This window comes from Microtus pennsylvanicus, chromosome 3, assembly GCF_037038515.1.
Source record: "Microtus pennsylvanicus isolate mMicPen1 chromosome 3, mMicPen1.hap1, whole genome shotgun sequence".
NCBI classification, from domain to species: Eukaryota; Metazoa; Chordata; class Mammalia; order Rodentia; family Cricetidae; genus Microtus; species Microtus pennsylvanicus.
Window position 1 is genome coordinate 9786966 of NC_134581.1, and position 72089 is coordinate 9859054.

The 72089-nt window shown below is 43.5% G+C and overlaps 1 protein-coding gene across 1 annotated transcript; it reads right to left on the reverse strand.

The window, feature by feature from the left end:
* Positions 1-5279: 5279 nt before the first annotated feature.
* Positions 5280-45958, reverse strand: Dync1li1 (dynein cytoplasmic 1 light intermediate chain 1). The gene is made up of 13 exons (XM_075964260.1): positions 45708-45958; positions 45457-45530; positions 27967-28083; positions 26770-27000; positions 24323-24492; positions 20538-20631; positions 12464-12599; positions 11867-11978; positions 10802-10861; positions 9592-9636; positions 8856-8976; positions 7473-7625; positions 5280-6144 (listed from the first exon to the last, which is right to left on the reverse strand). Exons 1-13 carry the CDS (start codon positions 45851-45853, stop codon positions 6032-6034), a joined length of 1572 nt encoding a protein of 523 aa, XP_075820375.1. The 5' UTR covers positions 45854-45958; the 3' UTR covers positions 5280-6031.
* Positions 45959-72089: the final 26131 nt, after the last annotated feature.

The following is a 72089-nucleotide window of genomic DNA, read 5'->3' on the forward strand; positions in this document are numbered from 1 at the left end:
CAAGAACAATGAAACACATATGAAATGCCACAGTGAAAACCACACTTCCTATGCTGACCTAAAATATGAAGATCGGGCTGGAGGTGCAGGTCAGTTGGTGGAGGGCTTGCCTAGAACGCATGAAGTCCTGGGTTGCATCCCCAGCGACACATAAAACCTAGTTGATGGTACACACACACACGAATCCCAACACCTGAACGTGGACCAGAAGTTCAAGGTTACCTTGGGCTACACAGCAACTGAGTTTGAGGACAGTCTGGTCTACATCAGACTTTGTGTCAAAACAAAAATTAATTTAGTCCAGCAAGATGGCTCAGGCAGTAAAGGTGTGTACCTCACAAGTGGAAGGAGAGAGCAGACTCCTGAAAGTTGTCCTCCGTCCTTCGTCGCGAAATAAGCTTTTTGTACACTGTGAAGACGTGTCACTCTGATTGGTGGAACAAAAATCTGAAAGGCCAATAGCTAGGGCAGGATTTCTGGGCAGAGGGGATGCTGGAAAGAAGGATGAGGAGACACGGAGCAAGCAGGATGGGTACTACGGAGATAAGGTAATAAAGTCATGGGCAGAAAGGAAATTAATAGACAGGTGAAGCTATAAGAACTAGTTAGAAACAAGGCAAAGCTATTGGCCAAACTTTCATATTTATAATAAGCCCATGTGATATTTAGGGAGCCAACAGTCCCGCTGAAAAAGTCCCACCACAGCTGGGCGGTGGTGGTGCACGCCTTTAATCCCAGCACTCGGGAGACAGAGGCAGGCGGATCTCTGTGAGTTCGAGACCAGCCTGGTCTACAGAGCTAGTTCTAGGACAGACTCCAAAGCCACAGAGAAACCCTGTCTCGAAAAACCAAAAGAAAAAAAAAGGTCCCACAACAATCCTCCATATGCACAGTGTGTAATGTATACACCCATACCCATGCACACCCTCATAAGAATAAATTTCCATTTAAAAGTTTGATATTTCAGACATGGAAAGACAATTATCACATGTACTCACTCATAAGTGGTTTTTAAACATAAAGCAAAGAAAACCAGCCTACAAATCACAATGCCAGAGAACTTAGACAACAATGAGGACACTAAGAGAGACTTGCATAGATCTAATCTACATGGGAAGTAGAAAAAGACAAGATCTCCTTAGTAAATTGGGAGCATAGGGACCTTGGGGGAGGGTTGAAGGGAAGGGAAGAGGTAAGGAAGGGAGCAGAGAAAAATGTAGAGCTCAATAAAAATCAATTAAAAAAAGAAAAAAAAGTTCGGTATTTCAAATTTATGGTGGGTTCACAGGGACCCTGTACTGGTGATGCAGTGAAAACACACACCTGCAGATGGAAGGGTCCCTTCATAAATGGGTGGTGGGGGAAAGGTGTCTCTGAACACCGCGGTGTTAGTGTTGAACGAGACCCCATGTGTGGGGAGGCAGGTTTACACTTCAGAGTGGGAGATAACCAAAGAACAGACAGGCAAATGCACAGACCAATGAATACATAAATGCTTAAAGGAGTTGGGAAAGAACACAAGAAACAATGTTAGAAAAGGCAAACGAAGTCCCTAGAAACGGATTTAGGAGTTGTTTAAACTGATCAGACAGACTTTGGCGGTTAGGGAAGCTCGAGCTACATTCCCAATCTGCATGTTCCATTTCCACCAGCAGAGGGCGACAAAACAAAAGCATGCTAAGGAGGCCTGCTGGCTGGTGTGTTCATCACTAAACACGGTGAAGATCAGAGTGCTCTTAGGGAAAAAAGGTTGAGGGGTCAGCTCCTTCTGTGAGCACTTTAGTAAAAAACACTTTGATCACCTAGGAGGGCAGAGGGTAGTAAACGTGTAATTACCTGGGGATAGAAGAGGGTGGAATCCAGTCTGGAGTTTGGATTAGAGGGAGCTTGGGCACTATTTTCTTTTTTCAAAGTATTTATCTTTACTATTTATTACATATATAGTGTTCTGCCTGCATGTATCCCTACACACCAGAAGAGAGCACCCAGATCTCATAACTGCTGAGCCATCACTTCTTAGATAGCTTTCTTGTGTTTCTCTAATAGAAAGAGATACAGAAACGTGTGTTCATTGGTGTGAGCACACACATGTGGGCTGAGAAGTGCATTAGAAGCTTCTGTGCTGGGCACATGTGGTCACTTTGTGATATTTCAAATTGTAATTGTAATATGCACTTTTCTGTGTTTGTACACTTCACCAATCTGCTGAGAGAAACAGGAATAAAATTAGCTGAGTGTGGTGGCACATGTGTGTCGACCCGGCCCTTGGAAGCAGAGGCAGGAGGATCAGGAGTTCATTCTTGGCTCTCAGCAGGCTGCAGAGAGCGCCTGGGCTACATGAAAACTTGTCTCAACAGCAAAACACCAAACCAGAAACAACTCAGTTTTAAAGCAAACTTCTAGGGCCAGTGGGATGACTCTGTGGATAAAAACGTTTGCCAGGACAACCTGTCCACCTGAGTTTGAGCCCCAGATACCCCAGTAGAGAACCAAACCCTGAATGCTGTCCTCTGGCCTCCATACATGCTGTGCCACTCAGATATCTGCCCTCACAATGAGAACTATAATAAGAATTTTAAACCCCTCTATTGCTAAAATTGCTCTAGATTTTATCAATGACTCCCATCTCAACGCAATACTGAGCATTTAATCCGTATGCCACATGTTCTCCCTGAGCTGAATATCCCCAGCCCATTTACTTTAAGGTGAGTCTCACTAAACTGCCCAGACAGGCCTTAAGCACTCCATCTTCTGCCTGAGTCTCCCCAGCAGCTGGGATGACAGAAGTGCACCACACCCAGCTTCAACAGCTTTTCTCTTTTAGAGCAAATAAGAAAGTTTTCCCCACATAGAAACAAATTATTCTCTTGTGCATTTATGTATCTTTAGCAGTTAAATCAAATTACAGGGTGTTAAATAGCACTGTAAGACGACATTTTAGTTTAAAACTACAAGAGTTTAAAGAAGTTTTTTGTTTGGTTTTGCTGGAGACAAAATATTATTACATAGTCTTGGCTAGCCTGGAACTTGCTATGTAGATCAGACTGGCCTCAGATATCTGCTTGCCTCAACCTTCCAAGTGAAAGGATTACAGCTGTGAACCCACCACATACATATACAGATGTGAACCCACCACATACAGTCTAGATTTTAATGTTTTAGTGAAAAGATGTTACATCGTAGACGTTTAGTTTTTGTTTGCTGTTTTTGGGTTTTGTTTGTTTGGTTTTTCAAGACAGGGTTTCCTTGTGTAATAGCCCTGGCTGTCCTGGAACTCACTCTGTAGATCAGGCTGGTCTCGAACTCAGAGATCCAGCTGCCTCTGCCTCCCGTGTGCTGGGATTAAAGGTGTGTATCACCACCACCAATTATTTATTTGGAAAATGTCTTTGGAATATAAAAGCCAGATATGGTGGCTCATGCCAGCTATCCTAGCACCGGAGAGGCAAAGGCAGAAGAAACACTGAGAGTTTAAGGCTAGCCTGTGCCACATAGTTTTAGGACAGCAACTTGAGTTAGAGACACTGTTTCAAACAAATCTTTGAGTATATAAAGCAGAAAAAAAGACCAATGTCATGTTCTATCACTAAGACAAAATGCCTTCGAAAAGAGGATAAGCGTTTATCATTTTACTAAATTTTAAAAATTCTATATACTAGGGGCTGGAGAGATGGCTCAGAGGTTAAGAGCATTGCCTGCTCTTCCAAAGGTCCTGAGTTCAATTCCCAGCAACCACATGGTGGCTCACAACCATCTGTAATGGGGTCTGGTGCCCTCTTCTGGCCTGCAGGCATACACACAGACAGAGTATTGTATACATAATAAATAAATAAATAAATAAAGTTTTAAAAAAATTCTATATACTAGAGGAGTACACATACTATATCAGTGTGGAGATCAGAGGACAACTAGTGAATGTCTGTTTTCTCCCTCTACTCTGGTCCTCAGGCTTTACCTGCTGAGCCATCGCACTGGCACCATAGTGTGAGGATTTTAGTTCCTGGTCACTTGGCCTTGGCCTTCATTGCTGCTGGACTTATGCACAGTGAGGCAAAACATTGTGGCAGGCAATGCATGGGAGGGTAAAAAAGGTTCAACCCATGGTAGACAAAGAGGCCAGAGAAAGGAGTCTGGGGACAAGGTGACCTCTCAAAGGTACATTTCCAATGACCTACTTCCTCCAAACAGAAATCACCTTCTAAGGAATCAATAGCACCCCCGCCCCAATTATACTACCAGGGAGACCAAGTATTTAAATAATGAGCCTATGGGGATATTTCATATTTAAATCATAATAACAAAGATAACAAGTCCATCTGAAATGACTAATGAGTCAAAAGTGGATGTCTTAGCTGAATTTCAGTAAAAACACCACCTTATTAAAGGCATTCTAAAACAGGCACTGAAAAGCGAGCTCATTAAAAAGGCAGAACTGGTCACACTTGTCTTCTACCTATTCGCTGCTCTGGTGCAATTGCCAAGTTTTAAAAATAGCTTCTAACTTGGGGCGGTGCATGCCTGAAATCTCAGCATTTGGAAGGCATAGGCAGAACATCCCAAATTCTAGGTCAGGGTGAGCTACATAGTAGGATATGGTTCCAACCACGGCAACAGTGGCATGGCTGTTATGGGAGTAACCAACCACTTTCTGCCTGAATCTGAGGCCCCACTCCACAAGAGGATATCCAAGCCTGGTTCTGTAAAGCTGGCCAAAAGCCCTTGGAAGTCATGCTGTAGTGGGAATCCACTATTCTCTGCAAAACTATTGTCCAACTGCCATTGAAGTACTTATATTTATGTCTGTAGATTTGTGCTGCCAGGCCCTACATTCAATTTTTAGTGCCACATAAAAAAAGGCACAATGGCACAAATCCATAATCCCAATGCGAGGGAAGCAGAGGCAGAAGGACCAGGAGTTCAAGGCCAGCCGTGGCTACATGAGACTCTACCTCAAAAAAAAAAAAAAAAAACCACACCAAAGGGGGTAGGGAAAAATTAAACTACATAGTGAGTTAAAGTTAGCATGAGATATATGGCTCCCTGTTTCAAAAACAAACAACCTGTAATTCCACACCTGTCGGAGAAGGTACTGACCAAGAACTTCTAAATTAAGAAAACTTAGGAGTGAATTTCACTTGTTCATTTGCCTCTGAGAAAGATCAGAATGCTTAATAATCCTATTAAGTCAAACATTTCAAATTACTAACAAATTTCATTCCTCAGCTGACAAATCAAACTGGAAGAATATAAGAAAAGGCAACACATTATTTGACCCTGAATGCAGAGAATAAATACTTTATTAACTGATTACAGTTGAAAGTCACGAACAAAAAAGGAGTATATTAAGGCAGAGCCATATATATATACATATACATATATATATGTATGTATAGACAACTGCAAAGCCGGTTCTCTTTACATGTTCATAACTTCGACATCTCTCACACTCAAGTGTGCTTGCTTTCTTGATCAGAGGAGCATCCTGGCCAATGGTTCTAGTCCTTCTGGTGGTAATGTACAGCATCACGGAGTGAGACGACTGTGCCTCAGGTGTGACTACACTCTGGTTGGTGCGAAATCAGACGACTCATCAGTGTTCTTCAGAAAAACATGGGATTTTAAAAAGGATTTCAATAGTCTTACCTAACACAAGTTTAGACTTCTGAGTTAATCAACTGCCCTTCCCTAAATGCTCCTGTACAGAGCATTATTTTCTAGGCTTATATAGCCTAGAACACAGGATCACCTGGTTCTATTGCAGTCTTATACAGTTTGACAGTTTTTTCAAAATCCAAAATTACTTCCTTATGCAGAATGGCAATGCAAACAGTTATTCTACATAATGTAAAATTGTCTGTCTTCTGTGTAGCTCCTCTTTTAAAAATGGGCAGCCACAGGAAAAAAAAAAGGGACATAAACTTTGTCTGTCTGTATAAGCTCCCAGCCCCCTAATTCCAACTTGGAAGGAAAAGGCAGACAGAGGCGAGCTGCTTTCCCCAGAAGAATGAACAAATGGCTTTGTCTGGTGTCTTCAGGAGGCTTCTCCTTCCGTAGGAGATGTAGGTGTTGTAGGAGAAACGGAAGCAGGTTTCCGTGTGATTCTGTCTAGCTCTGCATGAACGTCTGAGAGCACAGGCTTCTGGCCTACAGAAAGAACAAGTGTTAGTTAGACATAGTCTTCTACTTAAAACTGGCCAATGCTTTCACTGACTTTACACTCTTCCTAAGGCTGCCTGCGGTGGCTAAGGGAGGTGACTGCTGAGTTCAAGGCTACACACCACGCCCTGGCTTGGGGGTGGGGGTGGCAGGTGACCACTCCTGCAGTCCCAGCACTGGGGGAAGCTGAGAAAGGTCGACTGGCATAACATCATGGCTAACCTGGGCTAAGATAGGACCTGAGTTTGAGGCCCTATCTTAAAAAACAACCACAACAATAACAACAAAAAACGTTATGTACCCTTATATTATATAAACATCCTTAAAAATACAGGTCTTCATTTTAAACTGAGGGGCAGTGCACCAGTACCTATCAATTAACCTTATATGTGAGTTTTGTTGTTTCTATTTTTAGGGCACAGGGCAGTGAACAATCCAGCAAACAGCAGAGCTGGATCTGGAGAGATGAGCAAGAACTGTCTCAAAATGAGCAGAGTATAAAGGTCAGGGGCCAGAGCCCTCCTAACCAGCCGAGGGGTGACATGTCTAACTCTCTGAAACGCCAGCCATTCTCCAATCTTTAAATGTAGGGGTTGATGTGACGGCTCAGCAGGTCTTTACCAAGACCTTTACTTGCCACCAAGCCTGATGACCTGAGTTTGATCTCTGGGGCCCACATGGCAGAAGAAAACTGAAAACAGAAAGTTGTCTTCTGACCTCCCCACACAAATTTAACATAGAGTCATGACATGACCCAGGAACTCCAATCTCAAATATTGTCCCAAATAATTAAAAATGTAAGATCGCATAAAAATTAACACTCCTAGCAGCATTATTCAAAGTGGCCAAGATGAAAGAGAGAGAGAAAAAAAGAATAGGAAGAAGAGAGAAAGAAGAAAGAAAGAAAGAAAGAAAGAAAGGAAGGAAGGAAGGAAGGAAGGAAGGAAGGAAGGAAGGAAGGAAGGAAGGAAGGAAGGGGAAGGAGGGAGAGAGAAAGAAAGAGTAGCCAAATGAAATGTAACTTTTCCACACAAGGAAGCTCTAACACAGGTTACTATAGGAAGGAGCCTGAGAACACAGAAAACAAGACACACTGCTACGATTGCAGTTGCGTGAAGGCCAGCCAGGCAGCCCAGACAAGACCAGCACCAGCGGCCCAGACACTGACAGGCATGGAAAGTTTGACTTTTCTTTGAGAGATGAAGATGATCTGAAATTAGACTGTGACCGTTCCTAAAGCCACATGCGACTTCATCTGTGTCACACCCAGTGAGGCTGCACCCCAACAACAACGCCCCCTGCTCAGAAGGCTCTACCTGACTTTTTGGCGGAGGGTGGCAAGCCGGGGCTTCCGCCTGTAGCACCTCCTCCAGGACTGCCTCCGACCCCGGGGCCTCCAGGGGAGCCTGTCTTCTTACTCAACAAACTGTTGAAGAAGTTTGCCAGGACTCCTTCGCTCGTCGCTCCAGCTTTAAAACAAACAAACAAACAAACAAACAAATAACGTTTTAGAACAGATTCCATTTTCCCATATTATTACAAACTACTTATACTTTCATCTGCTCACACTCAAAGTAATAGCAAGGATAAGTTTTTAGTCTTAATTTTATTCATTATTGTCTTCATGTCCGATCTGTGTGTGAGTGTGTGGGTGGTAGAGGATGTGGCTCCATACTGTATGTGTGGAGGCAGAGACAACCTGAGGAGCCGGTTTCTCTCCCTCACATTCACATGTGTTGGGGCCTGTACTCAGGTGATTGGGCTTGGACAGCAGTATTAGACTTGCTAAGCCATCTTGCCAGTCCAAAAGTAGTATTTTAAAGGGCCAAGAATATTTTTTATTTTATTTATATTATTGTATTGTGTGCATATGTGTGTGCATATGGACCACAGGTGTGTAGGGGTCCACAGAGGTTAGAAGAGGCATCAGATCCCCTGGACTTGCAGTTACATACGGCTGAGCAGTCATGTGGGTGCTGGGAACAGCACCTAGATCCTCTGCAAAAGCAGCCAGTACCCTTAACCACTGAAGTATCTGGGCAGTCCTGGGCCAAAAGTATTTTAAGCATTCATATTAGATGCTAATATACCTTCCCTCCTTTTTAAATTTTATTTTTCAAAACAGGGTTTCTTTGTGTAGTCCTGGCTGTCCTGGAACTTGCTCTATAGACTAGGCTGGCCTCAAACTCAGAGATCCACCTGCCTCTGCATCCAGAATGCTGGGATTAAAGGCATGTGTCATCACCACCCAGCTACCTGTCCCTTTTAAAAGAGCTTCATAATCTTTTTTTTACATTTATTCTGTGTGTGTGTGTGTTTGTGTGTGTGTGTGTAAGTTACAGGACAACCTGCAGGAGTGGTTCTCGCCTTCCACTATGTGGGTAGTTCTAGGGATTGAACTCAGGTTGTCAGGCTTGGTAGCAAGTGACTTTGCCACTAACCATTTCGCCAACCCTAGATTACCTATTAACTATCAAAGTTAATTTCTCCAACGGTCTCCCAGAGGAGAATAACTGAAGCTTTTGCCACAAGCACAGTGAGAAGACACTGTGGTGTTTACAGCCTGATTATGAGCCTCTAGCTACAAAACAAAGCTTAGAGAGTATGGAGAAGCAAAGGAAAACATTTCAGTAGATTCCAGACATGCATGCTCATTATAAAACGTACTGCACTGCTTCCTCCAAGAGACGGAGCTATACCTTTCATGTTTGGATCAATTTTTTTTGATCCAGCAGGGATGGGGGACACACTGGCAACATTGGATGACACAGATCTGTTTGGGGTTCGAGGGGAGCCTCCAGGAACTCTTGGTGATGCATCCTAGGAAAAAATGGAAAAAGCACAAATATTAAAAATTAAAGTCTCTGCAATATTCAAAAACATTCTGCTACTGTCCCCACCTATTCTACTAGCTATTACACTACAACTTACTGGTAAAAACGCTAACGATCCCGCCCTCATTACTAGGGAGCACCACAGGCCCACATTTCAGGACAGCTATCACTGCACTGGTAGAAAGGGAGTAATGTACTGGATAGTGAAGTGTAGCTCTAAGCACAAGCTTGGGAGACAGAGCTGGTTTCCCAGCTGCATGATCAGACAGGTCATGGTGTCCTCCCTAGTCTCCACTCCCATCTACAATGTGGAACTATTATGTAACAGGACTCCTCCGTAAGGATGTATTGAGGGTTTGTAAAAGTACACGCACAGCTTGTGTAGTGACGTACAGGTATAAAATAAACACCAAAGAGATATTTACATTTCAATGTACTAAAAAGTATAGATTCTTTAAAAACATCTCACAATTGCAGAAGAATTACCAAGTGAGGTTTATACTGAAGCATACTGCACTGTGTGTGTGTGCATGTGTATTTAAGAGAACCACAACAGCATGAGCTGAACATTAACAGTTTTGGCAAGGTTAATAATACTGACCACAGGCCTTCCAGCTGCAGTTGGTGGTTGCTTTGCTAAAAGGGACTGGGGGGAAAAAAGAATTCTAGTTTAGACATTCATAGCTTACATTACTGTCTTTTTAATATATATATAATACACACACACACACAGGTTTGTTTTTTTTTTTTTTAAAGACAAGGTTTCTCTGTGTAGCCCTAGCTATCCTGGAACTCACTCTGTAGACAAGGCTGGCCTCAAAGATCTGCTTGCCTCTGATTCCCAAGTGCTGGAATTAAAGGCATGCACCACCAGCACCTGGTGTATACATCTGTATGCACATTAACCTTAAAAATAACCATGGGCCAGGCATAGTAATGTATACCTTTAATTTCAGCACTCAGAGGGAGACTCGGATGGATCCTTGTGATTTCCAGGCCAGCCTGGTCTACAAAGGGAGTGCTAGGACAGCTAGGGCTGTTACACAGGGAAACCCCGTCTCAAAAAGTCAATAAACAAATAAATAAGGGGCTGGAAAGATGGTTCAGCTGTTAGGAATACTGGTCACTCTTCCAGAGCATCCAGGTTCAATTCCCAGCACCCATATGGTAGCTCACAACCATCCAAACTCCAGTTCTACGAGATCCTACAGCTCTATTCTAATTTCTTCGGGTGCTAAGCATGCACATGGCACACATACATACACCCAAACAAAACATTCATAGATAGAAAATTTGCTTTAATTAAAATACTTTACTTTTTAAAAAAATAAAAGCAGCTAGTGGTGGTACATGCTTTTAATCCCAGCACTTGGGAGGAAGAGGCAGGCAGATCTTTGTGAGTTCAAGGCTAGCCTGGTCTTACAGAGTGTGTTCCAGGATAGCCAGGGCTACACAGAGAAACCCTGTCTCACAAAACTAAAATTAATTAATTAAATAAAAAATAAAAAAATTAAAAGCAATCTCTGGCATGGTGCATGATGGTTAAAAGGGTAAAGTGAAGACATTTGCCTCATGACCTAGATGATGACCAATACCCAGGAGGACCAAACCCCAAAAGTTGTCCTCTCACAACACAGAAGTGACAGCATGCATGCACACCTCACCCTCACTCATACACATTAAATAAATAAATAATGTAATACAAATTTAAGTACGCTATAGTTATACAGATATGCATAGGGCTTGAAGGCAAATGAAATCATCTTTGCATAATTAATTCTACAAAGACCACCTTGAACGTGACTTCATACCTGTAACTTCATAAGAAACACTTGATCATCTTCTGCCATGATCTCCTTCTCATGCACAAACTGAAAGGAGTAAGTTGAAAGAAATGAGTAAGTTGAATAAGTTTGCTAACACCACTAATAACTGTGTGAATTAGACTGAAAGACGGTTCAAGAACTGGAACTTTGCCTCTGCTTACATAAGTGATGCCCAAGTATGGCTGTGTAATTTTGTTAGGTTTATAATGAAAAACTACACATGGTTGGATAGTGGCAATCCCAGCACACAGGAGGCAGAGGCAGGCGGATCTCTGGGAGTTCGAGGCCAGCCTGGTGTACAGAGCAAGTTCTAGGACAGGCTCCAAAGCTACACAGAGAAAAAAACAAAGAGAGAGGGAGAGAGGGAGAGAGGGAGGGAGGGAGCTTGCTCTTGTCACTACTTAACAACCCCCACACAGAAGACAGATGCCTAAACTGTGAACACTGCAGTTCAATAAGGTTCATGACATGTATCTCACCAGTATTATTTTTTCCTAAAATACTGCATTAGATTTTTGAGGAGGATTACATACACGAAAATATTCATTTTATGTCATTTCTAGGAACATCTTAATACAAGATGTACACATAAGAAAAGTACCTTCTGGAACCTGATTTAACAATCCTAAAGTAAAACCTTACCCAAGACTAAAACAAAGTGGCAAGTTTTAGCTAGCTATGAGCCAATACAGGCAATCAGTGACTAAGGTCAAGACCCAAGATCCTCAATGGGTAGAGTGGAGGAAACCCCTGCAGTGTTGACCTGGTAGCCTCCGAAGTCCACAGTCTCCATGTGCTCTAAAGTGCTCAAGATCCACATGTCCACTCACGTGGCTTCCACAGTATGTTAGAAACAGACTCAGTGCTAGTGCCTGCAATCTAAAGATGGAAAGACTCCTGTCCGGAACCGAGTAGTCAGCTGACATTTGCTGGAACAGGTGCACAGGTAGAGAACAGTCAGTCCCATGACTGCTGAGGAGACCTTCTTCTTCTGTACCCTTACCACAACAGGCCAGAGATAGCGCTCAGCTTACCATTTCTATAACTTACCTTTCGGACAGGAGGTTTGGTTATGATGTCTTCAAAATTATCTTCTATTTTCAAGGTTTGAAAATTTTCATGTAATATTCCTATTTTCTTATCGTTATCCCATCCGGCTGGACTGGGGAGAAATGCACACAAAACATAACATCATCACTTTTTTCACTTAACCCATGGAACCCTTTGGGGAGCTGAGGGAGCACGGTACTAAGGACTGAACATGTGGCTCCGTGCATGCAGTGTCATTCTCTCCCATTGAGCTACAGCCCCAGGGACCAACTGCAGGACTTCATGCATGCTAGGGAAGCATTCTACCAGCCCCTCCCCTAAAATATGTAAAACCAAATCCACACTAAATTTTGGGCATCATATACCATAACAGCTGAATAAGCAGATATACCATTAAGGTGCCTGACAGACAAGTTAGCTAAAACAGCAGAGAACTTGTGAGATGGAGTAAAACTGAAGGGCAGTGAGATACAGGTCCGAGCAGGTTATAAACAAACTATCCCACCCATTTGTCACACAGGCCTCAAGCCCCATCTCCAAACAGAGCACAGAGACTGAGCGACAGCACAGGAGAAACTGCACTTTGTGCACACTTACATAAACACCGCGTCCTTTTCCACCACCACCGCAGGGATCTTGTAGGGGAACCCGTAGAGCTTCTGGACGATGTATTTATAAACTAGGTCTATGTTCTTGTTCTCCTTTACTGAGGTGTAAATAAGCGCTGCACCATCTAGTCATCTCATTAAGGAAGAAAGTGAGATTCACGGAGGTGCCACAAACCATGTTTTCAGCTTAACATGCACATGTATGCACAGTGCCAAGGAGAAAGCAGCCATGGTAGCTAATATGATGATACAATAAGCAAGAAGTTCTGAATTATGCAGCACTCAGGAAGGAGAAGCAGGAGGATCAGAAGCTCACAGTCATCTTCAGTTATACAGAGAGTTTAAGGCCAGTCAGTCATTAAACATTGCCTCAAAAAAAAAAAATTCCAAAGTAAAAAATATTTATGTGCTATAAGGAAAATAAAATAATTTTATATAATTTAGGTTAGAAGCTGGGCGGTGGTGGCACATACCTTTAAACCCAGCACTCAGGAGGCAGAGGCAGGTAGATCTCTGTGAGTTCAAGGCCAGCCTAAACTCTACAAGAGCTAGTTCCAGGACAGCCAGGGCTACACAGAGAAACCTTGTCTTGAAAAACTAAAGAAAAAATAAACAAACAAAAAAAATTTAGTTTAGGAGGGTAGATGCTTCAGAAGCCTAAGAAGTATAAGCAAATTTAACAATACTGATACCGCTATCATGTTTAAAGCACATGAAATATTGGGCATGGCAGCACACACCTGGAATCACAGCACCAAGGAGGCTGAGGCAGAAGAATCATCAGTTTGAAGCCAGCCTGGACCACACAGTGATGCCTTGTCTTACAGGGGAATGGGATAGCAGTAGGGGGCTGAAGAGATAGCATCATGGGTAAGAGTGCTTCCTGGGAAAGCAAGAGGACCCAGATTCAAATCCAGCACCTATCTGGATTTAAAAGCTGGATATGTAGTCCCAGCAGTGGGGAACAGAGCCAGGTGGACCCCAGGAGCCTACTGGCTGGTCAGCCTAACTGGACCGGTAATCTTCAGATTCAGTAAGAAACCCTGTCTCAAAAGATAAGGTGGACAGCAATAAAGAAAGACACCCAGCGTTCTCCATCTGTCACACATACATGGCATGGGCAAATACATATACCTCCCAACACACACACAAGCCAAAGAAACCATAAACAACAATAAATAAAGATGTTTGGGAACTTAAAGAGAAGGCTCAGTGGGTAAAAGCTCTTGCTACCAAGCCTGAAGACCCGAGTTCAAATCCTGGGACCCATATGGTGGAAGGAAAGAACCAACTCTTATAAATTGTCTCCCTACCTTTTATCTAGAAGCCATGGTGGATTAAAGGTCTAAGGAAAAGAGCATGTGACCAATGATAGGCGATCTACTCAGAGTGGCTATTCCAACTTCTACAACCACCTAGAAGGATCACAGTCTAGCACAGGCCATTGTGTTCCTGAAAAAGGAGAGTAGCTAAGTCTAACATGGTATGATGAGAATATTCCCAACTAGGATATTCCTATTGTCTTAGGACATGACTTCAGCCTTACAAACTTCAAATACTGTCAAACATAACTTGGCATAAACAGAATATTAATCTTAAGCAAAAACTTACTGGTATGAATTCTGAATATTTTTGTTCATAATATGAACCGATTTTTAATAATTTAGAAGATTTCTATAAATGAAAAACCTGAGTTGCAATTAAAAGCTTTAAAACAGTCAGTGACTTCAGACTGTTATTGTTAATGAATACACACTCCACCATCTTCACCTCTCAGAGGCAGTACTCTCTGGGAACCAACTGGCTATAATCTCTTCGGTAGTGGACAGCATCTTCCCTGGTTACATTAAATGTACACTGTTGTCTTTTCCCCCTAAGCGTACAGCACCCAGTATCCACCCATGTGTTAACCAGGCCGGCTCTGCCTAGCTTCTGAGAGTAACAAGATCAGACACAGTCAGGGTGGGATGGCTGTAGAAAACATTTACATTTTCAATCATAACTTTTTTTTAAGGTGCATTGGTGTTTTGCCTGTATGTCTGTCTATGCGTGTCGAATATTGGAATTACAGACAGTTGTGAGCTGCCACATGGGTGCTAAGAATCAAACATGCGGGCTGGAGAGATGGCTCAGTGGTTGGGAGCACTGGTTGTTCTTCCAGAGGACCCGAGTTCAATTCCCAGCACACAACCATATGTAACTCCAGCTCCAAGGGATCTGATACCTTCACAGCAACACGTAGTTAAATAAATTAAAAAAAAAAAAAAAGAATCAAGCCGGGCGATGGTGGCGCACGCCTTTAATCCCAGCACTCGGGAGGCAGAGGTAGGCGGATCTCTGTGAGTTCGAGACCAGCCTGGTCTACAGAGCTAGTTCCAGGACAGGCTCCAAAGCCACAGAGAAACCCTATCTCGAAAAACCAAAAAAAAAAAAAAATCAAACATGGGTCCTCTAGAAGAAAAGTCAGTGCTCTTAGCCACTGAGTCATCTCTCCGGTCCATACCTTTTTTTTTCTTTTGAGACAGTCTCACTATGCTGCCGACCAGGCTGGCCTGGAACTCACTAGAATCTGCTGAGATTAAAGGTATGTGTGTATACCTAGTTTTTTTTTTATGTTCACTAGTGTTTTGCCTGCATGTGTGAGAGCTTATTTTCTTTCTTTTTTTTTTTTAAAAAAAGGTACTTTATTATCATGTATGTGCCTGTGCAGACATGTCTGTGTGCATGAATGCAGTGGTCTATGGAGTCCGGCAGGGGGCGCTGCAGGTGCACCATCAGATACAGGTTCTGGGAAACAACTCTGCATAGCAACAAGTGCTTGCAGCCACCCTTCCATCCTTTTTGTTTCCCGTTGAAGATGCACTATCCAGAAGTGCCCTTCACCTCAGCACAATTCAACAACTAGGTGACATGGGGACAGACAGGCCATGAACAAAAGAGTACATAGAGGGGCACCAGGGAAGAAAATGCCCATGCCCAAAGATTTCGCTCAACTAGGCTCTCCTACGTGACCTTTAAATTAAATGTTCATCCTCAGCATGATGTCTATATAAGACCCGTGCAGGACTCAGTTGTTACCTGTAAGTTCTCTTAAAATCTCACTTAAAAGCCTCATTTTCTCTTTAGTTAGTAAAGGTCACTCAGACTCACCTAATCTTTGCAACTTAAATTAGAAAGACTCTATATGACATGTTTCCCAATGTGTGATCATAAAAATAATCCACAACATTTTTTTAAGATTTATTTTATTTATTTGGGGGTGTTTGTTTTTCTATGTAGCCCTGGCTGTCCTTGAACTCACTATGCAGACCAGACTGACCTCAAACTCACAGAGATCCACCTGCCCCAGTCTCCTGCGTAGTGGGATTAGTCATCTGCCACAACACCTGGTCCCAACAAGTTTTTTATTGTTGTCTATTTGTTTTTCAATGATTTATCTATTTTATGTATATGAATGCTATATATGCATGTACGACTTTATGCCAGAAGAGGACATCAGACCCCACTATAGATGGTTGTGAGCCACCAAGCAGTTGCTGGGAATCTGAAAAAGCAGCAGGTGAGTGCTCTCCACCTCTCCAGTCCCCTACCCATTACCTCACCCCTGAAGTTTTAAAAATAGATTTTTCCATCCTTGACTTGGAATGTTTCAAACTAAGAGGTCTTAGAATCTAAGAGTTAGGTAAACATAGCCTGATTCTGAAAGTATTAAGTAAGGCTCTGTGTAACATACAGAACAAGTTAAAAATGAAAACAAACTGACAGGCTGATCTTGTCCTACCACCCATTAATAAATGGACACAGCTGAGTGTGATCTCTGTGAGTTCAAGGCCAGCCTAGTCCACAAGAGCTAGTTTCAGGACAGGCTCCAAAGCTACAGAGTAACCTTGTCTCAAAAATACCACCCCCCCAAAAAAGATAGACAGACAGACAGAAAGAAAGCAAGAAAGAAATAATAAATGGATAGTTTTTTTGGGTTTTGCTGCAGGGTTTCAGGATGTGGCCCAGATAGGCCATGAACTCATTATATAGCCCAGGCTAGCCTCAACCTCCATTCTATTGTCTCAGTCTCCTAGGTGTTGGGATTACAGGCATGCTCCACTATGCTGGTCACAGATTTTAATCATGTAGATTGACAAGACTGTCACATTCGAATTTTCCACATACACATGTGTATTAGTTGCTTTTCTGCTGCTGTGTGGTAAAACACCAAAAGCAAGACAACTTATAGACGGAGGAGTTTATTCAGCTTACAGTTCCAGAGGGATAACTGCCTGTCATGGCAGGGAGGCATGGCAGCAAGCACGGAGCAGAATGCCAGGAGCTCACATCCTTTACCACAATCACAAAGTAGAGAGAAAGGCTGTGAGTCTTTTAATGCTAAAATCAATCTATTTATGGCACATACTTATAGGTATCATACATCATTTTAGGTAAACATAAAATACTATGGTTCCCTTCTATATATGTGTTGCTTTTATTGGTTAATGAATAAAGCTACTTTAGCCAATGGCTTAGAAGAGTAAAGCCAGGCAGGATTTCTAAACAGATATATAGAGAGAGTAGGCGAAGTCAGAGAGATGCTATAGCTGCTGAAGGAGACACATGCCAGAACTTTACCTGATAAGCCACAGCCTCGTGGCGATACATAAAATAGAAATGGGTTAATTCAATATATAAGAACTAGCTAGAAATACTCCTAAGTCATTGGCCAATCAGTATTGTAATTAATATAGTTTCCATGTGATTTTTTGGATCTGGGCTTCCAGGAACCAAAAGCGCAGTCTCTGGTTACAAAATGGTGCCCATCGACTGGGGCATGGATCCACATAAGACCTAAAAAAAGCTTAAGAAAGAAAGAAAGAGAGAGAGAGAGAGAGCTTCTAGACCCACAAAAATGGGAATCAAGCACAACTTCCTGGTTGCCACATTTTTTTCCCCTCATTTAGGCTCTGTTTGCTGGCTGCAAGCAGAGGCACAGCTTCTTTAAGAGATGGCTTCCTGGTTCATACTGGCATGAATGGCTCTGGCTATTTGGGAGTTCCGGCTACAGAGCACTTAAATGGGGTTTTGTGAGCAGAGTGTTACAAGTTGCTTAATGGCAACATAGACCCACTGCATCCCTGGAGTTGGGGCAGTGAGCATGGCTCACAGAGGCAGTGAACAAACCTCTGCCATGTTGGAGTGGGAAGAGTAATAGGCAGGGCCCTAGAGTTGGTCCTAACCACAACCACTTCACACTTAAAAAGAAAAAAAAAGGCTCTCCTGGTCAGAAAATGATTACAGCTAGGCAATAAAGACAGATTCAAACAAAAAGAAACCTCTGAATGGGTCACAATGTGTTTTAAAAATGTAGATAGGCTTGGTAAAGAAAGGACAAAGAGTATAGACAGAAGTACAGAGAGTCATAGATTAAAGGAGGAAAGATAATAAAATATTAAAAAGTAATAGAGTAAAAAAATAAGCCACGTAAAGATGGAAAAATATACATAGAATTTGTATTATATATATTATTGTGTTTTCTTTGAATTTTTTGACTGAAAATGAGCTAAGTACAAAGAAACATTTTACTATACTGACTACAAAGCTAAACCAACATTATACATATACACACACACACACACATTCTGCTTTTGTTTCCACAGAAGATGAGGACCTGTGGATTCCTTCCAGGATAATATGGTTTGATGGAACAAGACTCCCTCAAAAGGTCTCCATGAACCCTAAAAATACTTTACTCAACAAACAGCAGGAAGCAGTTTGGAGAAAACAACACCCAAAATCCCAAAATGATTGTTTATAAATGTTTATATTCATTTAAAGGGGGTATATGATATATAGAAATGAATTCTTTACATTGGTATGGACTTTGGTTTATTGATATTAATTTAAGGTCAATTTTGTTATATGTATATTTCTCCTCTGGTTTAAGGTATTATATGTTCATGTAGCTAATCTAAAAATGTAATATATAATTAAAAATTACAGATTAATAGTCACTTATAATAGTCAAACTTGTAGTCATGTTAGTTAAGTTTTCTAGATGTACAGAGATATATTTCAAATGGGTAAGTATTCTTCAAAACAAATACCTACAGAATATGGCATTTAAAATATTTTAGGAATTTAGACTTTTTTCAATAGTGAGACTTGTCTGCTTCTGGCAGCACCAATTACTTCAGAGAAGTTGATGGGCATCAAAAAAACCTGTTATGGAATTTGCCTTCAATGTGCCTACACTGCTTTATGGTATACTGTATGAACTGGACATGCAGGACCCACAGAAAAGTGACTAACTACTGAACATTTCCAAAAGATGGGATGGTCCTTCAGGGTTCCTGCTTCACAGAAGAAACTGACAGACATTCTGCAGGACACAGGAGAGAGCAACTGATAAACTTTGCCATTACAAGGCAGAACAGATCTTCATATTCCCTGCTTCATGGAAAAGTTTGCTGGATACTATGAGCCAGTAGGCTGAAGATGGATGCCCCAACATTACAGAAGAACTTTGGGTAACTGTCCAGGCAGCAAGATGTCTCTGTCAATTCTAGAATTTTGGAAGTTGCTTATAATGCACTTCCCATTTACTTAGGTAATGTTATATCCTTCTGGGGTCTTTGAAGAATTGAAGACAAATATAGTTATTTTCCTTAATTATGATAAAATATAAATTAGATATGAAATTCTAGACTCATAAAGAAACATTGTAATTGGAATTCTTTCTTAATACCTATTTTGTTATATGTAATTTTGCTATGTTAAAGTTAAAACCTTCCTTTTTATTTATACAGAAAAGGGGAAGAGATGTGGCATGTCCTTCTATACATGTGTTGCTTTTATTGGATAATGAATAAAGCTATTTTGGCCAATGGCTTAGCAGAGAAAAGCTAGGTGGAAAATCCAAACAGAGATATATAGAGAGAATAGGCAGAATCAGAGAGACACCATGTAGCTGCCGAAGGAGACAGATGTCAGAACCTTACCTAGTAAGCCACAGCCTTGTGGAGATACACAGAATAATAGAAATGGGTTAGTTCAAGATGTAAGATCTTCAAATACATGAGCCTATGGGGGACGGTCTCATTCAAACCATTACAACCTGATTAACTATTTTTCTTAAGCACAATTTTTTAAATATGGCAAATTAATATTACATATTTCAGGGTTTATTTTTTTGTCTTTGTTTTGTTTGCTTGCTTTTTGCTGACACAGGGTTTCTCTGTAGTTTTGGAGCCTGTCCAGGAACTTGCTCTGTAGACCAGGTTGGCCTTGAACTCACAGAGATCTGCCTGCCTGTCTCCCAAGTGCTGGGATTACCAGTGTGTGCCACCACCGCCTGGCACGTATCTCAATTCCTGGTTTCACATGTTACAGAGCAGGCAAGAGCCATTAGTTGTATCCCTCTTCCCAACCATTTCCCCAAATTTTTAATGAACCATCTCTTTAGTGTGCTACTATAAACAAAATGGGGCTTCTGGAATGACCCTCTTTTCTTCAGCTCACATGGACTGACTTTAGCAAAACAATGTGTCTGTTTAAAACAAACAAAACTGTAGGTGCTGACCCATAATAGTTTTCACCAGGAGATGCATTTTCTGAAAAGGTTCCACCAAGAGCTGAGTGTAAAGTACAGTCCATAATCCCAACACTTAGAGGCTGACACAGGACGTTCTTGAGTTCTCTGCAAGGCTAGGCTATACAGTCTGCCTCAACACACATATACATACACACACACACACCAAAACTCCAGAGAAAAGCAGCCAGCTCCCCATACCCCAGCCTGCAGCTGTCCTGTTCACTCTCAAGGACACCTTTTGTGCCATTCTCCCAATATAGACTTGAGAACAAACCTGCTCAGAACCAGCCTTGAATAAGTCTGCTTTCTCCCATTTACTTTCATCTCCATCTGCTATGTTTTCAACAAAGCAGAGAGAGCAGCACAAACCTAATACTCTAGCTAAATATGGAAGTGACCTGGCAAGTGGACAGGTGGGCTATACTCACAGACTTTCTAAAGTCCTCACGATTGTTCTGCTTGGTGGGGCACTGCTAAAGGATACATTGTAAACAGAACTTGCGGATGTGGGACTGGATAAAATCGAAGTGTTCATCTCGGTAGTCATGCTCTTTCTCCAATACACTAATGGCATCACACTGTGGAGATAAAGCAATCATAAGATGGCATTGCAGTAACTTTAAACACTGAAATCCAATAGGATAATTTAAAAAACCAAACAGTTCAATTTTGGATAAGAAAACATAACAAGTTAGCAATACCTATGGTAACTGACTAGCAGGACCAGGAATACCAACAGAGATATCCTTAACAGTACTGGCTTCTGTGTTATCCATCCGGCCAGGATGCGCCAGGCAGTTTCAGTACATGAAAGAATGAAGACCAACAGACTTGTGTCCAGTGGTCACATTTGCCATTCAGCCACCAATCTCCTAAAATGAATGGCTTCTACAGAACACAGCTGTGTATTCCCTTGGCCTATAGCCCTCATCTCTTTTCTGGTGCTTCAATCACCTCATCACAGGCTCACCATAACAAAGCAAGCCTGGTTGTGAAACGCCACCTGCAATAACAAAATTAACTGCTGTATAAAAACACTACGGACACTACAAAGAGGCATGTTCAAACACCATGACATCCAAATAATTTCACTGAAACCCTTCCAAACTGAAAGCATAGAATATTAAAAAAATACTGTATATTGTTAATTATTATATGCAATATTAGTATGGAGTCAAAATTTCATATATAGATTTGTTACACACATACATTACAAAAGTCTTCCTATTTAATCATGAATACCGGCTCGCCCAGTTTATATACTACTGAGTGACATTTCAAATAATTAAAGACACTTTATTGTACTGTTGACATACTGGTGAAGTATGGCAGTTTAGTAAATAGCTTTTAACCTAAATAAGAGACTGGAGATGTAGCTCAGTGGTAGAGTATATGTGAAACCCTGGATTTGGCTCCCAGCATCCTCTCACTCCTTAAAAAGGAGTTAACTGAGCCTGGCATGGTAGTGCACTGTACTTCATAAAATCTTAAGACATCATCAGGGGGCCGGGCGATGGTGGCGCATGCCTTTAATCCCAGCACTTGGGAGGCAGAGGCAGGCGGATCTCTGTGAGTTCGAGACCAGCCTGGTCTACAGAGCTAGTTCCAGGACAGGATCCAAAACCACAGAGAAACCCTGTCTCGAAAAACCAAAAAAAAAAAAAAAGACATCATCAGGTATACTTAGTGTATGAGCTTTAAAAACGTGTAGGGAGGAAACACAACAAGAAGTATAAGAGCACTAAGAGTGTGTGTCCTTAACGGGATGGAAATGTGACTCAATGCATCAGCATAAAGAATGACAATGCAGAGGCTGCAGAAGTGGCTCAGTAGGTGGCACTTGCCAGTAAACCTGACACCAGGTATTCTATCCCAAGTCCCAAATGAAGGAAGGAGAGAGATGCTGCTCACAAATTGTCCTCTGACCTCCACTTGGTCACTACAGAAAAACTCACACATAAAACACAAATGTTTTTTATGAACTAAGTTGTATGTAGTTCTAAAACACTGATGTATTTGCCAATAACAAGCTGTCAAACAAACACAAACTACACACAGATGTCAGTGTACGTAAAAGGATGTAACAAGGTATTACACTAAAATCACCACGTGAAAAGAAGACAACAGGCTTTAACTCATTTAAATACTCCTGCCCTACTCATCAGTTACTGATAATTTTTGTAAAATTTAAAATAAAACTTAAGCCAGATCTTTAGGGGTTTCTTGTTTTGTTTTTAATCATTTTTATCCCAAAATGAGCAGATTTCTGCACTTTCTTCTCATTACATGCACCTTTTCCATAATATAAAAAGCAGGAATAAACCGGGTGGTGTTGGTGGCGCACACCTTTAATCCCAGCACTCGGGAGGCAGAGGCAGGCAGATCTCTGTGAGTTCGAGGCCAGCCTGGTCTATAACAGCTAGCTCCAGGACAGGCTCCAAAGCTACAGAGAAATCCTGTCCACCCTCCTCACCCCCCAAAAAAAGAAGGAATAATTTTAGGCCTATAGAATTATGTTGGTTCTAGGAGTGGAGCTCAAAGGCAAAACATTTGCCTAGCATATACAAGGCCCTGTGTTTTGATGGAATAGAACAGGCCAGTTTTATGTCCTGACACTTTCTCAACTATTCCATAATGGACAAATAGTAAAAACACATTACTTAGGAACAAGTGGAAAGAAAATGGGCTTGGCAGTTAAGTTATGCTTCAAAAGAAGTATTGTTGGGAAATATTATTTTAAGGTGTGTGATTTTTGTTTATGCTGCATTTGTTTAATTCTGTAAAGTGAAGCTGTGATTCTTTGTGTGACTAAAACACTTGATTGATTAATAAAGAGCTGAACAGCAAATAGCGAGGCAGGAGCAAGGATGGGGGTGGGGGCTGGCAGGCAGAGAGTATAAACAGGAGAACTGAGAAAGAGGAGGAACAAAGAGAGAACAAGAAAAGGATGTCAGGGAACAGCCAGCCAGCCAGCCATGGAATAAGAAGAAAAGTAAGACGTACAGAAGTAAGAAAAGGAAAAAGCCCAGCCGGGCGGTGGTGGCGCACGCCTTTAATCCCAGCACTCGGGAGGCAGAGGCAGGCGGATCTCTGTGAGTTCGAGACCAGCCTGGTCTACAAGAGCTAGTTCCAGGACAGGCTCCAAAACCACAGAGAAACCCTGTCTCGAAAAACCAAAAAAAAAAAAAAAAAAAAAAAAAAAGAAAAGGAAAAAGCCCAGAGGCAAAAGGTAGTTCGGATAATTTAAGAAAAGATGGCAAAAAAACAAGTCAAGCTAAGGCAGGGCATTCCTAACTAAGAGAGTAAGCACCTGTGTGTAATTTTATTTGGGAGTTGTGTGGTGGGTCCCTAAAAAAGCCCAAAGAGTTAAATCTTGCACAACAAAGTATCTTTTCATAACAAAACACATTCAGTAAAAAGAACTAAGTTACAGAACTATTTGTTTATTTTGTATGTATAAGGTAAGGCCTGGCTGTGTAACACAGGCTAGTCTGAAACTAATGAGTTTCCCACTTCCTAAAAGCTGGGATTCAAGTGTATGCAAACATGCCCAGTAAGCCAAGAGATTTTTGAAAACATGATTCTGTCAGTACCCTTTAATAAATACACAAATAACAGTTCTTAATAATAGCATATCAACATTACATAACAGATGATACAAGGAACTTAAAAGTCAGCTATAGCCAGATTGTGGTGACATACGCCTTTAATCCCAGCACTCCGGAGGCAGAGAGCATTCATATACATAAAATAAATAAATAAATCTTTAAAATAAAAATAACAACAATGCTAAGCTATTGGAGACTGGAGAGATGGTCCAGCAAATGACAATCTCAGCACCCAATGACAGCTCACAATTTCTAAAATTCCAGTCCCAGGAGACTTGACACCCTCTTCTGGCCTGTGAGGATACTACAAGCACATGGTGCACAGACATATATATAAACAAAACACCCATACACACAGAATAAACTAATTATAATGTCATTCACCGGTAGTTATTTGTAATAAACTCATGGTACAGAGAGGTCTAACTGAAAATGAAAATGAAGTTCAACCATGAACAGTCTATTTAAAATACCATTTTCCTTCACCTGTTTCAGACCTCGAGCACCTCATTAGCATAGTAGTACTCGCTTGTGGTTCCACTGCCTGGAGGCCGGGACCTGAAGAAAATGAATCTGACACGAGACCCTGTCATCTAGAAAACTAACACCCAAAAAACAAAACAGCCGCATGCTCTGCGAGACTCCCAGGAAGCACACTAACCTTCGTGCAGACGACGAGCACCGGGAGGCCCAGGTTGTGTGTGAGTGTGTCTGCACCCAGGGGGAGGACAACACTGTCATCTCTGTCCTCCTGTGCGGCTGTGGCTCTTCGCTGAGGGGAAGCTGGGAAGTCTTCTCCTGGCTCCACGTACTCTTGGAAGTCTCTAATCACTGCAAGTCCAAGTAAGCATAGTTTAGGAATGGCACTATGTGAGCCTCCACTATTTCTGCCACAATCTAAATCCATCTTAGACAGGAGAAGAAACAAAAAAAATGACTTTAGAAGAGCTATGTATACAAAAGAAAGTACACAAAGAGTGGCCCACGTTGCTGGTTTTACAGCACAGTTCCACACTGGTGGCTCTACTCAGCGGGGTTCCAGGGAGGGTTAGTTAGTTGTATAAGACGTGGGAGGCCGGAGAGATGACTCAGTGGTAAAGGTACCTGTGGCCAAGCCTGATGACTGAAATTGATACCTGGGCCCCACGGAGTGGAAGGAGAGAACCAACTCCAGCAAATTGTTCTCTCACCTCCACATGCAGTTGCACCTGGATCCACACACACAAATAAAAAATTACAATTTATTGTGTTTAGTGCGTATCCTGCATACACTCTCCACATGTGTGCATTGCATGCACACACAGACACACCAGAGAGCTTTGGCCCTCCGCCTTCTCTAAAGGAAGAATACTGCAGAATTAGAGAAAACTAAATATGGAAGGAAAAGAATCTACAACTTAAGCATAGTGCTGGCGCTGGAGAGATAGTTCAGCACTTAAAAGCATTGGCTGCTCTTCTGGAGGACCTGGTTTCAATTCCCAGCATCCACAAGGTGACTAACAGTCATTTGTAACTTAGGTTGCAGGGGACCTAATGCCCTCTTCTGGTCTTCATGGGCATTCTGCACATGATACAAAGATAGACATGCATGCAAAACACCGATACACATGAAATAAATAAAACAGTGCTTTCTGAGCATAGAAGAATATACTTGTCTTCCTAGCATAACCTGAGGCAGGGGTAATTCAAACTGTCCTTAAATCATCCTGCTTCTGCCTACAGAGTGCTGGGATTACAGGTGTGAGCCACCACATTCAGGTGGGTACTTCTTTCCCTTGCGAGAGGTTTTCCCTATGTAGCTCGGACTGGTCTGGAATCCACCTCAACCTCCTGAGTGTCAGGATTATAGGTGAGCAACCATGCCCTGCAAGAATACAGACCTTAATCAAGTATGCCCACAATTCCTTGCCTGCTTAGGAGTTTCTAACAGCAGCTAGTGAGATGCCTATGTTGGAAAAGCACTTGTTGGGCAAGCATGAGGACTTGAGTTCAAATCTCTACCACTAAAAGCTAGGCCCAGTGGTATATACTTATAATCCAAGCACTGGGAATGCAGAGTCAAGCTGTCGTAGCCAGCTAGTCAAGCTGAAGACATGAGCTCTGGGTTCAGCAAGGGACCCTATCTCAAAACCTAAGGTGGAGAGGATAGAAAGATGCTCAGTGTCTAAGAGCACATACTGCTCTTGCAGAATCTGGTTCTCAGCACCATGGGCAGCTCACACTGTTCTAACTCCAGCTCTAGGGCATCCAAAGTCTTCCCCTGTATTTTGTAAGGATCTGCACTCATGGGTGCACATTTCTTACAAAACATAAATGAAATTTATGTCCACACGAACTCATACATAAAACACACAAGAGTGTGAACCAGAAGCAAACATTGGATTAGGGTGGAGAGGGAAATGACTCCATGGGCAACGATCATCGATGAAAGAAAACTGCAGTTTAAAATCCTTTAAGACCGTCAGGTATGGTGGTACATGCCTGTAATCTCAGCATTGGGGAAGAAAAGCAGGAAGAATTTAAGTTTGAGTCCAGCCTAAGATAAAAAGGGAGACACTGTACAAAACAAACAAACATATATATAACATAAAAATTCAAACATAACACATATAAGAGTGTGAACCAGAAGCAGAGATCCATGGTTCTAACACAAGCATGAACTAGGGGGCAAGGGGAAATGATCTACAGGCAAAAGACACACACACACTTTAATGTACTCTATAAATAACAAAATCAGCTTATTATTTATTTATGTTAACATTTTGCCACATTAACAAAGTTGGTACGACTACTAGTCACAAAACCGCTGGAAGTAAGAGAGCAACTAAAGAAAGGTTCACATTTTTATACATAAAAATGACCTTTGAAAATGAATACACATAGTCATTCAGCAAGAATAAAACACACTTCTTACCAAAGAATTTACTATTATGTCTATTAAATATTAAAACTCAATGCATCATTCAAGTTGAATTTCAAAACGATAGTCATACTATATTTCCTTCACTGAATTTTGTTTGTAGAAAAAAAAAACAATCAGAATGATTTTTTTATAGTCAGCTAAGATATCTCAACTGGAAGCCCACGTTAGTATTTCTTGTCACTCACACTTCTGCTCCATTTCTTTCATCTCTTCAGGGGGTATTTTCAGCTTGTCAACGTGTTCTCTCACCACACTTGCCCATTTCTGTAAGGAATCCAAAGCAGTCCAAGGCTTTGACATATCTACAGCCAGTATAACCAGAGTGTCCTTCAAAGAAAGGGCATCCAGGGAGAACTTGAGTAGCCCTTTGTGATACAGGTCTCCATCCAAGATCCACACATTACATCTTGTTTGATCTACAAAGACAAAAGAACCCTTAGTGTTTCTTTTCAGCAGCTCTGCTAAGTCATTTAATTATCCACAATGATGTCTGTTATCATTGCTAAAGTTTAACTATCTGGGTCAATGACAATTCAGAAAGGCCTAAAATGATGCTCGCAGGCGACTGTAGGACAGAGCACCTCCTCTATTTCCTATTCCTTAATCAAGGCCAAGACATTAAATACCGTTTACATTTTACCATCAGCAGACAGAACTGTACAGACTCAAGAAATTACACACACAAAAAGGACAGTGCCCTATAGAAGAAAAGAAAGCCGGGCGGTGGTGGCGCATGCCTTTAATCCCAGCACTCGGGAGGCAGAGGCAGGCGGATCTCTGTGAGTTCGAGGCCAGCCTGGTCTACAAGAGCTAGTTCCAGGACAGGAACCAAAAGCTACAGAGAAACCCTGTCTCGAAAAATCAAAAAAAAAAAAAAAAGAAAAGAAAAGAAAGCTGAACAAATGAAAACAACTTTGAGGACAATTACACTATTATAGGAAAATGAGGAAAAGGTGAAAAGAGGTGGGCAAAATAATCACCATACTTCAGGAAAAACAACTTCAAAACTGAGATTTTTTTGAGGATGGCGAGAGGGTTAACATCCCACATAAGAACACTGTAAGATGCTGGGCAGTAGAGGCAGGCGGATCTCTGTGAGTTCGAGACCAGCCTGGTCTACAAGAGCTAGTTCCAGGACAGGCTCCAAAACCACAGAGAAACCCTGTCTCGAAAAACCAAAAAAAAAAAAAAAAAAAAAAAAGAACACTTTAAGATGCTTAGAACCACATAATCTGAAGCCCAACTTCACGTGATTAGATGGCTATATATAACTATTCACTGATCCAAGCAACATCTCAGATATCTGCTGAACAATGACAAACTGGAAAAGAACCAACTGCAGAAGAGAGCAGCAGGGTCTGTCACAGACAAGTTACACTTACCATCCCTGTCTTCATCATGCACACTCAAGTACAAATACTCCAGTCCTCTTCCTTTCTTGTACTCCTCTATTCCCTGAAGTTTTCTTATTAAGCTTGTTTTTCCAGCTCCATCTTCACCTAGATAGACACATTTTTAAAAAAGAAAAGAAAAAGTCTGTTTTCATTCTAATATGGACCAAGGACACTTTCTGGCACCATGTGAAAAGCCAGCTCAAGTGGCATCAGGCACAAAGTAATCTGAAGAAGACAGACAGGCACGGCACTATTAAAGACAATGTCTCCATACCAGACTTCCTTCTCGCTACTGCTGTAACTCTTGTTGAATCTTGTTCCATCCTGCTACAAAGAGTGTCTTCTGGGGGACAGAGTGACAAAGTGGGATGCCATGGCTTCGGGAAATGCCAATTAACATCATCTTACTTTAATCTATAAGGAACAAAGGGCTCCCTCTTAGCCTTCAGTCTGAAGAATCTCAGTGACATAGAGACACCTTCTTTGTTTGGTTAAAGACCAGAGTACAGGCAAGTTTACAAAATACACCACAAACTACGGAGGGCAATGATGGTAACAGAACCACCACTCTCTGTTTGGATTTAAAAAAAATATTTACTTTAAAATTTATGTGTGTGTATGGTCTATGTTCACAAGTACAGGTATCTGGAGACCAGAGAATCTGCTCTCCCTGAACATGGAGCTACACATGGTTGAACCACCCAACCGGGTACAGGGAAACAAACAGATTCTCAGCAAGAGTAGATATGCTTTAAACCTATGAGCCATTCCTCCAGTATTCTCCACCCCTTCTTTTTTGAGAAAACATCTCACTGTGTAGCCCAGGTTGGTCTCTAACTCAAGACCTGCTTGCCTGTCTCAACTGGGACAACAGGAATCCTACCATTCTTGACCTGGAAGTGGCCTGATCTGAATCATGCCCACATTGGCTTATTCAACAGGTCAGGCCAGGGAACTGGGTTCATTTATTAATCATGAGACATGGGGTTGAGAGAGCAGAGAAGGGATAGTAAGTTGGGCAAAAGAAAAGAAAAGAAGGAAGGTAGAACAGACAAAAGTAGGAAATAGCCTTAAAAATATTAATGACAGGAAAGTGTATGATTTAAATTTAGCAAATATAGAAAGTTTAAGAACTGGGATGTGACTTAGTTGATAGAGTCTTGCCTAGCATGTACAAATCCCTGGGTTCCCTTCCAGCACCACTGTAGTAGTTTGAATGGAATTGCCCCCCATAAACTCATAGGTTGTTAGAGTAGGTATGGCTTTGTTAAAGGAGGTGTGTCACTGTGGGATTGGGCTTTGAGGTCTCCTATGCTCGAGCTACCCTTAGTGTGACACTCAGACTACTTCCTTTTACATGCAGGTCAAGATGTAGGACTCTCAGCTACTTCTTCAGCAACATGTCTACCTGCATGTCAGTAAGTTCCACCATGATGATAATGGTCTAAACCTCTGAAACTGTAAGGTAACCCAATTAGATGTTTTCCTTTATAAGAGTTGCCATGGTTATAATGTCTCTTCACACAACAGAAACTCTAAGGCAACCATATAAACATGGTAAGATGATACATGTCTGTAATTCTATACTTAGTAGGTAGAGCAAAAGGTTCAGGAGTTCAAAGCTATCCTCAGTTACAAATTGAGTCTGAAGCCAGTCTAGGCTACATAAAACCTTGCCTCAATATTTTTCTTCATTTATTTTTATTTTATGTACAAAGGTACTTTGCCTGTATCTATGTCTGTGCACAAAGTTCATGCCTGGTGCTAGTAGAGATGAGAAGAGGCTGTCAGATCCCCTGGAACTAGAATTACATAGTTGGTTGTGAGCTGCCACATAGGTCCTGGAATTGAACAGGGGTCCTCTGGAATAGCAGCCAGTGCTTTTAACTGCTATACCATCTCTCCAGCCTATTTTCATTTTCATGTTGAAGAAGAAGAAAGGGGGAGGAGAAAGAAGAGGAAGATGATGAAGCAGCAACAGCTGAGGCCACCTATGTCATAGATTTGAATGACTACCTCTATTATCTGAATGCTGCCACAAGATCACAGTGGCCACCTGTCCACTGTTCATTATTTCTTTTTCTTTTTTTTTGGGGGGGGGGTTTCAGTGTAGCCCTGGCTTCCCTGGAACTCATACTGTAGACCAAGCAAGCCTCAAACTCAGAGATCCACCTGCCTCTGTCTCCCAAGTGCTGGCATGGTTTCTCTCTCTCTCTCTCTTTTTTTTTTAAGATTTTAATTATTATGTACACAGTGTTCTGCCTGCACACCAGAAGAGGGCACCAGATCCCATTATAGATGGTTGTGAGCCACCATATGGTTACTGGGAATTGAACTCAGGATCTCTAAAAGATCAAGCAGTGCTCTTAACCTCTGAGTCATCTCTCCAGCTCCGCACTGGTGTTTCTAATCATGATGTCAGGAGGAGACAGAGGTGACACAGGAAAAGAGAAGAGATGTCCACAAAGGCACATCCAACTCAAAACAAAGCGTTCCTGGGGGTTAGAGAGATGGCTCCGTGGTTAAGAGTACCTGAGCTTAGTTCTCAGCACCCACATGAAGCAGTTCACAGCTACCAGTAACTGGAGCTCCAGTGGGATCCAACAGGCACTAGCACAAACTCATACAAAGACACACATACACACAATTAAAACAAACCTAATTGAAGTTTTAAAAAGCAAAGTATTCCAGATGTCAAGTGTCTTAGTTAAGTTTCTATTGCTGTAAAAAAGACCATGACCAAAACCAACTTTGGTGTGTGGGAGTTTAGCTTACAGCCTACAGTTCATCATGCAGGGAAGTCAGGGAAGGAACTCAAGGCAGGAACCTGGAAGCAGGAACTGAAGCATGGACCATGGACGAGTGCTGCTTACTGGCTTGCTCTTTCTGCTTCCTTTCTTTTTATTTTATGTCTTTTATTTTATCATATGAATGTTTTGCCTGAATGTATGTCAGTTCATCATGTGTGAACTGCCCTGTCAAGATCAGAAGACAGCATCAGATCCCCTAGAACAGGAGTTATAGGTTTCTGTGATCCCGTATGGGTGTTGGGAATTGAATCCTAGTCATCAGCAAAAGCAGCTAGTGCTTTTAACTTTTGAGCTATCTCTACCTCCCTCTTTGCTTTCTTTTAACCATAGGACCATCTGTCCAGGGAGAGCATGGTCCACAGTAGGATGGACTTTCCCACATCAATTATCAATCAAAAAAAAAAAAATGTTCCACAGACTTGCCTATAGGCCAATCTGGTGGAGGCATTTTCTCAGTTGAAGTTCCCTCTTCTCTGATGACTCTAGTTTGTATCAAGTAGAGAAAAAAACTAACCAACATATACCAGAAGTAGTGATGCATGCCTATAATCCCAGTACTCAGTTAGTTGCCTGAGGCTAAACTGGGATACATAGTTAATAAACTAGACAGTATATACTACAAGCAAAAAAAAAAAAAAGAGTATCTCACAACATTCCCTACTGTATTTCATCTGTGGTTTAAGACTAGTTATTTTCATGAATCATTTTTCCAACACCTTATTGTTAGTAAATAACCATAAATATCTATCAGAAGTTTGACATTGTATACATATATAATACATGCATACATACATATGAAATCAGATCGGTATGTTGAAAAGTTATTTGCACTCCACTGTTCATTGCAGCATTATCCACAATACCAAGATATAAAACTTGAGAGTCATCATAAGATGAATGGATAAAGAAAATTCAGTAAAACCAGGCATGATGGTGCGTATCTATAGTCACAGCATTTAGGATTTGGAGACAGGAGGATCATAAATTGAAAAATCAGCCTCAACTTTATAAGTTTGAAGCCAGCTTAGGCTACATGAGACCCTGCCTCAAAAAATAAAAAGACCTTTAATCCCAGCACTTGGGAGGTAGAGGCAGGAGGATCTCTGTGAGTTCAAGACCAGCCTGGTCTACAAGAGTTAGTTCCAGGACAGGCTCCAAAACCACAGAGAAACCCTGTCTCGAAAACCCAAAAATAAATAAATAAATAAAAAATAAAAAGAAACATATAGATACACAGCAGACTGCTACAAAGTCATAAAAGAAATGTTGAATTTGTGAAAACTTAAAATGAACACAGAGGATACAATGTTAAGTGAGATAAACCAGGCACAAAAGACAAAACCACAGCAATGTCTCTTCTAGAGGGAGCTAGAGACTGTGCCCACAGACAGAATGTGCAGTGCTGGTTCCCAGGGTCCGGGGAACTGGTGAGGCAGAGATCACAAAGATCACAAAGTCTCAGGTAGAAAGGAAAAAAGGAAAAGTGGTATCAGAGTGCTCCTGTACTGCAGTGAGCACCAGGACTTGCAGCAGCCTGCAGTGTGTGGGGGGCTGCCTGGAGCATGCTGAGGCTTCTCATCACAAGACTGGCACATTTGACATGACAAGCCACCGCCCAGGGTACATACGTCCCCCACAGTATGTTGTACACAGCAAACATGTATAATTTTACTTCATTAAGAAAAAGAATGTGGCAATTAAATGAGTATTCCATGCTACATTTATGATATACTATTAAACTAGCCATCAAAACAGCAGATTGGGTTAAAAACAGCAATATCTTTGACAATAACAGCAATTCCCATGATCAACCATCATGCTCAAAAGCTGGAAATAAAGCTAACTGCTGCAAAGTGGGATATGTCAAAAATGTTCGCTGTATTGGTCTTGTGATTTGAATTCTCTTAGCTCTATATAGCATTATGGCATTTAACTTACAGCTTTGTAATTGCTTGAGAGCAATAAGGAAGAGAATTTCTATCCATCACCTCAGGAGGCTGGAGAGGATTCTCACACTAAAAATTATTTTAATCACCATGTTAGAAGAGCTATGGGAAAGCTTAAGAGATCTGCACCTGCCTACAAACCCTGAACTAGAAATACAAAAAAATCAGTTGGTGCACACCTTTAATCTCAGCACTCAGGAGACAGAGGCAGGCAGATCTCTGAGTTCAAGGCCAGCTTTGTCTATGGAAATGAGTTCCAGGACAGCCAGAGCTACACAGAGAAACCCTGTCTTAAAAAAAAAAAAAAAAAAAAGAAAAGAAAAAAAGAAATACAAAAGTCCACCTGCCTGTCACTGTCCTAAGAAGGAGCCTAGTTAGGCCTGAAGTCAGACAGCCTTGCAACTAAGGCAACACTTCAGCCAACCTTGCAGGATTAATTAACCACCAGGAGTTAATCATTTCAGAAAGAGAAAACGAGTGCAGAGACTCAGGCAAAGGAAGTGCCCTTCTAACAAGGACAAATAAACACTTGGCATGGTGGTACAGCCTACAGTACCAGCACTGTGTGAAATGGGGTGGGATCCCAAGTTTGAGACCAGCTTAGGTTATGTAGAAAGTAGACCAAGTGGCAAGCTTGAGGCCAGCATGCCAGGCTAAGAAAGTTAATAAAACTAATAAAACTGTCCCTATGACGATGGGGAGTCACCAGCGGTTTAGATATTTTAGAAAGATTGTGTGGAAAATCCAGGAAGCCAAACTCGTGTAAGATTAAGTCTGGGGCCGGGCAGTGGTGGTGCACGCCATTAATCCCAGCACTCGGGAGGCAGAGGCAGGCAGATCTTTTTGAGTTTGAGGCCAACCTGGTCTACAAGAGCTAACTCTAGGAGAGGCTCCAAAGCTACAGAGAAACCCTGTCTCAAAAAACAAAAAACAAAAGTATTCATCTCTAGTCTTCCATAGAGTGGTCACTGAACGGTGCCATCAACTCAGTACTAGCCCAGATTCTTGTGAGTTTCACAAATCCCCTCTCCTATTTTAAAGAATATTTTAGGCTAGATGTGATGGTATCAGCATACCTTTAATCCCAGCACTCAAGAGGCAGAGGCAAGTGGATCTCTATGACTTTGAGGTCAGCCTGGTCTAAAAAGTGAGTTCCAGGACCACCAAGACTGTTTAAAAAAAAAAAAAACAAACAAAAAACCTTTATCCTGAAAAACCAAAATAAATAAATAAATAAATAAATAATAAAGAGGCAGACTTGGAATATAGCTAACTGGCAGAGAGCTTGCCTAGCATACACAAGGCATTGAGTTTGATTTCCAGCAAAAGAAAGAAAAACAAATGTAGTTCAATCTTTTTTAAAAGTATTTTTACACTTATTTATTTATAGGCAAAGGTGTACAAGTGGAAGTCAGAGAACAACTCTCCTATCATGTGGTCCCAGGGTCAAACATAGGTCATCAGACTTGATGGCAATCACCTGTGCCCACAGAGCCACCTCTCAGGCCCTGTAATTAAATCTAATGGCCTAAGTTGTACACGGTGTTGCACAGCACCACAATCCCAGCACTGGGAAGGTAAGTGAGGCAGGAGACCTCGGGTTTGGGGACTAATAGCGAGTTCCAATAGTGAGCCAGCCTAGGTTGCCTTGTCTCAAACAATGAAGAAGACAAAGCCTCTGTAAGCAGGAGCTCTTAACCAAATGCAAGACATAAAGGATTTGCTTTTGAGGAGGTCCCAGACAAGAAATTACCCCATTCTTCTCTGGCAGACTACCTACTTGCTCACCCAAACAGAACCATGCCTTAGGCACTGAAGATCTTTTACCAGCATCCATGTCAACTGCTCACCACCAACCACTCTCTCTGTTCATAATACGCCTTATGGACCTGCTTGTCCTGGGCCTTCACCACGTCTACTAAAACTGCTCATAACTCAGGGATAGAAAACTTGAAGCTATACACTGGGCATGGAGGCACACTCCTTTCATCCCAAAAGAGGCAGAAGGATCTCTCTGAGTGTGAGGCCTACCTGGTCTACATAACAGAGTTGCTATGTAAGCAAACCAAGGTGAAAGCCCTGTAAAGTCAAGAACCCTGCAGGTGATGTTGTTAAGATAAGTTTATCTAAATTTGCATCTTTATAAACTAGATTTTCTTTTTTTTTCTTTTTTTAAATATTTATTTATTATGTATACAATATTCTGTCTGTGTGTATGCCTTCAGGCCAGAAGAGGGCACCAGACCCCATTACAGATGGCTGTGAGCCACCATGTGGTTGCCGGGAATTGAACTCAGGACCTCCGGAAGAGTAGGCAATGCTCTCAACCTCTGAGCCATCTCTCCAGCCCCTAAACTAGATTTTCTTAAAGAGAACATAATTTCACTTTTCCTTTTTTTCTAGCATTGGGAACTGACCATAGGACCTCATATACTATCGGGAGGCAAGCACTCTACCACTGAGCTATACCCTTAGTCCTAAGAGACATATTTTAAAGTGCCTTTAAAACAGACTAAAGCTGAGTCATTCCTCTGGAGACAGAAGCAGGAGGATCATAGGTTTGAGGTCAGACTGAAATACATATGAAGACTCTGTCTTCAAAAGAGGGGGTGGGAAAATAAGAGCACACCTGGGAAGATACTATTATAATAGTTATTTTCATGCCCACATACAGATACTAGGAAGCTTTTAATGTAAATGGCTAGAAAATTAAGCTACAGGAACATAGGTCTCTCACATAGTCTTTTATAGCCTCTAACATTTAAAAAAAATAATTATATTTAGAGTGTGTGTGTGCACGCGCGCAAGTGCATGCAAGCTCAAGGAGGTCAGAGAACTATTTGCAGGGAGGTTGCTTCTCTGCCTCCACTTGCAGGTCCTGAAGACCAAACTCAGCACCAGCACTTGTATATACTGAGCCATCTCACTGCCCCTGTAGCTCTTTAAACCCCTAAAAAACAGAAACAAAAGTCATTCTTAGCTTGTTGGCCATTTAAAATCACCATGGGACAATCCCTGAATGTCAGCTGCGAACTGCTTTGTCCTAGTCAAGTGTGGAGACATTTAAGAGCCCATGGACAGGGAAGGCCATGTCTGACAGAAGGATAAGCAAAGGCGAGAAGGCTTGTTGATCATGGTTGCAGACAACAGTCAGACTCTCCACCGTGAGTAAGCCTGTTCTCCATCCTATCTGTCAAGACTCTGCTCACATAAGCCACTCACAAGATCCGGCACTTACCAGTTTTTCTCCAAAGCAACCACAGTTGTCAATTCTTATTCCTCAATTCAAATTTAAAAACCAAAGTGCCGGGGTCTGGAGAGACAGCTCAGAGGTTAGGAGCACTGGCTGCTATTCCAAAGGTCCAGAGTTCAATTCCCAGCAATCACATGGTGGCTCACAGCCATCTAGAGTGAGTTCTGGTGCCCTCTTCTGGCCTGCAGGTGTACATGCAGGCAGAACACTGCATGTGTAATAAATAAATCCTTTAAAAAAAAAACCAAAGTGATCACAAAATCAAGATCTGCAAAAATCACTGGAAGTGTATACAGACAAATGTATGCTGGTGGTGCTGTATGTCCCTGAAAGATGATCTCTAATTCAACAAAGAGATGTGATACCAAAATCATTTTTATATACGTTTGCTTATTTTAGTGGTGGGGGAAATGCATGTGCCATAGCGCATGTGTGGTGTCAGAGAATAACTTGAGGGGCTCAGTTCTCTCCCTCCACCATGTCGATGCCAGGGATCTAACCCAGGTTTTCAGGTTTGGCAGCAGGAGCCTTTAACACTAACCCATCTCAGCAGGCTATTAAGATACTTTGTAACGTCAGTTTGCAGATGAAGAATGTGAAGATTTGGATGTGACTTCTGTGACATCTCTTCACCAGCTGGGTGACCGTAGACACAGCAGGGCCCTGAAATTCTGTCCCAATTATTATTCACTGGATCTGTGACATTGTAAGAATGTAAGAATTGTAGGTCCACCAGTACTTAAAAAAAGAGTATCATGAGCTGGGAGGTGGTGGCGCATACCTTTAACCCCAGCACTTAGGAGGCAGAGGCAGGCAGATCTCTGAGTTTTGAGGCCAGCCTGGTCTACAGAGCGAGATCCAGGACAGCCAGGGTTACACAGAGAAACCGTCTTGAAACATCCCACACCAAAAAAAAAAAAAAAGAAAGAAAAGAAAACACAAAGCAGGTGCAAGTGAGAAGGCACACACAACATGTGATGTAACTGCTGTTCCAAACACTAAAGCATACCGCTGTTCCCAGGGTTTCACAGAAGTTACTACAAATCATGCCCACAAGGCTAGAAAGTGGGTGCTACTGTCTAAAATGCAAAGCAACTTAAGCCTGCCCAGCGCTCATGAACACAAAGCCACATTACCACATTGCGCCTAGATCAGCCCCGCCCCCATCGTTCATGACAATGAGTCAAATTAAATAGCACTCTGCATTCTTTTCTCTGTCCTCTCTACTGCTGAGACACTACTTCCTGCTTAGCATAGCCTTGGTGCCACACACCTCTGCAGAGCTTTGGCTGGCACCTCCACACCCAATAGATAGATACATCAGGTGCACATCAAGATAAATGGGTGAGAAGGAATCCCCAACCTGCCATATAAAAACGAGGTGCAACTTTATTTGACCTTGCATGACAAAACATAAAGCAACATGTTTCATCTGAAAGTTCTAGTGACAAAAGCCATGAGGGATCATTCTTTTTGTTTTGTTTTATTTTTTGAGACAGCGTCTCTCTACGGAGCCCTGACTGTCCTAGAATTGCCTATGTAACTACGCTGACCTTGAACTCACAGAGCTCTACCTCCAAAGTGCTGGTGTGTGCCACCACACACAGCCTCACGAGGGACCTTCATTCAACTATTTTTGGCTCAGATCTTCCACTAAGGTCATGTGGAGGCTCCAGAGAGATGGGGAGTGGGGGGCTTTTGGCCTACTCCCATCTCTCAGTGGGCATCTCCTCCTTGGCGGGGTAGAGTGGGAATAGGCTGCGGCCATGAGTAAACTTGTATGCACACCTGTTCAGACTAAATGTTCAGAAGCATCCAGGAGGATATGCAAAGCAAAAAGACAAAGCTGACCTTGAATACTAGTGAAACTGTGAAGCCTGAGACACAAAGCCCTTGTCTGTAAAATAGCAGAAACACTACACGACACTTCACTTGGGAAAACCTCAGCACGAGTAACTGGCATAACAGGATAGTTCCCATCACATGAAAACATCAGAACTTATTATCAGTTATTTTTTCTGACTCTCACAGACTGATTAAAAGGGAATCAAAACCAGTTTAATTCAATAAGCACTAAAGCCAGTGAATGCTGATCCCAATGGCTATCACCAGCTCCTCTGCTCCAGAGGTCAAAGTCTCATTGAACTAAAGGCTCTTTATCAGCAGCTTTGTATGCCGGTATGCATTACTTAGCAATGTTGCTAGCAGGAATTTATCCCAAAGATAATATTGGGTACATGGAAAATAAGATGTAACAATAATGAACTATAATCAACCATAATTACGATACAACCAAGTATACTATTATTCAATAAGGAAAGATAAAGCTGGGCTGGTGAGGTGGCTCAGCACATAAAATGCTTGCCAAGCAAGCCCAACAACCTGAGTTTGGTCTCTGGATCCCACATAAAGGTGGAAGGGTTTCCCACGTGTAGGCTTCTGCAGAATTTCTGGGAGTTTCAGCTTTATTATTAACAACACTGATTTTACACGCTCATGCACTAGTACTTTGCTAGACCTTTTGTCTGTCATAAAGATGTGCAAATAAAGTTAGCACACACCAACTCGAAGGCTTTGTTTAATGACTAGTATTTGGAATAAATATCTCTTTCCATTTGGTTTAGGAAATGGTTTGTAGAAAAAAAACCCTAAAATACCATAATCTGTTTCTTATGTTGTTGTTCTTACTGTTTTAAGTTCTTTACTCATTGCTTTCTGCTGTTATAAGAGGGTGTCTTGCCACTAAGTAGCCCAACTGGCACATAACTCTCTTGTAGCATAGGCTGATTTCAAACCAAATTCCTCAGTCTACAGAATGCTCAGATTACAAATATGTTAACACAAACTTGGTTGTCTTTTAACAATTAATAATAAAAAAGGTCAATTTTCAAACTAAAAAAAAGTGGAAGAGAAAAGTAGCTCAACAAAGTTGTTCTCTCTCAGCCGGGCGGTGGTGGCGCACGCCTTTAATCCCAGCACTCGGGAGGCAGAGGCAGGCGGATCTCTGTGAGTTCAAGACCAGCCTGGTCTACAAGAGCTAGTTCCAGGACAGGCTCCAAAACCACAGAGAAACCCTGTCTCGAAAAACAAAAAACAAAAAAAACAAAAAAACAAAACAAAAAAAAAAAAGTTGTTCTCTCTCCACACCACATACATAACACACACACACACACACACACACATATATATATATTTATATAAATAATGTGTATGATAGAAATATAGCTGGTCTTTTGGATTTTTGTTTGTTTGTTTGTAATTGTTTTGTTTCCAATAAAACCTCACTATGTTGCCCTGAAACTCACTCTGTAGACCAGGCTGGCCTCAAACTCACAGAGAGCCGCCTGCCTCTACCTCCCAAGTGCTGGGATTTAAGGCCTGTGCCACCGTGCCTGGCAATTGACTTCATCTTTTTAACACTTTATTTTTCTTTTTCTAGCATGAAACATGCACAACTTTTAAATCAGTGACTTCCAACTTTAAAGGTTTTTAGACATAATGTCTTTTGGTTCTTTTAATACCATGAAGTATGAAATTATCTCAATTTATACCTCAGGAGGCGATGTCCACAAAGACAGAACAGTCTACTCCCAGGCAGTCCACCACACCTGAAGTACTTCAGCCTTTCTCAGCAGGTTTTCGCACCTTCCCACTGTCCCTCACCCATAGTCTCCTCCCCAGGGCACTTCCAGCAACAGTTTCTCAAGGCTGCTTCACACTGACATTTCATCCGACTCCTGCTACTCTGTCATCACCCTGTGGAACTTTAAAGGCTTCTGAGAGCAGAAGGGAGTCTCAGGCCATGTTTTCCTTAGATGATGCTGCCCAGTGTAATTCTAAAACTGCTGAAGAAATGTATCTATTAAGCTAGAGAAGACAGGCTTTCCCATCAATTCAGGGCTCTTCTGTTTGGCTTTTATTTTTATTTTTTTGAGACAAAAAAAGCTGACCTCTAACTCACTATGTAATGAGGATGACTCTGACGCATTCTCTTTCAGTGGACTTCACTCCAGCTGAAGAACCATCCTACCAGTCTGTATCTATCACTCCTGCAGCTCTGTTTTCTGTTTTTGACAGTGGCACTGGGGGAAACAGGTCTACTCTTCTTAATTCTTAAATCTCTACTCAACCAAACTGAGAGTTAATTCATCATTCATGCAACACATACTCACTGAGAATCTACTATGCCAGATACCGTAACTCATTCAACAAAATCTCCATTAACTGTCAGCTTAGGGATAAAACTAATGGCAACAAAGGGGTTATGGGAAGGCATAATTCATCAATTTCAGGTCACAGACCAAAACTAGCCTGTTGCTTGTTTCTATAAATAAAAGTTTTATCAAAACACTGCTATTTTTCATTCATTCATCTATTATCTGTGGTTGTTTGGGGACTGAAGAGCAGAACCGAGGAGTCTGCAAGAGACTGCGGCTCACAAAGCGCACATCACTTAGATTCTGATTCTCTACAGAAAACTGTGCTGGCCCTGACTTTGTGTTTTTTCTCAAGACAGGGTTTCTCTGTGTATCCTGATTGTCCTGGAATTCACCCTGTAGACCAGGCTGGCCTCGAACTCAGTGATCCACCCGCCTCTGCATCTAGAGTGCTGGGATTAAAGGTGTGTGCCACCAACAACTAGCAGCCCTAACTATTTTAAGATAACAATATGCCATCTGGTCCTCATAACATTTTGTATTTGGAATATTTTTAGTAATAACATATATTAAACAATATAATTTTATGCTAATCCTCAACTCAGGATATGAGAGACGCTTTTCTTTGTATCATCTATCACTGGCATCATAGTCTCATAATTACTAAAGCAGAAAACAGCATCAACACAATTAATAAAAACCTGTTTCCTACAGTTACAGAACTCTGGTGATCTTTAATACCTGCTCCACAAGAGTTCAGGGTAAGAGTATCTTCTGCCTGTTATGTGAGGCTGCGGGTTCAAGCCCTACTACCCACCTGACCCCTCCCCACACTAAAAAAAGAGAAATATACAGATATAGGTAGAATGATTAAATACTGTCATAGTCTTTCTGGACTTCACTATGAGTCAGGTCCAGGTAGATTAAATGGCTGCTTATTCGTAAGTGTCATGGCCAGTTATATCTGTCAATAAGTCACATCCCTAAACTCAATAAGTACTTGGATTTTCTTCATCTTTTTGTTGTTGTTGTTATATTATAGTCTCTCCTTATTCTTTTTTTTATTTTATACCTTATTGTTTTTAATTGAGGTATACTTTTTCCCCACTCCTCTTCCATCCTCCCCTCCCCCTGCCCCCCATGGTCCCAATTTATTCAGAAGATCTTCTTTTTCTCCTTTCTAGGCAGATCCATATATTTCTCCCTTAGAGTCTTATTTGTTGTCTAGGCTCTCTGGGGTTGTGGACTGTAAGCTGGTTATTCTTTGCTTTATGTCTAAAATCCACTTATGAGTAAGTACATATTATATTTGTCTTTCTGGGTCTGGGTTACCTCATTCAGTATGGTTTTCTTCTAGTTATGTCCATTTGCCCACAAATTTCAAGATATCATTATTTTTTACTGCTGAGTAGTACTCCACTATATAAATGTACCACATTTACTTTATCCATTCTTCAGTTGAGCATCTAGGTTGTTTCCAGGTTCTGGCTATCACAAATAATGTTCCTATGAACATGGCTGAGCAAATGTCCTTGTGGTATGATTGAGCATTCTTTGGGTATGTGCCCAAGAGTGGTATTGGCAGCCTACAGTACGGGAAAGGAGCTTCACCAATTCTATATCTGACTGATTTCCAAAATACACAAAGAACTCAGGAAACTAGACATCAAAAGAATAATCCAATAAAAAAAATGGGGTACAGACCTAAACAGAGAATTCTCAACAGAGGAATCTCAAATAGCCAAAAGATACTTAGGGAAATGTTCAACACCCTTAGCCATCAGAGAAATGCAAATCAAAACAACTCTGCGATACTATCTTACACCTGTCAGAATGGCCAAGATCAAAAACACTGATGATAGCTTATGCTAGAGAGGATGTGGATAAGGGGGAATACTCCTGCATTGCTGGTGGGAGTGCAAACTGGTACAGCCGCTTTGGATGTCAGTATGGCAATTTCTTGGAAAATTTGGACTCAATCTACCTCAAGATCCAGCAATACAATTTTTCATCTACTCTTGTTAGGTTTTGTTGTTGTTGTTTTGTTTTGTTTTTAGGAGTTATTTTTTATTTGGGCTTTTGAGGTTTTGTTTTAGGTTTATGAGCATTTAGTCTCTCTACATGTGTGTGTGCGCCCCACTTTTGTGCCTGGTAAGGAGGCCAGAAGAGGGTGTGGAGTCCCTGGACCTGGAATTACAGATGGCTATGAGCCACTATGTGGTCCTGGGCCCTCTGCAAGATCAGCAAGTGTTCTTAATTGCTGAGCCATTTCTCCAGCCCCTTGCTCTTGGGTTTTTTGTTTTGTTTTGGTTTGGTTTTGGTTTATTGTTGCTGCTATTGGCTGTTGTCTTACTAAGTAACTGGGAATGGCTTTACATTCCTGATCTTCCTGCCTGGGACAAGAGGAACTCATCACCACATCACCCAGCTTCTTTTTAAAGATAAGATGTCTGTCCCTGGGGCTGGACAGATGGCTCAGCACTGACTGCTATTCCAGAGGACCAGGGTTCAATTACCAGCACCCACATGGCAGCTCACAACTGTCTGTAGATCCAGTTCCAGGGGATCTGACACCTTCATATAAAACATAAAGTTAAATAAACTATAAGAAATATTAAAGAAAAAAAAAGATGTCCGTCCCTATACAGTCCCTGAATTTGTGTTTCTCATGCTTTAGCCTCCTGGATTAAGACCAGATTTTTTTTCTTTTAAATAATTACCGGTATTTTGGATCAAAAATAACCATTGAGTAGTAAAAATTTTGTATATGGCATTGTCTTCCTTGAAGGAACGTCGATCCAGTTGGAAAGCTATACCAGGACCCACCACAAAGGACCCTTAAGAATAGTATGAGTTTGGAGAACTACTTATCTGTATCTAAATACCATCACCTCATCTACAAATTGGTGCTACCATCTACCCTTAGATTGGGTGATAGAACTGTAGATGAGATGTGTATGAAAATGTTTTTGAGAGATAGCTCAGTGGTTAAGAGCACATACTGCTCTTGCTGAGGACCTGAGTTCGAATCACAGCACCCACATCAGGTAGCTCCAGGGGAATCTGATACTTCTGGCCTCTAAGGGCACTTGCATTCATGTGTATATAGTCCCCACTCACCCACTACACATAACTGAAATAATAATTAATCCTTGACACATAGTTCCGGCTCCGTTATCCTACTGAAGGGAAGGTGAAATAGCAAGTTAAGAGTTAAACTGGGGTGTGTGGCTATGCAGTGTAGCTATGCAAGGGATTCAGACAAAGGCCTATACCATCCCCTTACCAGGCTATTTCTGAAATACAAAGCCTTGTTAAGGGGCTCAGACTTCTTTTCTTTGAGCATAAACGACAAAACACCATCCTCACTCATGAGTGATATATTAGAGCCAAGCACCTATCTGCCTGGCCTGACAGCCTCAAACTCAATAACAAAGACAACAGAACACCTATGTGTTTCCTTCCTCTACCAACACAGACTGAACACTGCTCTAATACCTGATAATTAAATGCCTCTAAGAACTCTTTGGAGGAATTTTGGAAAAGTAACTATTTTTGCACAAACAGTATTTTGAAATCAATGATTAGCTGAAAAGAGCTCTCAGGAAAACCCTAATAGTAATGAAAGAAAAACATGACATTTCAGGCTTATATAACTTGACACCAGATGGAGTTTTCTGAACTATTAAGTTCATAAGAAAGAAAACTAGCTTAGGTAGAGGGCAGTTGAGGGAGTGTGGGGCTCCGAGTACACCAAGGCTTACAGACTGACCCAGTATCTGAAGGATCTAGAAAACACCAGACAGGAACAGGACTGTCACTCTTTATTGGTGAGACTCAAAAAGGAATCTATTTAACAGAGCAATTAAAACAATCCACTTCGAGGGCGACGTAAAGTCTTAAGTTCTCAGTAGCAGTCAGTAACCTGTCTACATTAGCAATTAAAAGCATTCTCTGGAACTGGTTTGGTTTTGTTGCTTTGGGACCCTATCAACATCACTGTTGTAGGTAGTGACCCTGTCTTGTTTGTAAGGAAGAAGACACTGGGAACACTGCAATGGGAGCAGCAGACACTTCAGCGGCTCTAAGCCACTGGTTAAAGACTTCTCAGGAATGGGTTCACATTCAGTCCAGCGCAGCTCATAGTCTGCAGCCTGGCTTTCTGGTGTCCCATCTGACCCTCCCACAATTCCAGCAGGCAGGCACTGTTATTCCCACAGCTAGCATTTGAAAGACGAAGGACCCCAGGATTACAGACACCTATGAACTCTGTTTGTATGCAAACGGGGGCCTTTATTCAATCCAGGCTACACGTGGTGCAAAGCTCGTCTTCCAATTACCTTGACCACAGCTTTCTACAACACAAAGACGCCTGCATGCAGCGGCAGGAGGTCATAGAAAATGAGTCATTTCTTCCTACCTGCCCATTGACAGTCACTGTGGAGCCTCTCAGGGAGCAATTCCTAGGTACACATAACAAAAACTCTTCAGGCACAGCTTCCCAGCCTTCTGGCTAAAATCCAAGAGTCTAAAGTCTTGAGACACCCACATCAAAGTTTTAAAATATAACTGTCATCTTATTATACACTCCAAATCTTGCGAGTAAAACAAAAATAAAAAATAAAGTGAGATTTCTCCTGGAGCTGGAAAAACTTGCAAAAATGCGAGGCTAGGATTGTCTGCTGTCCTTTGGCCCTTTATCCCCACTTCACAGCCGGTAGAGATAAAAAATACCCATGAGAACGGGAAGAGACATGTCTTCCTTATTCTAGCCATTCGGCTGAAGGAACTAAATGAGATCGCTGTTCTACTGCCCTTTACAAATTTCAGAGTTATTAGGTGACAGTCAAAAAGGCAGCTGCAACCCGAGCACAGCGCCAGGAGAACGGGAGAACGCTGATTCAAATAACACTCATCACGACCCAGTCTCTGGCTCCTGTCAATTACACAAAAGAGTCAGCTATTAAATATTAACGGCATGCATTTGCGCTGGAGCCCTCCTGCTTGCTACCAATCTCTGTTAAGAAAGGGAAAACTGTCCCCGTTCGTCTAGGTGGAACCTCAGACCACTAGGATTCCCTTGGGTGTTATGTACATTCTGCCTCTCTCAAGGGAGATGACAGAGCCACCCCACATCCCGGGGAGGAGAAAGGACGGGAGGGACCAAGCCGGGAGGACCCGGGTGCCTTGTCCCCCAGCTGTCAGCCGCAGGCCGGGAGGCGGGGCGCGGCTGGGCTCCGCTGTCCGCACAAAGGGAGTGGGCGAGCGGAGGGGTGAGCCTGCAGCCCCGATCCCGGGCGGAGAGCACTTACCCAGCAGCAGCACGTTCTTCCCGGTCGGGAGCTTGGAGCGCGAGCGCGTGGAGACCTCGCTGAGGATGCAGGACCTAACAGGGAGCAAGGCGCAGGCTGAGGCCGGGCCCGGCCGAGGACGGGAACCGCCGGCCCCAGCTCCCGGGAGGCCCCGCCCGGCTCCCTGCTCCCGCGGGGCTCTGGGATCCCGAAGGTGTCCGCCCCGGAGAGGAGATAACCCGCGGGGGACCAGAGAGGGGTGCGGTCTTTACCAAAGGTTCTGTCCGTCCTCGTCGTCGCCCGCTGCGGGGCCGCCGCTGCCCGACGCCAGCTCGTTGGCCAGGGGCCCGCTGGCGTAAGTCGAAGCTAGCCCGGGCGGAGATGAACCGAACGAGCCGACTCGCCCCACGGCCGCCATCTTGATCGGGAATCACACCACTCCTGACAGGGCTGAGAGAGCGAGGCGGCGGCGGCGGCGGCGGCTGAGGGAACCCGGATATGGGCGTTCGGGGCTCTGGAGCTGACCGCGCCTGCGGGGGCGGGGACCAAGCCTGAGGGCGGGGTCTGGGGCGGGGCTGTAGGGAAACGCTGCTGCGCCTGCGCGGAAGACCAAGTCCATGGACTGCGCACGCGCAGCTTGATGAGTCACTTATTCTGTGGTCATGCTGCTTTTCCTCGAGTTCCCAACCTGAAACATTTCCCCGCTTGCATCACCGGTCACCCGGGCTGCAGCGGTAGAGCGGGCTGTGTCAGGTGGAAACCTAGTACTGACGTGGATACTGCGCTGCCCACCATTCAGTCGGTCCAAGCGGGGTCGGCAGCCTTCACTGAGCCCAGGTACAAACCGGCTGGCTGTTCCTGTCCCCGCCGCCGGGGTTGGAGTCGTCCTATCGTCCTGGATTTCTGGATTTCTCTCTTCATTCACAAGGGGCGATGAGTACCTCAAGCTGGACCCACATCTGGAGCCGGTTCTTTCAGTTTCTATGCAACTGATGACAGATGAATGTTGGCAGCACTTGTAAAATTAATGGTCTTGATGGGTTTGGGTTTTGTTTGTTTCAGGTGGGGATCTCATGTCACCCAAACTGGACCCTTAACTGATCTTACTGCCTGCTTGTCCCAAGTGCTGAGGTTTTCAGGTGAACATCACCATGCCGGCTTCTGATCTTGTTGTCTGAAATGTCCCCCGTGAAATCGTGAAGACCCCACCCTACCTCCTGGCCCCAACATAAGTCTTTCCATCACTGTAGTTAATACAGCAAGCCCATAGAACCTAAGCTAGCACCCAGATAGTTCTGTTAGAATTTTATTGGCTAAATAGATTGGAACGTCTGAGAGCCATCTCTTTAGGCTCATGTCATGTAAGAACAATTGCTGAAAACAGTACAGTTTTTACATATTTGAAGATGGCTTGGTCACGTGACCTGAACAATGCTGTTAAGCTAGCAAGAAAGCCCACCACTAAGCAGTTTGCTACAGGTCACTTTGCACTAATAGACTGTGGGCTGACTAACCTGGGTTCAGTTTATTGGCTTTGTAACCTCATAATTTACCCTCTCTGAGTCTCAGGTTTTTACTGTAAGGTGGGGATAAAAGGAAGGCTAAATAAGATGATTCGTGTAAAGGGTTAAAATATTTCCTAGAAAATCCTAAGTGCTCAATGTTTGTTAATTATTGTTTTGTTTTTATTTTTAAACCTTTTTGTAACGATGTATTTATTTTTGGCCGAACAGTGGAGGTGCATACCTTTAATCCCAGCACACGAGAGGCAGAGACAGGCATTTCTCTGAGTTTGATTGTCCTGGAGTGAGTTCCAGGACAGCCAGGGCTACACAGAGAAACCGTATCTGAAAAAAAACAAAAAAGATGTATTTATTTTTATTTTATATGTACTTTGCCTGGATGCTGGATATATGTCTCTGTACCACATGCATGCCTGTGCCTGGTGCCAGTGGAGGCCAGAGGAGAACATTGGATGTCCTGGAATTGGAGTTACAGACTGTTGTGAACTGCCATGTGCGTGCTGGGAATCAAAACTAGGTCCTCTGGATGAGGAGCCGGTGGTGGGATGTCCTTCTGTATATGTGTTGTTTTTATTGGCTAATGAATAAAAAAGCTACTTTGGCCTAAGACAGGGCAGAATATAGCCAGGCTGGAAAAGATACAGAGAGAAAGAAGGCAGAGTCAGAAAGACATGATGTAGCTGCGCAAGAAGGTAACAAACCACCAGCCTTGTGGTAAAATATAAATTAATATAAATGGGTTAATTTAAAATGTAAGAGTTAGTTAATAAGAAGCCTGAGCTAATAGGACAAACAGTGTTGTGATTAATATAGTTTCTGTGTGATTATTTGGGTCAGGGAGGCCAGGAAACGAACGAGCAGTCTGTTTACAAGCCAGTGCTCTTAACTGCTGGGCCATCTCTCCAACCCTGTCAAGTTGCATGTCAGTCTCCACCTTCCACCTTGCTTGAGACAGTGTCTCTTGTGGTTGGTTTATTTGTAGTTTGCCAGTGCTATCTGCCAGTTAGTTGACCCTAAAGAATCCAAAGATTCCTTCATCTGCCTTTGCTTCCCACTTGATGTAGAAACACTGCTCATCTAGCTTTATGTGGATTCTAGGCATCTTCACTGAGCCCTCAAGCTGCAAGCACTTCCCCCACAGAGCCATCTCCCCAGCCCATTTTACTGATGTGTTAGCCTAGCTACTGCTGGCTTTGACTCTCCTGTGACAATGATGATGACCATGAGCCACTGATCTTCCTGCCTTCAACCTCTCAAGTGCTGGAACTACAGGTGAAAACCACCTCACCTAGTTAATTATTCTTACTGTCTTTTCTTAACCTTTCAAATCATATCTTGCCAAGCCCTGGTAAAGGTGGCTTGAATGAATTCCTAGAGCTAAAATTCATGCCATTGTGATTAGGGAAAGAACCAGAGCCTGCTGTGGGATAATGCTCTTGTACACTGTGAAGATTTGTCACTCATATTGGTTTAGTAAAACGTTGATTGGCCAGTAGCCAGGCAGGAAGTAAAGGCAGGGCAACAAGACTAGGAGAATTCTGGGAAGAGGAAAGGCAGAGACGCAGTCACCAGCCAGATGCAGGGGAAGCAAAATGAGAATGCCTTACTGAGAAAAGACACCAAGTCACATGGCTAAACATAGACCTGAATTATGGGTTAGTTTAAGTTGTAAGAGCTAGTTAGTAATAAGCCTCATCTAACAGGCCAACAAGTTTATAATTAATATGAGCCTCTTGGGCTTTGTTGGGACTGAATGACTGAGGGACTGAGCTGGACAGAAACTTCCTACTAGAAGAGCCCTCCCTTGGATCCTAGGTTTCCCATGATGCCAAACAACCTGGAGCCTCCCAAGTCACAGCCACAAAGGAAAGCTCTATAGAGCTGTGGCCCCTCTGAGAGATGGTTCACATTCTGCTCTACTTCGTTGCTTCAGTCATCTCTCCTCGGAGCATTTTCTCAATTGTGTTTGTGCCCAGCATTATGGTTTCCCTACCAGATTTGCTTTGTCTGAGAAGTGTTTACTTTCATAACAATGGCAGACCTTCAGAAGGCTAATTAAAGACTTAAACAGAGGGCAAAGTTGTATTCCTCTGGGACTGGGGATGTAGATCCCTTGGTAGACTGCCAGTCTCCCATGCATGAAGCTCTGAGTTCAATCCCCAGCACAGAATACACCAGGAGTAGTGGTATAGGCCTATAATCCCAGCATTTGGGAGGTGGAGGCAGGAGAACGGTAAATTCAAGGTCATCATCAGATACACAGGCAACTCAAGGGCACCCTGGGCTACATGTGACCCCACTTCCAGAAAAAAAAAGACAAAAGGGAAGTTGTATTCCTGTGATTTTGTAGTATTGATATGTAGCATTTTCCTGTTAAGATGCCTGATTAAAATGATTGCTTATAAATACCTACCATGTACCAGGCTGCATTCTTTGTAATGTGATTTTCTGTCTTCATCTTTGTTTTTAACATTTTTATTTTTTTTTTTAATTTTATATGTATAAGTGTTTGCTACATGTTTGTATCTGTACCATATGAATACCTGGTGCCTCTGAAGCCAGAAGCTGTTTGATCACCTCAGACTGGAGTTACATGGTTATAAGCCACCATATGGGTGCTGGGAATTAAACATGGGTTCCCAGGAAAGAGCAGCCAGTGTTATGAACTGATGAGTCATCTCTCCAGCCCCTCGTTTAATGATTTTTAAAAAGTGTGTGTGTACATGTGTGCGTACGTGTATGTGTGTGTGTGTGCGCGCGCGCACATTTCTTCGAGTATATATGCATTTAGAGGCCAGAAGATTTCATCGGCTCACTGGAACTCAAGTCACAGGCCCTTTGAGTAGCCGTAGGGGCAATGGCAACCAAACATTGGTTCTCTGCAAGAGCAGTTTGTGCTCTTAACCACTGAACCATCTCTCCAGCCTCCATTTAATGATTTGTTTGTTTTTGTTTTTCTTCACACAAGATTTCTCTGGGTTTTACCTGCCCTGGAACTTGCTCTATAGACCAGGCTAGTCTTGAACTCACAGAGATCCACCTGCCTCTACCCCCTGAGTGCTGGGATTAAATCATGTACCATCACTGCCTGGCATTAATAATTTTTTTTTAACAAAACTTAAGTTAATAGCCAGGCGGTGATGGCGCACGCCTTTAAGTCTTTTTTTTTTCTGTAATTATTCTATTATGTTTGTATAAAGCAGAAAATTTTGTTCATTACATAAAATAGTGTTAAATTGAAGCTGAGGTGTTTCAGGCAGCTTCCATTAACTTTGCAGAGTGTAATAGCATGCACTGTTTAAAGTTCACATGTGTGTTCAGAACCATGGCTGGGGTGCAGTCCTTTAATGCAACACAGGTGAGTGAGGCAAGAAACACCTTAGATTCATTGTGCATTTGATTTTTATTAATTTGGAGTTGTCTGTGCAGAACTTTTTTTTTTCCAAGACAGGGTTTCTCAGCCTAACAGTCCTACCTGTTCTGGAACTCACTTTGCAAACCAAACCGGCCTTGAATTCATAGAGATCTGCTTGCCTCTGCCTCCCAAGAGCTGGGATTAAAGGTGTGCACCATCACTGCCCAGTCAGAACCCTTTTACGGTTGCCAAATTTTTCATAACCCCATTTCAGTTATGAGACCCTATGTAGAATCGCAATCCACAAGAAGCTGAGATTTAAAAAACATGGACTGGATGTAGTGGCACATGTCTGTGATCTGAGCCCTAGGAAGGCTAAGACAGGCTAACTGAAAGTCCAAGAGCAGCACAAGCAAAGAAAAAAAAGTGTATGAGAGCATATGCAGAGATTAGATGCAAATATGGCACTATTTATATCAGGGACTTTGGCATCATCAGATGGTGTCATTCACAGTAGGTGCTGGAACCAGTCCCCACTCACACCATACAGATACCAAAGGATGCCTACATACGATACAGGAGTCTACATATATTTCTCCAGCCTAGAGGTTCCTCTGGAATTCAGATCTCCACTCAGATGTTTAATAGGCATTTCAAACTCAACGCACCCCAAACTAAACGAGCCTTCTCCCATAAAAGCTTCATTACCCCACTTCTCCATTACAGAGCAAGCCTTTGTGGCCTGGGCCCAAAACCTGAGTCACTTGTAACTTCTCTATTTCTCTCAAACCTCAAACTGAAACTTGAAACCATTGGAAATCCTGCTCTGCCTACCTACCTTCAACATATACCCATAATGCAACTTCTTTTGTGTGCCTGTGCATGTGTGTGTGTGCGCATGTGCTTTGTGAATGGAGTTGGTCTTCTCCTTCCACTTCTCCACGAGCTGGTACGGCAAGCACTTTTACCCCTGAGCCATTCAACACCCCCACAATTCAGCTTGTTTGTTTGTTTTGTTTCTTCAAGACAGGGTTTCTCTGTGTAGCTCTGACTGTCTTGGAACTCACTCTGTAGACCAGGCTGGCCTCGACCTCAGAGATCTGCCTGCCTCTTCCTCCCGAGTGGTGGGTCACCACTGCTAGGCTCACAATACAACTTCTGATCATTTATTACTCAGAGCCCCTTTGGGTGAGCAGTAATCCCCCTTTTTAGTTCTTTGATCTCATACACGTATATAATGAGATTTCACCATTTTCACCTCTCACTCTCCTGCTGAAAAGTTCTCCCCATCAAGTTGCTCCCCCACTTCCTGTCTTGGTTTTGTTTTCTGTTCTCACTGAGTTTAGTTACAGTTGCTTGATTGAGCACGAGTGGAGGGGTGTTTTATTGGCAATGGTTTTTGAGACAGGGTCTCGTGTAGCATAGGCTAGCTTTACATTTACTATGTACATTTACAAGGTAGCCAAGGCTACCCTTGACCTCCTGTCATCTGACTCTACAGCTCAGGTATTTGTATAACAAGCATGGACCACCACTTCTAATCCCTTGTCTCAATTACTATAACCAGCCTCCTATGGCATCTAAAATAATCTTTGGATGGGGATGTAGCTTAGTTGGTAAAATGCTTGCCTAGTATGCAGGAGGCCCTGGGTTTGACCCTCATCATTGCATCAGCCAGGCATGGTCTTGTGCACCTGTAATTCCTGCTCTCTATAGGTGGATACAGGATGATTAGAAGTTCAAAACAATCCTTGGTTACATAAGTTCAAGGACAGCCTGCACCAGAGCCCCTGCTCAAAAATAGCACAATAAAGTGATCTTTTGACATTATACAGACATTATCACTTTTTTGCCCCAAACACTACAGTGACTCCTTTTTATTTTTTATTTTGTGTGTATGTATGCAGACCTGTTCACAGATGTATGCATGTGTGGTGTACATGTGTGCACCGATATATAGAGACCAGAAACCAATGTTTGGTCTTTTGCTCGGCTGTTGTCTTTTGTTGAGATGGGCCTCTTAGTGAACCTGGAGCCTCCCAGTTGACTAGGGTGAGTGGTCAGCAAGTCTCCACCTACCAGTGCCGAGATTACATGTACGCTGCCTGCCATACTTTAACTGTGGGAGCTGGGAATCTTTACTGTGGGTGCTGGGAATCCAAAGTTAGGTCTTCATGCTTGCTTGACAAGCACTGTACCGACTGCATCATCTTCTTACCCTATAACTCCTAATTTTAATCAGAGTACAAGTCAAAGACCTTTCAACAATCTATAAGGCCATGCAGGATCTGACTTCCTCTGCCTGGCCATTCACTGCCTCGATTTTCCCTGTTGAGCCTTGTCAACCCTGCTGCTGTTGCTTGAAAAATGTGTCTCTTTGCTTTGAGGCTTTTGTTCTAGCTCTTCCACTAGAGAAGAAGATACAGCCACATCTCTGAGAGTTCAAGGCCAGTCTGGTCTACATAGCAAGTTCCAAGACAGCCAGGGCTACATAATGAGACCCTATCTCAAAAAAGAAGATAATAGCTTAAAACTATAAATCCTTGAAGGATGCATTACACACTTGGTATTCTGGGTTTTATAAATGTAGATTTGCTTTGGGAAGCTCTGGGCTCCCTGAGGCTCATCAGAGTCAGGTTCTACTGGATCATCTCAGATGTACCCCAAACAGCTCTGCTTTTTTGGTTTTGTTTGGTTTCTAATTCAGTTGAAGCCCAGGAAAATGGAATGCTATCCAGAGAAGAGACGGAGCCTGCTCTCCAGCTGGAGCGCACCCTCCCTCAGCTGTCTCCCAGGAGCCTGGTGTCTCTTCTGCTTGCTTTCCTTCTATCTAAGTCAGCATCCTCTGCCTACTCACTGGCTTCCCTGAGGACACAGTTGGGGATTTTGACACGAGGACTCTGCCAAAATTTGGTTCGCCTGGGAGGGGAACAGAGAGCCACGTCCTCTCCCTGCAGGAGGTTCCCCCCTCTGGGTTTGGAAACTGGGACAAGAGCATTCCTGCTCAAGCTGTCCCAGCTCTCACAGGCTGCCAGATAAGGCTTGTCTCATCTGCTGTGTCAAATGCCGGCAAGTCACAGTCGATGTTAAAGCGTCACAAAGCCAAAAACAGAAGAAAGCAAAGGGCTCTTACGGTTTGACTGTGTGGGCAAAGAGGATATGGAATGGGCCTCAGAATTTAAATAGTTTGTCATCTACACAAGACAGAAGATCTCTTCCTCCCTCCATCCTTCCCCCCAATACCTAACATCTCTGATGCTTGAAAGGAAAACAGTAACGCCAGAGTGGCAATCCTCCTTGCATCCTCTCCCAGAAGACCCAGCCTGCTACCCAGGAGCCAGCAGTCCCAAAGTGCTTGTTTCGCTTATCGTGTTATAAGTGCCTCTTCAGAATGAGGGAAGTGATGGGTATTTGTGTCATTTTCCTGATCTTGCTCTCTCTAATTACAGATCTAACACCTCTCCTTTCTTCACCTAGGAGTGTGTCTGTGTACATGGTGTCCCGGTGTATGCACGTGAGTGTGTATCCGTACACATATCTGCACCCATGCAGAGGTTAGAGGAGGACATTGCTCTCTGCCTTATTCCTTTGAGACAAACAGGAAGATCACTAATCGGGTTGGACTGGCTGGCCAGCAAACGTTGGTTTCTGTCTGTCTCTACCCCAGCAATGAAGAGATTGCCGGCACATGCAGCCATGCCCAGTTTTTTACATGAGTGCTGGTGATTGGAACTGAGGTTCTCATGCTTGCAGAGCAAACATTCCCACCCACTGGGGCATCTCCTCAACTTCTCAACCCCTCAGTGATTTTTGTCAAGTGAACCATCACTCAACTCCAAATCTCAGTACCAAGAAGTGTAGAAATGCCAGTCAAAAAGTAGAAATACCAAAAAAAAAAAAAGTAGAAATACAGTGCCCAACACTCAGAGGGTGCCAGAGGATGGAGGCCAGCCTGGGTGATATGAGACTCTATCTATCTATCTATCTATCTATCTATCTATCTATCTATCTATGTATCCATCTGAGTCTTTCTCTCTCTTTCTCTGTATGTGTGTATGTATGTGAGATGTGGGATTCCCCTCTGTATGCTGTGAATATGTTTTATTCCCATTGGTTAATAAAGAAGCTGCTTCAGCCTATGGCAGGGCAGAATAAAGCCAGGCGGGAAATCCAAACAGAGATATATAGAGAGAATAGGCAGAGTCAGGGAGACACCATGTAGCTGCCGAAAGAGGCAGACGCCAGAACCTTACTGGTAGGCCACAACCTCATGGTGATACACAGATTAATAGAAATGGGTAAATTAAGATGTAGTTAATAAGGAACCTGAACTAATAGGTCAAGCAGTGTTGTAATTAATATAGTAATTTTGTGTGGTTATTCAGGTCTGAATGAGCAGGAAACAAACAAGCAGTCTCCGTTTACAAGTGTGCATGCGTGTGTGTGTGTGTGTGTGTGTGTGTGTGTGTGTAACAAACACCAGAAAGGAAGTTGCCCTATTAGTGTATTTAAAGCGGAATTCCCTGTTCTAGTTCCTCTCCTGCTGCTGTGATAAAACAACCCTCACATACACAACTTAAGAGAGAAAAGATTTACTTTGGCTCAGAGGTCCAGGGTACAGTCCTTTGTCTCGGGGAGGACATGGTAGCAGGAGCATGCGGCAGCTTGTTGCATTGCATCGACAATCAGGAAGCAGAGAGAGACATGTGTTGGCTTTTAGTCGACTTCCTGTATCGAATCAGACCCCACATAGGATAGTGCTGCCCACTTTTAGGGTGGGTCTTCCACCTCAGCTAATGTAATCAAGATAATTCTTCATGACCTGGCAAACACCTTCAATCCCGCCACTCATGAGATAGGGACAGGCAGAGCTCTGTGAGTTTGAGGTCAACCAACACTGTCTAAATATCAACTTCTGGGACAGTCAGGACTATTAAATAGAGGGATCCTTTCTCAAGGGGGAAAAAAAGCTAAGCCTTCATAATTACGCCCAGAGGCTAGCCTAACCTAGAGAACCCCTCCTTTCCTAGGTGACACTGTGTTTTATCAGATTGCTAATCAGTAGAAACCATAACATTCCTACACTAGTTGTGTTATTTTAAGATAGGAGTCCCCTCTGTAGCTCTGGTTGGCCTAGAACTCATTGTGTATAGTACAAGCTGGCCTCAGCTTGTACAACAGTCTTCCTGCCTCAATGTGTCCCCCAGGGCCAGGATTTCAAGGAGAGCCATTCCACTGGGTCTTAGGTTCTGGGAACCCAGTGCCTTCTGCACACTAGGCAAGCTCTCTGACAGCTGAGCGACATGTCCTGCTTACTGACAGTGTTTTAGTGGCACTTTTTAGATTCCTGGTGTTAATAGTCTGCTACAATTTCTGCTTCCTAAAGGAAAAGGTCTCTATTCAGGTTTTCTCGCTGGAGGTCAGCTGACTTTGAACACAAAGATAATGATGTCTTTTTAACTTTAGAGGCTCTGTGTTAGATGCCTATTTTTAGCAAAGTGCTACCATCTGTAGCCATGGGTGATGTCATACACATACTAATTTACTTTAGTCCAAAGCTAGTTATGATTTCTTTTTACTCTTAGGAAACAAGCCTGGAATCATAACCTGTTATACCCCGTACCTATGAAGACACCACTTGGGAAGAGTATAAGAGAGTTGCCTTGTTGGAATTCTTATTTACAAAGTTACATTCAGTGAGAAACTGAATGAAAAGTCAAAACAATCAAAAGGAGCACAAGTGAGGAAAATGACCCACGTAAGCCTCTGAGCTTCACACGTGTACCTACATACAGACACGTACGCACATCCGGGAACTTACACATGCACACAAGATGAAAATAAAGTCAAGAGCAGTTCAAGCCAACCAAGACCACATAGACTCTGTCTCAAAACAGGAAAAACAAACAAGAAATAAAGCAGAATTATTCTGCCTAATCCTTCTGATCTTTCTTTTTTAAGTCATTTTTTGCAAGGTGGGGGGAGGGGGACTTCAAGACGGCTTCTCAGTGTAGCCCAGGCTGTCCTAGAACTCATTCTATAGACCAGGCTGGTCTTGAATTTACAGAGGTTTGCCTGTCTGTGCCTCTGGAATTAAGGATGTGCATTTTCACTGCCTGGCAATCTTTCTTTTAAATTTTTTTTTTTTTTGCCAGGCAGTGGTGGTGCATGCCTTTAATCCCAGCACTCGGGAAGCAGAGGCAGGAGAATCTTTGTGAGTTCGAGGCCAGCCTGATATACAAGAGCTAGTTCCAGGACAGGCTCTAAAGCTACCGAGAAAACCTGTTTCGAAAAACCAAAAAATAAATATATTTAATTTTATGTGTACGAGCATTTGCCTATATATATGTATGTGTATGACATGCATGAAGTGCCCCTGAGGCAGCCAGAAAAGGGCATCAGACAAAGTTCTAGATTATTAAGAACACTTACGGCTCTTTCAGAGTACCTGAGTTTGGTTTCCAACACCCACATCAGATGGCTCACAACTGTCTGTGAAACTCCAGCTCCAGAGGGCCTGATGCCTCTGACCTCCAAGGGCACCTGCATTTGGGTACCCACCCACACATAGGCATGAACACACACATAATTAAAAATACCAAAAATAATTTTTTTTAATGTTTGGATTCCATGTTTGGAATAAAGTACACGAGACAGTGACGTACAGTACAAGATCCAAAATCAGCCCACTTTAGTTCAACTGAGCCGCTTTCTAGCAGTGTAGCTCTGGAGTTCTGCTTCCTCTGCTCCTACTAGAGTTGTTAGGTTGGAACCTCCAGCCTGCCCCTACATGATCTGGAAATCCCCGTTCCTGTCTCTTCAAACCCGCCTACTCAGAGAGTCTCTGAACAAAGGGAAGGCACCAAGAAGCCCAGTTCTGCATTCTTGCGGGGGTACTGCAGCTTCCTGCCCTGAAGTTGTCTGCTGCCCAAATCCCCTCCTAAAGCGCTCAGCTTTGGACCATACTTGGGCACAAACCCAGCCGTGGCAGACACGTCATTACCCCTTGTCTACAATCTATATAACCTCCCTGCTTTAGTTCGGGTGTGTGGCTTCTCTGGCCTTGCTCTCTGGGATTGGAGAACCCACCTGGGAGTTGCTTTGCTCAAATAAACCTGTTGTTATACTTTTTCAATTAGACTTGATCCAGCTTACTGCATTGGAAGAGAAATCTATTATGGGGGTGGGGTAGAAAACCTATTAAGGGTTATTGTGAGAAATACATCTGGAGTGTTTTGAGGACTCCACGTTAGCAAACACTCTTGTGATTATTCTGTTCCTGTGGCTCCCTCCTTCCCTCCTGACTTTCTTCCTCTCTTTTGCTCTTTTTGTATGGGGTCTCATGTAGCCCGGGCTGGGCTCAAACTGAGTGTGTAGTAGAGGATAAACCTGAACTTCTTATTCTCCTCCCTTTACTTTCAGAATGCTGAGATTACAGAAAAAGCCTGACAGGCCTGTTTTATACTGTTTTGTACTGGGATTAAAACTCAGGGCTTCTTGCATGCTAGGCAGGCACTCTACCAGCTGAGCTATATCTCCAGCCCCTGGTTATTCTTAATCTTATTTGAGATATATTTATTTATAAAGCTATTTTATAGAGCAGCTTCTTTATATTTTTATTTTCACTTTCTTTTTTTGGTTTTTGGTTTTTTTTGTTTGTTTTTGTTTTTGTCTTTTTTTGTTTTCCAAGACAGGATGTTTTTTCTCTGTGTAGACCTGGCTGTTCTAGAACTCACTCTATCTACTAGGCTGGCCTCATACTCAGAGATCTGCCTGCCTCTTCCTCCCAAACACTGGGATTAAAGGCATACACCACCCCTGCTAGGCATAGAGCAGTTTTTTAATGTGTGGATGGCTTAAATGAGAAGATTGTTCTAGCTTGCTTCTTTGTTGCTGTGATAACCACTCTGACCAAAGGCAGTTTAGGAGAGGACAAGGTTTATTTCAACTTACACTTCCAGGTCACAGTCCATCACTTCAGAGTGTCGGGTCAGGAACTGAAGCAGGAACCCTGGAGACAGAGACACGCTGTTCACTGACTCATACCATGGACCACTCAGACTCAGGCTCAGCTAATCTCTTGTACAGCCCAGGCCCACCTATACAGCATAGGAATGGTACTGCCCATAGTGGGCTGGGTCCCTCCCAAGTCAATTAGCAATCAAGATAATCCCTCACAGACATGGCCACCAGCCAATCTGATCTGGGAAATTCCTCTGTTGAGGGTCCTTCTTCCCAGATGTGTCAGGTTAACAATGAAAACTAAGCAGCACACAACTGAACACCCATGGGACCGCCTTTAAACCCAAATTCACACACATGAATACCTGCAGAACTTCCTTAAAACCCCAATTCTGATTCACAAGCCTGCAGTAGCACAGCAATTGGGCTTTCATCTCTAGCACGCTTTCTGATGGATAGCCATAGCTGGACCACAAGTAGCATTCTACAGCAGAAAGAAGCAGGCTTTGTTGGTTTGCCTTGGTTTGGTTACAGGATCTCACTATGTAGCCCCCCAGGGTGGCAGGGAATTCAGTATCTTACTGGGTAACCTTGAACTCTCCTGGCAACACTTCTTCAGTCCTTGAAACTCTGGGATTGCGTGCCAACTGAAATCATGTATGTTATTAAGTTTACCATTTTCTTTCTTTTTATTTTATGATATTATTATTGTTATTATTATTTACTGAGATAGGGTCTCACTGGGTTGCCCTGGCTACCAGTCTGGTCTGGAGCTTGCAATGAATATGGTTCATACGGTGGAGGGAACCACAGCACTTGTCTCAGTTACCTGTCACTGTGGTAAGGTACCCAACCGAAGCAGCTTAAGGGAAGAAGTGTTTGTTCCCTCAGTTCAAGGGCACAGTTCATCGCTGTGGGAAAGCCAAATGGGCAGGACCTTGAAGTAGCTGGTCACATCATGTCCACAGCCAGGAACAGAAGGGAATGAATGCATGCTGATGCTCAGCTCTGTTCTCCATCTAGATGATCCAGGATCCCAGGCAGGGAATGACAGCATCCACAGGATCTCAGGGAGGAATGACAGCATCCACAGTATCCCAGGCAGGAAATGACTGCCCCGACAGTTGGTCCTCCCCCTTAGTGAAGGCAATCGAGATGCTCCCCCACAGGCATGCCCAGAGCTCCGTCTCCCAGGTGGAGTCTGTCCAGTTAACAATGGACTCTGACAGTCACAGAATTGAAGCAGCCTCCTTGTCACTGGGACGAACTGGCAAGCAAGCATGAGGAAGTGCAGGTTTGGGAAGCAGGATTAAATTGTCTCTCCTAAACTTTAAGTACAGGAAATTCCCAAATGATGTTTTGAGTTTGCATGCACAGTGGTCTGATTTCTACGTCCCTGTGTGGACTGTGTATTGCATATACCTGACAGTGTGCCTAAAGACCTAGCTCCCCCAACACCTGCAGGGAGTTGCGCATATACCCCATTCAAACGGTAGATTCAGTCTCTCCTCTTTTGGCATCCTTGAATAACTCCCCTTGAGTGGTCAGTTTGCATTCAAGGCAAGATCACTCATAAGAGATGCATTCAAACTGGGCGGTGTGGTGCACACCTTTAATCCCAGCACTCAGGAGGCAGAGGCAGGTGGATCTCTGTGAATTCAGACCAGCCTGAGCTACAAAGTGAGTTCCAGGACAGGCTCCATAGCTACACAGAGAAACACTGTCTTGAAAAACAAAACAAGACAAGACAAAAAAAAAAAAAGAGTTCATTGTTTTTTCCTGGGCTCTAGAACAGGAAATGAATATTTTTGGAATCAACTGTATGCTGGGTACCTTAAGGCTCTCAGAGTCTTTATCTCATGTTAAACATGTTTTATGCATCATCTCTCGAAGCCCTCAGATTCAGATAATCTCTCTGTGAACTAGATCAGCAAATGACAGAAGGAACTGGGATAGAATTATGTCACTTCCTAGATAACTATGCTGGACCGTAAGCTTCCGGGAGCTTCTCTCTCCTTCTCCCATCTCCCCAGAGGAGTGCTGGGATTACAGGTGCTCCACCTCCAGCATCTGGCTTTGCTTTTTCTTAAACTGGGTTCCGGGTATCAAACTCAGGCTGCCAGGCTTTTGCAGCAAGCAAGCATTTTTACCCCCTGAGCCATCTCACCTGACTTTACAATATGATTGCTCTAGTTTGCTTTCTGCTGCCGCAGTATAACTGACCGGAACCGGCCTGTGGAGGGAAGGATGCATTTAGCTTCTATGTCCTGAGTCACCGTTCATCACTGAGGAATGTCGGGACAGCAGAGATCTTGGAAGAACACTGCTTACTGGCTTGCTCTCCATGGCTGGCTCAGCATGCTTTTGTATATTACCCAGGACCACCTGCCCTGGGGTTGACCCTCCCTTTAATGTTCAGGTCCCTCCTGTATCAATCATTAGTCCAAAAAAAAAATACCCCAAGGATTTCCCTACAGACCAATCTGATGGAGGCATTTTCTCAATTGACACTCCCTCTTCCTAAATGATTCCAGCTTGTGTCGGGCTGACAAATAAATGAATAAATAAAATAAACAAAAACACAGCCAGTATAGCAATTTCATTAACTGTATAATGAGATGTCTTGATCTGCTCATCCTGCATCCCTCCATTCTCATTCTCTATTGTTACCCTGCTTGAGCCCTGTCGTCACCACAGCCCAGGCCCCCAAGGGATTCTGTGTCGTCTGCTGCTAATCCTTTGTTTAGCCCTCACACACCCTTACCCTTCTCTTTCATCCACGTCGTCATCTTCAGCCATCCTGGGCCACTGTACTGAAAGCCTACGCCCTGCCTTGCCCAGGCAAGACAGCAAATCATTGCATAATCCCTTCTCTCCGGGGCTCCTGATCGGCTGCTCTGGAGGCGGGCGTGAAGAACTTACCACCTAGGTTTATAAGACACTTGGGAGTGAGGGTGTTATTTTTAGGCACAGTAATGTAAAGAGCTCTTGCTAGATTGGCCTAGGGGGGCAGGGGAGTGTCCTCAGCCCTTCAGGAATATGAGGGATTTTTTTTTTCTATTCTAGCCAGTAGCCAGAGTGCGTTGTCTGTCTGTAAGAACAGGGACAGTTAGTTCACTGCTCCCTTCTAACCGGGTTTTAACAGGTGCTTAACGGTCTTAAGTGTTGAGAGCTTTAAACCACTGGGGCTTAGGGCGTTTTCCTCCTTGGCAGCCTTTATTTGCGAAGATAAAATTATTAGCCCTAATTCTACTACAGCTTTTCTGTTTTGTTTGGATAGTTCATGTATCCCAGACTGGTCTCACTCACTATGTAACTAAGTGCAGCCTTGAACTTGTGGTCCTCCCACCTCCCCATGTAAGTACTGAGATTACAAATGTGCTCCACTCCGCCACTTCTCAACTCTATGTGTGTGCCCGCGCACACGCGTTAATAGGATAGCACATATGTCAAAGCAGTCAGAGAACAACTTTTGGAAGCCAGTTCCAGGAATGAATCAAACTCATTTCATCGGGTGTGTCGGTAAGTGCCTTTTCTTGCCGAGTTACCTCACTGTCTTTCTTTTTTCTTTTTTGGTGTTCTGAGATAGTCTCATGTAACCAAGGCTTGCCAATTCTCCTGCCACAACCTGCCAAATGCTGATTTACAGGTATATGCCACTACACATAGCTTCCATACTGTATACGTTTACTGAGGGATACATAACTTATTTTTTTACCTGTTTTACACTTATTTATTGTGTCTATATAAAACTATGATAGGGACTTTTTTTCCTTTTTTTCTTTCTTTTCTTTTTTTTTTTTCGAAACAGGGTTTCTCCGTAGCTTTTGGTTCCTGTCCTGGAGCTAGCTCTTGTAGACCAGGCTGGCCTCGAACTCACAGAGATCCGCCTGCCTCTGCCTCCCGAGTGCTGGGATTAAAGGCGTGCACCACCACCTCCCGGCTGATAAGGACTTTTGAATATTTTTGATTTTTTTTTTAATTCAGGGTATGTGCCCATAAGTTCAGGTGCTCAGAGACAAATACCCTTAACCACTGAGCAATCTTCCTAGCCCCTGAGGTAGGGTTTTTTGAAACCCACTGTTGCCTTGTGAGATCTATTTGACTTTAAGTAGTGGAAATAGCTATTACTGTGGGTCATGAAAAAAGCAATTTGAAATGGCATCTTAGTTACTTTTCTATTGCTTTGATAAGATACTATGACTAAGGTATCTTATAAAAGGATGTGTTTAGGGTTTCAGAGGGTTAGAGTCCATGACCATCGGCAGGCAGGCAAGCAGGCAGGTGCTTGAGTCATAGCTAAGAGTTCACATCCTAGCCGGGTGGTGGTGGAGTACGCCTTTAATCTCACCACTCAGGAGGCAGAGACAGGCGGATTTTCATGAGTTTAAGGCCAGCCTGGTCTACAAAGTGAGTTCCAGGACAGGCTTCAAAGCTACAGAGAAACCCTGTCTCAAAAAACAAAACAAAACAAAAAAACCCACAGCTCACATCCTGAAACTCATCCAGGAGGCAGAAAAGAGCTAATCAGAAATAATGCTGTCTTTTGAGACCTCCAAGCCCACCCCCTGTGACAAACCTCCTCCTACAACAAAGCCACACCTCCTAATCCTTCCCAAACAGTCCCACCAACTATTCAAACATAAGAGTCTCTGAGGATCATTCTCATTCAAAGCTCCATAAATGGTAACCTTCTCCTTTGGGGTTCCCATCCCCCAGCTCCATTCTACTAAAAATAAATGATGTCACTCTTTCTCTATAGAGTCTGCAAGTCTGGGCAGACAACAGCATGGAAAATGCCCTAGAAACTGAAGAGGTAGAATTTGCAAGGCAAGAGCTCTGACTCCAGTGTCACAGCAAGCAATGGGGGGTGATGCTGACTCCCTCCGGCCACGCCAATTAAACCCAGTGACTCGGAGATGACACACAAGAGCTCTTGCAGACAAACAAGAGGCCCAAGTGAACACTGTTTCCATGCTTCCTCTGAAGAGACAAAAACACTATTCTTACCTTTTTTGACTGCAAACAATAGTATGTCTTTTTGGCAACTATAGAACACTTAGGAAATATGAAAAGCCAGGCACAATGGCTCGCTCATACACTCGGTAGGCAGAAGCAGTGAGACTCTTGCGAGTGAGGTCGACCTGGTGTACATAGTAAGTTCCAGGCCATCCAGGGCTATATCATGACATCCAACCTCAAAAATAAATAAATAAATAATAAATAAATAAATAAGAGAAGTTTTCATTTGCTTTTGCAATATATAAATAAAACACACAAATAAATTTCAGATCTTTTTCAAATTTAATTTTCTCTTTTTCTTTCTTGATACAGGATCTTATGTAACCCAAGTCACCTGTATATAGCTGTGGATGACCTTGAACTCCTGACCCTCATGCCTATACCTCCCAAGTTCTGGGGTGACAGAATTACCATGCCTGGCTCTAGATCTTTTGTAATATAATCATATATTGAAATCAGCTAGAATTCTTCTACATGTATGGTTTCATGTCTTCTTTTCTTTTTTCTGATAATTTATTTATTCTTATTTTATCTACATTGGTGTTTTGCCTGCATGTGTGTCTGTATGAGGGCATCCAATCCCCTGGGACAGGAGTTACAGAGATCTGTGGCCTGCTATGTGGGTGCTGGGAATTGAACCTGGGTCCTCTGGAAGAGCAGCCAGTGCTCTTAACCACTGAGCCATCTCTCCAGTCCCTTCATCTCCTGTTTTCTAGGAATCATATATAGTTTATAGGGCTCTGTAAGTTCTTTGGGCTGGGGATGAAGCGCAGTGATAGAGTATTTATCTAACATGCCCAAAGCCCTGGATTTGAGTCCCTAGATCCACAAAGAAAACATTCTTTGAAATATTTCTGTAATTTCAGTTATGTTCTATACCTGATTGTACTATAAATCATTTGGCCACTCCTCTTTGGGTTTCTATGACTGTGGTTAATGTTTTTTTTTTTTATGTGTCACCCAACACCTGAGTATTCCCTTATAAGATTACAGGGTCAAAAGATGATGAATCCAGGTTGACAGGATGGTTCAATAGCTCTTCCAGGGTGGTTTCTACTACTGTGATAAAGCACTTGCCATCAGCACTCTGTGAGTTTGAGGCCAGCCTGGTCTACAAGAGCTAGCTCCAGGACAGGCTTCAAAGCTAGAGAGAAACCCTGTCTCGAAAAACAAAAAAAACAAACAAAAAACAAAAAAAAGACAAAAAAAAAAAACCCCACAACAACAACAACAAAAAAAACCTTGCCAAAAGGAAATTGGGAGGAAAAGCTTTATTTGACTACATGTCCATTATGAAGGGAAGTCAGGGAAGACACCAGAACAGAGACCATGGAGGAACGCTGTTTATTGCCTTGCTCCCCATGGCTTGCTCAGCTTTCTTATACAACCTAGAAACACCTGTACAGGGGTGGACCTGCCCACAAAGGCTGGGTCCTCTTACATCAAGTACTAAAGAAAACAGCCAAGAACCTCCTGACAGGCCAATCTGAAGGTGGCATCTTCTCTATTAAGATGCAAATAACAACTCCAGCTTGTGTCAGGTTGACAAAAACTAGCACAGTGGGCAAAGGGCTTGCCAGGCAAGCATTCAGACCCGAGTACGACTCTCTACTGTCCACTGATGAGCTGGGCGTGGCCCCACGTGTCAGTAACCCCAGCACAATGAAGGTGAAGACAGATGCATTGCTGACTAGCTAGTCTGTCTCTGAGTTCATTGAGAGACTCTGTCCCAAAAAATGAAGTGAAGAAGCCACTGTGGAACACATTCCAACATGTACTTTATGTCACTCTGCACACCTCCATGGAGCATATAGGCAACACAAGCACACACCATATATATGCACAGACAGATAAACAGACACACACACAGAAGAGAGTGAGTCCAAAAGTCTGGAGCCTCCGGGATGGGGACGTAGTTCAGTTGGTAGAGAGCTCACCTAGCATGCACAAAGTCCTTGGTTTAATCCCCAGCACCACGTGGACTGTAATCCCAGCATTTGGGAGGTAGAAGTGGGAAGATCAGGAGTTCAAGGTCATCCTGGGCTTCACAGCAAGTTTGAGGCTAGCCTAGGCTACATGTTGAAGAAGAAAAAAAGAAGTCTGTCACATGGAGATGACTTTCCTTGGCTGGAGAGTACAGGGCAGGCCAGCAACATTCAGTCCCAGAATACCTGAGCTTGCAAACGCCCTCGGCAGCCCCTTTAATGTGCTCCTTGTTTTCAGACAAAGAAAATGAATGGCAAAAGCATTAAGTCACTTGTCATTCTTGGCAATTCTCCAGCACTTGCCCTGGACACATATGTCAGCTCTGGACAGACCTCTCTGAGAGCAGAGTCGTTGGTCCGGACTTGGCCAGGCTCTCAGACTCCAGGCTCAGGTTGTTTTTAGAAACTCGATGGCATCATAACACAGGAAAGGGACATGCCAGATGACCAGCCAGCCAGCTGTGCTCTTCTGGCTCTTGGGAGCCCAAAAGCGACCTCCTTCCTCATCAGCTGACCCCGTCTGGTAAAATAGACTGTCTCTCCCTACATTGGGATGACCCAAGAGGTTTGGAGGAGTGCCTGGGAGCCCAAGTTAGTGTTCAGGAGAAGCCGAGTCTGCTGGACGGAGAGGCAATAACATGTAGAGTGGGGCTAGAGAGACAGCTTCATCAGCAAAGTGCTTTCAACACAAAGACCTAAGTTCAAGTCCTGAAACCCGTGTGACAAAACATGGCTGTGGCAGTGCACACACATGTAATCCCAGCACTGGGAGGCGGAGACTGCTACATCCCTGGGACCAGCTGGCCAGCCAGTCTGAGTGTGCCAGTGAGAGAGCCTGTCTCAAAGAAAAGGTCAGTGGTGCAAAGTTCCTGCCCCCCAATAAGCCTCTCCGCCCGAGCAATAATCCAAATCAGACCAAATCAAACCAAACTAGAAAAAGCCCAGGTTTAATGGATACCAACGCTCCCGGATGGCTTCCCAACCCTCCAAAGAGGAGCCAGGAAAGGAAGACCGGAAAACCATGTGCTTGCTCTCTGAGGTACAATTTAAATACCCTGTGGGAGTGGTCTTGAGCATCTCTGGGGAGGGGTCATTGTTTGGCAGGCTTTCTCATCTCAGAGGTGGAGTCTGGACAGAGGCAACTCTCAGGGGAGGGGGCTTTGGATGGAACTTTCACCTGAACATTCCAGACTCTTTGGATATATGGATGCCAGGGGCTAGGGTGAAGCCTGAACCCAAACATTCCAGAATCTTTGGGTATATGAACACCAGGGTCTGGGGTGAGGCTTCCACCCAAACATCAGGTGGAGATGCTGGGTTTTGAACCGGGGGCCTCATACCCAAACAAGTGGGGCTGGGGAGATGGCTCAGTGGTTAAGAGTGCTACTCTTTGCCGGGCGGTGGTGGCGCGCACCTTTAATCCCAGCACTAGGGAGGCAGAGGCAGGTGGATCTCTGTGAGTTCGAGGCCAGCCTGGTCTACAAGAGCTAGTTCCAGGACAGGAACCAAAAGCTATGGAGAAACCCTGTCTCGAAAATAAAAAAAAAAAAAAGAGTGCTACTCTAAAGGCAGAACCAGAGTTTGGATGCCAGCACCTGCATCAATGCGTTACTTTAGCTGTAGATCTAACACTCTCTCCAGGTACCTGCACTGAGGTACACATAACCACCCCCTACACAGACAATTTACAATAATAAAGATAAAAGGTCCATAGCACCTGAGGAGTAATAGCTGAGGCTGACCCCTGGCCTCCACACACATGTGCAGAAGACACACGCCCTACACCGGGAAGAAGGGAGAGCAAAGAGCCACACAAGAACACCTACCTAGTCCTTTGTGGTTGAAGACTAAACCTCCCAGGTCTAGGGTTTAGTCTGCAGACCTTGTGAGAGTTGAGCTTACATTCCCTGAGCACCCACCATTCCCAACAGACCATTTCCTACTGCTCAGGCAGCAGGCTTGCTCAGGTCCATCCCCGGAAGCAGACCACCCCAGGCAAGGAGAGTCCCTGCCCACAGTCACCCAGGAGCAGTGGGAGCCAGGGTCAAAATGCTCCCATTCCCTTGTTAGTTTGTCAAGTCTGGCTTCGTGGGCCTAAAGCAGGAGGCTGATTTTTTAGCAATCCTACCTTTGCTCTCCCCCCCACACTTCACGTCTAGTGCTCCCCAGAATTCCTCTCTTCCCTCACTGCCCCCCAGCAAATCCTTGCATCAGAATCTGTGGTTGTGGCAGCCACTCCAGTCTGTGTCTGCGGGAGTCTCAAGCTACTGGTTCCCATCCCAAAGACTAGCTGGCAGAGATGGAAAAGAAGTGGGGCGGGGCTATATACCTGAAGACCAGCCCCTCAGAGATCCACTTCCTCTGGTGAGGATCCACCCAGGAGCCAGCAAACGTTCTTATTCTTGTTCATTCATGGAATAAGGAAGTAGCAATGAGGCAAAGTTAACTGGCTGTTTCAATGAGCCATCAGGGGTTCAGTCTCCTCTTTTTCTTATTTTATGTTTGCTGTGATTTATTTTTCTTTTTTAAAATTTTTATTTAACTATCTTTTCTGTACATTTGGTATGAAGGTGTCAGATGCCCTGGAACTGGATTACAGACAGTTGTGAACTGTCATGTGGGTGCTGGGAATTGAACCTGGATCCTCTGGAAGAGCAGCCAGTGCTCTTAACCACTGAGTCAACTCTCCAGCCCCTCAGTTTTCTCGTTCAAGCCCCACTATACCTGGTGTCTGTTTCTCATCCTTAGTCACCTCATGGGGCAAGGTAACAGCTGCAGCTCCAGCCCTGGCATTTGCGTTCTAGGCAGGAGGAAGGAAGGACAGATGAACAAAGACGAAACCTTTTTTGTAAGTTAGCTCCACTTGGGGAGTCTCTCTGGCAAATCTCACAGGTTGCTTCCATTTAGAGCCCATTATACGTTTTCATCCGGCAGTTCCTGCTTACAAAAGAGGCTCAGAAATAGACTGCTTTTGTTGGAGACATTGCTAAAATCAGAGCGGTGCTGCTAAGTAGGGAAAGAAAATGTCGGGTCAGGTCGCCAGCGGTCTGCCTCGCCAGAGACGCAGTCGGCGGAGACATCTGGTGCAGAGGCTTGGGGAGACGATAGCGAGTGAGTTAGAGGAATTTCTATTTCCAAAATTCCGCACCCTTTATGTCTCTACTCCCTCCCTCACCCATGTGGGACGGCGGCAATCCAGACAAAAGCAAACCGGAGCAGGCCGAGTCTCCCACACACGGCTGCATAGCAAGCCATTGCAAAGGGCTACAGCCTAAAACAACTGTGCTGTCAGAGCTGGAGAGAAGGCTGGGCAGGAAGAGGCTCGCTGGGTATTTCTGAGCCCCCCACCCACCCCCCCACCCCCACCCACCCCACCCCCCCACCCCCACCCCCGGCCCCGTTCGGATCCCAGGACCCAGGAAGGAAGTCCAGCATCCCACATGTGCCTCTAGCGCCTGTCTGAGGGGGCAGAGAATGGAGGATCACTGGGGCTTGCCGGCTTCTAGCCTAGTGAGAAAACATGAGCTCCAGGTTCAGGGAGAGACCTTGCCTCAGAAGAATAGATGGAAGCAGGGTGGTAATGACACACGCCTTTAACCCCAGCACTAGAGAGGCAGAGGCAAGCGGATCTCTGAGAGCTGGTGATCACCCTGAATTACAAGTGAGGTCCAGGACAGCCAGAGCTGTTACACAAAGAAATCCTAACTCAAAAATAAGATAAGATAAAATAAAATAAAAGAAATGAAATGAAAGAATAAATGGAGGCATCTGAAGGAGTATATTAGATGCCTTCTTCTGGCTTTGTGCATACACACACACACACACACACACTGCCTTGTTATTTCTCATGGTTTTATGGACTAGCTGGACTCAGCCATGTGGTCCGACTAGTCTCGTTTGGAGTTACTTATGCAAGTGCAATCCACTGACAGAGTCACTGGCTTCAGAAAATCCAGGATGGACTAGGTTTTACAGCTGGCTATTAGCTGGCAGCCGCTCCACAAGATTCCTCAAAGCCAGCGGTCTACCGAGGCTCTTCTGTCTCGTGGAAAGACTATTCCGTGTACCAGCAGGCGGTAGCTACAGGAACAGATCTCCAGAAGGCATAGGCTGTCCGCACTGAGGGCTTCTACTTCTAAGTCTCAGTCCAGTCAAAAAGAAGTCTTTTAAGGGTAATAATCAAATAAGCCTGGTGGTGGTGGTGCATGGTTTTAATCCCAGCACTTGGGAGGCAGAGGCAGGTGGATCTCAGTGAGTTCCAGACCAGCCTGGTCTACAGAGCAAGTTCCAGGATTGCCAGGACTGTTATACAGAGAAACCTTATCTCAAAAACAAATGAAAAAGAGTAACAAACAAATAATCATACCTCAAATCAAAGAAGAAGAGAAGGAGAAGGAGAAGATGAAGAAGAAGAAGAAGAAGAAGAAGAAGAAGAAGAAGAAGAAGAAGAAGAAGAAGAAGAAGAAGAAGAAGAAGAAGAAAAGAAGGCGGCTCTAGAATTTGAAAGACACCTCTCCTGGTCCATTCAGTTGGCTAAAACAATTCTCAAAAGTCATGGACTTAGCAGGTGTAGGAGGCAGGAGGCAGGCTGCAATAGTCACACTGAAAAAGAAGCAGAAGTCCACAACCAAGTGCCAACCGCTCCTGAATAAACCAAGTGCTGGTTTAAAAAGTCCTGCCCACATAAGCAGCAGCCCCTCCACCCCGCTTAGGGGAGAGGCCATGCGGGGTGTGATAGTGCACACCTATAATTCCAGCACTTGGGAAACAGAGGTGGAGGCAGGAGGATCAGAGGTTCACGATCATCTTCAGCTCTGTAGTGATGAGTATGAGGCCAGCCTGGGACCACAGGAAACCTTTCTCAAAACAAACAGCAATAGCAACCACATCAAAAGGAGTTCTGGGGCTGGGCAGACAGTTCAGTAGATAAGAGTGCTGGTTGCTGAAGCATGAAGCCCCAAGTCTGGATCTCAGCACCCACATTAAAAGCCCAGTGTAGCAGGGCCTGGAGAGATGGCTCAGCGGTTAAGATCACTGACTATTCCACCAGAGGACACGGGTTTGAATTCCAGCACCCACATGGTGGCCCACAACCATCCGTAACTTAAGTTTCAGGGGATCCAATACCCTCTCTGGCCTCCATGGACACAGCACACATTGGGTACAAAGATATACATGCAGGCAAAAGACCCACATACATAAAATAAAATAGTGAAAAACTAAAGAAAAGGCTCAGTGTGCTTGCCTGTGACTCCTGTCCTGTGGGGGGACTGGAGCCGGGCATCAATGGGGGCTTTCTGGTGGCCAGACCAGCTGCAGGTTCCCCTGTCTCTGGGAACAAGGCAGAGTGTGATAGAACAGGACACCTGACGTCCTCTTCAGGCCTCCAGATGTACACACAGGCACAGATCTGCTCACACACGTACATATACCACACACACACACACCAAAAGATAAATAAAAGGGTTTTTAAAATCCCGTATTAGAGATTTGATTCTGCATTATTTTTTTTTAATTTGTTTGATTCTGACCCCTAAGAGAAGAAACCACCTTCAGCTTCAGCCCTCAGAGATCACCACAGAAACTGAAAATAGAGTCCTTCTCATAGAAAGAGCAGCTCTTCCTCTCAGCCTCCTGCCTCGTGTAGCTCCCACTTCCTCATGGACAGAGCCTCCTCAGCACTGAAGAGATTTGTAAGCAAACTGCCTTTAACCCAGTGAGAATTCTCCCACAGTCTGTGCTAATCTTCTTAGATGTTAATATTTAGCATTACCTTGCGCTGCCCAGGTGTGTGGCGGCTTCCCGAGTGCTCATCAGCAAAAGCCTTTAAAGAACTGTCCTGCTGGATCTTCAAGACAACATGTTGGGGTCACAGCATGAAGGTCCTGTACCTACAGATACCCAGAAAAATGCTAAGAACAAGGCATTGTCCTTCCAAAAGAATGGGTGTAAAACCTGTTCTCCCATCCAGAAAGCTGGGACTTGGAGGTGATTAACAGTCTGGTGATCTGTGTTATCAGTTGAGCCAGACCACGTCAAACTCTGACAACTAGACCCGGAGGTGGCTAGTAATCTAAGTGACCCTTACTGCCAAAGGCTCCCTCAAGCTCCCATAGCTTGAGTATGATCCTGATCCCGGAGACCACAGACTCCCACGGTGTCCTCTGCCCCCCACATACGTACCCAAACATGTCTGCTACCACAAACACTAGGAAGTAAATGTAATTTAAAATGTTTCCTTACTTCTTCCATCGGTGCGGTTTGCCTTTGTTGTTGTTTTGGTTTGTTGGTTGGTTGATTTTTGAGCCAGGATCTCCCTCTGTGGCTCAGGAAGGCCTTAAACTCCTGACTCAAGTGACCCTCCCCTCGCCCTACTGCTTCAGCTTCCTGAATAGCTGGGGCTGCAGGCACACACCATCATGCCTGGCCCCTGCTTCTGAAACGGGGATTTCCAGGGGCTGAAAATTGGCTGGAAGGTTAAGAACATATACCATTCTTCCAGAGGACCCGAGTTCAGTTCCCAGGACTATGTCAAATGACTCACAACCGCCCTGTAACTCCAGCTCTAACTGATCCAACTCCCTTTAAATTTATAAGGGCACCTATACACAAGTGGTGCACATGAATACCATATACACCTGTGTGTGTGTTGTCAAAGAGAAAGAGGGTGGGGGTGGATTTACAGCCTAGCAAGGAATGAATAGAAGTGATTGTTCCTTTACTATTCAAGCACTTGGGGTGTAGGGAGATGGTTTAGTGGGCAAGGAGGTTATTGTATAAGCATGAAGACCTGAGTTCAAATCCCCA

Excerpts from the sequence above, each read along its gene's own strand:
- Dync1li1 (XM_075964260.1), bottom strand. The coding sequence starts at position 45,853 with ATGGCGGCCGTGGGGCGAGTCGGCTCGTTCGGTTCATCTCCGCCCGGG. Across the intron at positions 20,632-24,322 it reads TGCTCGTCGTCTGCACGAAG|TGTGATGCCATTAGTGTATT; the intron begins GTTAGTGTGCTT and ends TTATCTCCACAG. Across the intron at positions 12,600-20,537 it reads CCGCAAGTTCTGTTTACAAT|ATGGTGCAGCGCTTATTTAC; the intron begins GTATCCTTTAGC and ends TGAGATGACTAG.